The sequence below is a fragment of the Gordionus sp. m RMFG-2023 genome, chromosome 3, assembly GCF_954871325.1.
Source record: "Gordionus sp. m RMFG-2023 chromosome 3, tfGorSpeb1-WG-v2, whole genome shotgun sequence".
NCBI classification, from domain to species: Eukaryota; Metazoa; Nematomorpha; class Gordioida; order Chordodea; family Parachordodidae; genus Gordionus; species Gordionus sp. m RMFG-2023.
The window spans coordinates 23,312,642-23,384,730 of NC_088777.1; the positions used below are offsets into that span (position 1 = coordinate 23,312,642).

Here is a 72,089-nt window from a genome sequence, read left to right on the forward strand (position 1 = left end):
GAAGCGATAAATTAAAAGTAAAAGTTTTCATGACAAGTATTTAAAATTACTAGTATTATAATATAGTGACAATAATTATATACACCCTAACTGTCTAATTATAATCTTTGATTGCTTTGCAAGATATATATGTTTCATTTCAAGAGTTCATTTGTATTTTTAGATTAATAAGTCGAATACTGGGATTAAATAAACACCATTAAGCAATAAAGTAAAGGTTTTATATAATTTCTATTTATAATATATATAAATTAAATTGCATATAATTTACATAAAACATAATTAAAAATAATATAATTTATAATTATATAATTAAAAATAAAATTCTATAATTGAGTCCCCAAAAAGGAACCATAATTTTGTCTAAAAATTTCTATTTGAATTTTTTGTCTAATAAAAAGGAATTCTCTTGGTTCATTTGTGAAAAGTTTGGTTTACGTCTAGGTTGCCATATAGTACAGCCTCATGCCTGCATCAAATGCAAATCACCCGTTGATTCAAAGGGTAGACATGGCTTAAATTGCATTTTTAGTCAAGGACGACAACAACGCCACTCAGCTGTAAACCATATAATAAATAGAAGCTTAACAGCTGCACACATTCCAAACAATCTTGAACCATCAAATTTATCTCAAGTAAATGGTTTAAGACCTGATGATATGACAACCATACCTTGGGCCCTCGGCAAATCACTCATATGGGACTACACGTGTGTCTCATCATACCCTTCAAACAATAATTTCAATTTAATAACACAGGCTGAAATTAAAAAGATAAACAAATACAAAAATTTTAAAAACTTCATATTCACTCCAGTAATGACTTCTATTAACGGGCATTTTTAGCCTTCAACATTTTTGTTTTAAAAAATCTTGGTAATAAAATACGACTTTTCACAAATGAACCAAGAGAATTTCTTTTTATTCGACAAATAATTCAAATATAAATTTTTAGACACAATTATGGTTCCTTTTTGGGGACTTAATTATAGAATTTTATTTTAATTATATAATTTATAAATTGCATATAATTGAATAGTCGATTATTTATAATTATATACAAATAAACTTGAATAATATAATTATGTAGCGTAGTCTTATTGGTTATATGTTACACTTACTACCTTCAAAATCTTGGTTCGAATCCCCGTACATACCTTTTTTTAAATTGAAAATCTGATTGTTTTGTTCTTTTTATTTTTCAGAAAAATCGGCTTTATATTTTTAGTCTGTATTTCATACCAAAGAGTGGGGGTGATATGGTTCAGATTATTTTAGGCTATGTGGGCTGCCTTGGCAATATATGAATATTATGTAATTTATTATTTGTAAAGGAAGTAAAAATATCCTTACTAATATTCTAATTTACACAATTATATAATATAAAACAAATTTAAGTTTAAATAGGTCCAAAACCAAAGACTACAATCTCATAACTATCCAGATTTGACATTTCCTCAGATTTCCTATATCAATATTAATTTATGATACCTCTCTTTTCTACCCTACCCTCTAAAAATCATTACCTACCCTTTTTAAATAATGCAAAGAAATGGTAAGATAAATTCTTAACTTAAATGACTTAATCATAATGCTTATTTTGTTTACCTAATATAATATTTTTTTAAAAAATCTATCTCTATATTATTTTATACTTATATTTGAATAGGGTCACATAAACTAATAAGCAAATAGACGAATAACTTTATTAATATAACTATTTATCATATAGTGCACATTATAATGTATTAGAATTTTATTTATCAGAGTTGTTAAAAGATACTTTTTAAGATCTAGATACAGATACAACGTCTAAAATAATATTAAAAATCTATCTAGATACAGATACCACATTTTTATATCTAGATACAGGATCTAGATACTTGTATCTAGATCCTTTAACAACTCTATTATTTATAAACAACAACTTTCATAAAAAAAATATATCAGCTGAATATAAATTATAATATGAATGAAATATATATTTTTATAATAAAATTTATTTGATCCTAATAAGGAAATATTAAATAATGACTAGATGGATGATAAATTATAATATGAATGAAGTATTTATATTTTTATAATAAAAATTATTTGATCCTAATAAGGAAATATTAAATAATGACTAGATGGATGATAAATTATTGCAAAAATATATATTATGACGAATATAAATTATAATAATGAAGAATTTATATTTTTATAATAAAAATTATTTAACACTAATAAAGATGTATTAAATAATGACTAGAGCGAAGATAAATGATTGCAATCAAAAACATTTTCAAAATGGTTTCCTCCATTTTTTATATAAATCAAATTATTATAAATTTTTTTAATATTATCGCAAATATAAAATGGGTCATATCGGGCCCATACAAAGTTATTATTATATTTTAAATATGTAAAAATAGGAGTATTAAGCATTGTGGCCATAGCCCTGACTTCTGTGTCAGAAGCCAATATACGTCCTGTTATAACATTATTTACGATATACGTTTTTATATCCATTTTTTTATTTGTGTCATAAATGTAATTCTGAATTACTTTTTCCATCTCAAATGTTAGCATAAATTGTGCCAACCATTGCCTGAGAATAATATGGGATGAGCCCCTGTGATCTCCACTCTAATCGCCCTAAATTTTATAAAGTAGAATAAAATGAAATTTTATATTAATATGTTCTACCTATAAAAACAATTCTCACCTTCAATACGCCCCAAGATAGTTGGTTCATCAAGTTGTTTACCATAGTCTACATCCGGACAATGTTTGGGAGGCTTAAAAGCATATATTTTGGCATGTTATTTTTTCCATACTTTTGTTGTAGGAAAAAAATAACTAGGGATATTTCTAATTTATTTATTATCATAATATCATCATCCAATTCTGTATACATAATTAATTAAAAAATAAATCAAATACATATCAGAAATAACATTACCTATGGGAGACTTTGGATCGATAAAATATGTATCAAGTGGAAAATTTTCATTTTTAAAGCCAACATTTTGGGATCCACTGTCAATAGGAAATGTATTACATATATCTTCACACAGATGTGCTGCTTATAAAAATATTTTTAAAAAACTATCATATCATTCAAAAAATAATTTGAATATATATCAAAAATAATATTACCTATGGGAAACTTTGGATCGATAAAATCTGTATCAAGTGGGAAATTTTCATCTTCAAAGCCAACATTCTGGGAACCACTGTCAATAGGAAATGTATTACATATATCTTCACACAGATGTGCTGCTTATAAAAATATTTTTAAAAAATTATCATAATTCAAAAAATAATTTGAATATATATCAAAAATAACATTACCTATTGGAGACTTTGGATCGATAAAATCTGTATCAAGTGGGAAATTTACATCTTCAAGCTGAACATTTAGGGAACCAATATCTAAAGGCAATACATTATAATAAAAACATTTAAAATAATTATAATGATATTAAATATTAACCTTTGTATCTAAAAAAAATAAATTCTTTTAGATTGCGTAGATTGTATTTTGTTTTCAAAATAACTTTATTTGTTGGTATTAATTCATATACACCTTGATATACAATAAATAATTTATATAATATAATTATTACCCTTATCAAATATTTTATTGATCAAATAAGGGCCAATCCAGGGGTTCAACATTCCCCCCCTTCCTATCTGACCTTTTATGATTCCATGCAAGAACCTTTTGTCCCACAACAAAAGATTTTGCACCATTAGTCCTCTTCTGATAATCATTTCTCTGTTTGAGCTGAGCTGTGCCAATATTTTGTATAGCCAGCTCTGTTATTTTCTATAGATGCGCCATTTTTATATCTAACTCTTCCCTTAGACATTCGTCAATTGTTATTTTTGCCATGACCTCTGGTAAGGCTAATACATCATTAATTTTATTTTGTAACTAAATAATAATTAAAAATAAAATTATTAAGATTATCTCTATTGTAAGAGGACGTCGCGGTTTCTGACCACACATCAGAGTCAGTTGGAATATCCAAAACCGATTTTGCTATTCGGTTCTGGATTGTCCTATTAACTCTCTCAACCAAACCATTTGCTTGTGGGTAGTAGGCGGAGGTTATTCTCTGTACTATCCCACAATATTTATGGAATTCTGTACAAACATTGTTACAGAATTCCCTACCCTGATCATTTATCTGAATTTATATATTATATATTTTAGTTTTATTAAATTAAAAACAAATAAAATTCAAAGTCAAAATTGATATTTTTAATTTTATTACTTCATAACATTGGTGGGTGTTGACAATAATAAGGCTTTCACAACAGATTTAGCTGTTTTATCCTTTATAGGAATGGTCATTAAATATTTTGAAAATAACATATTGAACATAAAATATATTTAAAATTTTCTCTAGACTTTGGCATCTGGATTAAATCGATGCCAATTTGATACCAAGACTTTGGTACTATCTTTATATTATGCAAAACATTTGAAGTTTTATCAAAACGACTGTTTGATTTTTGACAAACCTCACAGGATTTGATAAACTCCCTAATGTGTATATTACTTCCTAACCAATAAAAGCTATAAAAAAATTAATTAAGATAATGTTGCAAATGTTTACTTTTCAGTTATTATTTGATTAGTTTTATTTATACACAGATGCCCTCCCATGGAAATACCTGGAACTGTAGATACACCTCCCCCCCCCTCCCCTCATGTATCATCTTCAAAAATAATATATTATTAAATTATATACATAATAATAAGCAGAAAAAATAAAAACAATAAATGGCTTAAAGATTTATAATGCTAAATAATAATGAAAAATTGCATTAAAAATTTTATATTTATACATTATAAAGTATCTGACATTTACTTTCACCCAAAGTGCTAACTTCTGCAATGTTAAATTTTATATTTATAATAATATCAGGTGATGTTGCAGAAATAATAAACTATGTGATAATCTAAATTAAATTTTAGTTGTATAAATAGCACTTATCTTATAATGCCTATATGTAAAATCTTAGTAAATATATTAAATGTTCTTATATATATACTAACATAAAATACATTAAAATAATTTGAAATAAAAAATACAATTACATCCTAATTTACCTATAAAATAAATTATTTAAGACTTAAACAAAAATATATGAAATGTTCTAATCAAATTTAATAATTATCCTAAATTAAAAAAAAAAATTAATATATTTATAAATCCATATACATTATGACAATTTGAAATAAAAAAATTTCTAAAATTTACTTTCCCCTATCATGTAGTAAAGATTGTCATCTTTTAACTTGTAAGCCGTGCATTTTCTAATAAAGTTAGATATATTGACATTAAGTGGAATTTTTGAAAATTCATTTATTTTGGAAAAATTATCACTAAACATATTGAATTCGTAATGTAAGATTTTAAAAAAATACATGAGATTTTGAAATATTGAATAGCCGTGAGATTCTGAATATTTAAATGGCCCCCAATGTATTTGAAGCGATAAAAATCAAAATATCATGAAATCACTTTCACACGGTATGAGCCGTGAGATTTTGATGGTGTGAGAATTCGAATCACTTTCACACGCTACACCGGTACCAGGTACACTATACTTCTGAAGCTGACAGCTAAGACTCTAGGCATAATTGCGATACGTAAGACGGACATGAGACTCACTGGTTATCACGGCAGCGCTATAAAAATATTAGGCCTTGCCAATGTAAACGTTAAGTATGAAGGAAACTCACATACACTGGAGGCCATTGTAGTGGATTGTGATAAGATCCCCATGCTAGGACGTATGTGGCTCCACACCTTCAACAACATTTTAAAAACGTACTTTATGGGTAATGTAGAGAATGATCTCGAGAAGATAATCTCGACAACAATTTAAGACCTCGAATCAACTTATTCCTACAAACCCAAAATGATCAGACAATTGAAAGTTCACTTGAAGCCCTATGCTGTGCCTAAGATCGTACCTTCAAGGAGAATTCCGTGCGCTAAAATATATGCAACGACTTATAAATTATTTTGCTGTATGAAGCACGACAAAATAAACCTTGCTCGAAAGGAATCTAGATGTCCGATGCCATGCACAAGCGCTCCGGTTTGGATATTAGCTAGAGGTTGTTTTTACTTTACCAAGCCATCGTTCGGTTTGAAAATAAGACTGCACCATGAACATGGGTGGCGTATTGCTTGGTGATCATGAATGTTAATCGTTACCACTCAACTTATCCAAGGAAATCATAAGCTGAATTTCTTTGGAGGGTGGAATGTTGAATATGTTGATCGATGTTATTTTATTATTTAATTTGGCAATTGATTTATTTTATATTATATCAATTATATTTAAATTTAATCGGTGAAAATTTTATATTAACATTTTTTTATATAAATCAATTTGTATTAGTTATTTTTTTTATTATTGTTTAAAAAAAGATATATAAAGGGATAAAAAAAATGTAATTGAGCTGGAAAAATAAAAATGTAATTTATCATATAATAAAATTTAAATTATGATTAAAAATAAAATGTATTATAATTATCCAACTATAATAAAACGTGGAATTATTTATAATTCAACATTAAGCAATAATCAAAACAGTATAACCATAATTTAATTGTCTAAAAATGTTTTTTATTCATATAGTAAAACATATAAGCAGTGGAGTAACTACGGGGGGTGGTTTTCGGGTTTGGACCCCTCCCAGAGCAAATTTTTTTTTAGGTTATACGTTCAAAAGACTTAAAAGTGACTTTATATCAAATAAATACCATTAATATTTATATTTTTCTGGTTTTGATGTTAGTGGAAGGATATTATATTACTATTGAAATTATTCTGGATAATATTATTAGAAAGTCATTGAGAATAATCTACTAAATTATAATAACATATTAATGATGCATTTAAAAAATATATTTATTATATTATCGAAGATATGGTTATGATTTGTAAGATTAACCCGGCCGAAGGCCGGGCAAAAGGGCCGAAGGCTCGTATAAGGAGGTTTGGAAAGCGAATCCCCCAGACTTTTATATGTATGGACCCCCTCTAAGGAAAATTGCTAACGCCACTCCATATAAGTAAATATAATTTGGGATATAATATAAATATATATAAATATATATATATATTATTGATATATAATAATAATAATAAAAATATACGAAATTTATGAAATTATCATATGTTTCTTTGGTAATAGGTCCATACATAAAATGACCACCAGTAACTTCAATTTTTGCCACTTCAAATACATTAATCGGCAGTCTATAATCGTTTTAATGTCATTGGTTGACTATCACTCTTATTTATTCGGTCAAAATTTAAATGTTTAAAAAATTTTGTAGACACCTAGAAACTTTTCAAAGTATCTTGGTAAATAACTCAGATATCAATAATACTTTACGTTCACATAAAATTAATTTTGCTCTTGGTAAAACATGTTTTAAATTAAAATGTTTTGTATGCGATCAAGCAATTGATAACCATTATATGTTTATAAATCAAAAAACAGGTATATATTAATTTATCTACTCCCATAAAAACAATTGCTTAGGTTGGTTTATATGTCAACAAGGGAAATTTTGGGGTGATTGGCTACACTTAAAGGAGTATTTTAATAAGGATCTTACAAGTAATAAACATTTCTAATATATAAATTTTATTTTGTCAATAATTTCTTAATGTAAACTAATTTTTGAAAAATTTAGAAAATGGTTACAAAAATATTAAATACAATATGGAACGAGTGTTTGAAATGGAAAAACCAAATTTAAACATTTACAATAATGCTACATCTTTTCAAAGACTTGATGTAATATTAAAGAAAAAAATTAAACCAAATTTTGACCTTATGGTATGCTAAATGAGATTAATTATATATATGTAGTTCAATTAATTAAACAATAAATTTATGATGTAATTAATGACAATCAATGTATCTAAAATAAATTATTAAATTCAACAAATAAATTATATGTAAATAATAGGAAAAAATTATTTGTCAAATATCTTTTCATTATTTGATCAAATTATTCATGAATTATTGTATTTATTTCTAAGTATTCAACATGTTTCTTATGAAACATTATTTTTTACCAGGAATGTGAACCTGGACCTTGAACCCTCATATTTGGCTAAACCCAGACCTGGACCCCTTTTAAAAGGGGAGAGTCCAAGGGTTCTAGGCAGGGGTTCGAACCAAACTGAACTGAACTGCTAAACTGGAATGAAGCATTATGATTTTCTGAACCGTAACCTTAACCGAACCGTTATAAAGAAAATATAAAAAGGGCGAACCGAACCGTTATAAATATTTTGAACCGGTTCAAAACGCTTTTAAAAAATAATTAATTTTAAATTATTAATCTAAATTTTAATTTTCCTTGGGAAAAGTTTTTAAATTGGTGATTTCTTTTTAAATTAAAAATTTTTATATTATCAACATTATATATCAATTAATACCAAGTTTATTGTTTTTTTTCTTTAAATACTTATTTTATTAGAGATTAGGCTAATTATCTGTTAATTAGATAAGATATCTTAAAATCACACATAATTATTCTTGGCTAAATTAACAAGTTTATATATATAAGTTATTAATAAACTTTTATAATAATACTTGCTAATAATTTAGGAAAAAATTAAATAAATCTACTATTAATAACTAACATCTAATAGAAATCAAGTACTTTTTACATTCATTTTTATATTATATGGTTTATTTTTTATCTCATTATAAAAACTTGGATCATAGAATTTAAATGACAATAAATAAAATGGTCAGCAATTTTGCTTTTGATGATTCATTAAAAAAATAAATTTAAATGATTAAATTTTAATGATATATTTTCTCTAAATAAGCAAGATTATAAACAAAAAATTAATATTTAAATATACCTTCATACGTTTTAGGAAATTACTGTTGGGTTGATTGTGGCCCTTTACGATTTGATCGTGGGAACACAATCAGCGCTTGTGGTTTTAAATTTTGAATTGAATATTGATAATTGAAATTTATACCGATCTGATCTGATCCTATCCGATATTTTTTATTGTTTTCCGTTATTTTATGATTGTATATATAATCATATAATTTTTTTTATTTTATAAATAATTTCATAATAAAAATTAATGAAAGGAACTAAAATACAATTTATTTGTTGTAATGTTTAAAAAAATAGTTAAAAATTTTACACTATTTTTTGTTATATTATATGCAACAAGAAATGTATTTTGAAATATCTAACGAATCATATTAAACTACTGTTATTAAACATAAGATTTTGGTAAATTACTCAAGCATATTAATTTTGCCCACAACAGCAGAAAGGCTTAAATTTTTATTGGCGAAATTTTGGGAGGGCCTCCTTTGATCGTATTATTTTGATCGTAAAATGGTCCATTTTGTCCATTTTAGGTCAAAATGGACGATTTTTTCAATTTATAGGTTAGGGTTAGGGTTATAAATGATTTTAATTTACCGCGATTAATAGACCAATCAGAAAAAAATGGACAAAATTTACGATCAAATGACTTTACGATCAAAGTTAGGCAAATCGAAATTTTGAGGCGATTCTAGGGAATTATTTTTCAAAGATTATTATTGGGTATTTTTTTTGCCGGGGAATTATTTTCCGCTTTCCATTTTAAATGAGTTTTTGGTTAATAAAAAATAATATACACTTAATCATTCATAAAAGTTAGTTGGTTTATTTTAACCCTTTCGCGCCCGGCTTTTTTTCCCTCGATGAAAATTTTTTTTTTTAATAGATACTTATTATAGACACAAATAACACATTTTTATCAAAAAAACTTATTTCGAGTATTTCTATCAAAAAATATTCAATGATTCCAAATGTCATCAATAGGCAAAATGCAAGTTCATTTAAACAAATATTTTATTTTTTATAAAATGACAAATAACAATTTCGTTTATTATTTAAACATAAATAAATATTACACTTTTGACACATAATTCTTGAATATGCATCTACGCAATACTTGCACCTTTGTTTAATTGTTACGGGCTTTGGGAAATGACCTACTTGGTCATATCTTATATCCGATATGGGGACAAAATTTATGGCTTTTCTTCTCTTTACAACTATACTGGAAGGTCTTCCAGTCTTCTTGTTATTATCCTTTCCTGCTAGCATCCCCTTTTGCTATTTGAGATTTAAATACCAATAATGTCATAAATTTGATATTAGAGCCATGCATTTATTACTCAAGAATCCAATAAATGGAAAACCATTCGCATATAATATCTTTTCCATTTATCTGTCCTATATAACTCCACCATCATATCGTGAAGATCTACTCCACCCATTCCCTCATAGTTTATAATTATAGCGGGCATTTCTACATTTATAAAGGTTTTGTCCAAGGATGCGAACCCGACAAAATTTTTGCCCGGGTTCGGTTCGGAGTATAAAAAAAGGTGGGTTCGGTTCGGGTTCGGTTCAGGGAAATATTTTTGAACCCGAGTTTGGTTCGGGTTCGGTTCGGGTTCAAGAATTTTTGAGTTGATAAAAAAGATTCTATATTTAAATCATAATAAAAAACTAGACATAAATTTGATATAAAAAATAAATTTTTTATTTTATTTATAGGCAAATATAGTTAAAAATACAAAGCATATAGTCATGTATCAATTTTAAAAATTTTATTTAGACGTATTAGCATAATATCTTTTAAGAGTTGTTCACTCATCCTCGATCTATGTGGTGAAAGAATGAATTTCAAATGTGAAAAAGATCTTTCAACGCTAACCTCTGTTAAATGTATTTATATGTGAAAATATGATAAATTAACTTGGGTTGCAGGAACAGCAAATAAGATTTTAGATAAAATATATAATTCAGGGTGTTCCAGCTTAGCAGACTCCCAAAAATGCAAAATATTTTCCTTCTTATCTAATCTTTTATAATCGCTAAATCCAGTAATTATTGTTCCAATACTTTTCTCAGCAATCGTTGGCCCTCTTTTAAGTATTTTTTCCTGCCTTTCTTTAAGTTGTATCAATTTCTCTAAATCATCTTCTTGTTCAATAACTTCATCGGAACTAATATCATCAGATAAAATCGGCGTTGTTAAGCTTTTAATTCGTCTCCATAAATTGACATGATGCCTTTTCGCACAAATCATATCATCATCACTAAGTAATACCTGTAATATTTAAGGATTTATATTGTTTATATTTAAATATTCTATAAAATAACATTTTTAATATAAATCTAAAATAATTAATTTACTAAGCTTTTAATTAACCTTGTATCTTGGGTCGAGGTATATGGCAGCTAAGAGAATTTCGTTCTTTATAAACCATTTTTCTCTGTTCTTAAGACAAGAATATAGTAATTGAGCAAAATGGTTTGGATTTTTTTCCAGTTCGATGCAGCATCTTAACCATGCTGCATAAAAATCTGTCAGTGTTAGCTGTTCAGATTGGAATTGTTTGGTTGCGATTTTTAGCGATTTTAAAATTTCAGCAATCGTTATAATCTCTTTCCAATCTTCAGTCAATAAATAATCAGATTGCTAAAAAAATCTTCGATATTGGGTTTTAGTAAAATCAGCCTTTCTAACATATCATGGGTTGAATGCCATCTGTGGCAATCTAACACAGGCTTAGGGAGTATCATATTTTTTAATAACTTTTGGTAAGTGGGATGTCTTAATTTTAAATTTAGGCTCCTAGCTTTTGCAATGGTTTCCACAATAGGTGATAATTTTATAGCATTTTGAAGTGCCAGCTGAAGTGTGTGAGCTGCACACAGTACACTATAAATCGGATAGGATATAATAGTTGATAAAAAAGTATTTTGTATATCATCAATATCATATTTATATACATATACATCCATATTTTCCTCATCTGCTGATTCACTCCTATCATAATCAGTTTCAGGTTGCAGGAGCTTTATAGCTCTTAAAAAATTACAACCATTATCAGAAGTAATTGTGTATATTTGTTCAATATTAATTTTAAATTTTAGTAAAGTTTTTAATATATTCTCTTTTATATATTCTCCTGTACATCTCTCTTTCAGCTCTACAATTCCAAGAGTCCACAAATTTATAATGGACTTTGATATATTGAATATTTACACCAAGATTTGACCTATCTAGTCGTTGAACTGCATCAACTCTTAAACTTATTAATTTTCCTTCTACCTCTCTCGATATTTTGTCTTTAATTGATTGGGCTGTTTTATTAATAGTTCTGGATAAATTTTCTTTGTTTATAACTAAATTGAGCCCAGATAGGAGTGGATTTATAATTCTTTGAAATCCCGAATCTTCAATAATTGATAAAGGCCGGCCATTTACAGTAACAAGTTCTAGTATAGAACTCATCAAATCATTAGATGATATATTTAAACTTATATGCTTTATTGGAAAAAAGGTTCTATATTAATTTTAGGTTTTTTTGCCAATAACAATTCCTGATATTTGGTTTTTTCATTTAAATAATTTAAATATTCATTGTTGTGATTTCTTTCCAGGTGTCTTTCTAAATTTGACAAGTGATTACCAGACATTTTTACTTTGCAATATGAACATATTGATTTTTTTTCTATTGTATTAAGGGTAAAATGCTTATCAAATATGACTTTATCTTTAATCTTAAATCTATATAAAGAGAACAATTTTTTTAAATAGCAATGATTTCAGAATTAAAAAAGAGATATTTATAAATTTAATTTCATTTATAATATGCACTTCATTAATATCTTGCAAAAATTAATCTGAACCAAAAATAAATGATTAGCATATATAAATTTTAAAATCATTTTAATAAGTTCACAAAAACTGCCCTACATTTAACAATTTTTAAGTTAGATGTTTAGAATTTTTTAAATTAACAATATAATAATTTTTACTTTGATTTGTTAACCATTTTCTTCTAATTAATAATCTTTAAGAATCATAAGATAAAAATTTAAAAATAAATGGCGTAAATTAATTCAATTGTTTAAAATTTTTTAACACTCCAATAGGAATCGAGAATAAATTTAAAAATGGCATAAATGAATTAAGTTGTTTAAAATTTATTAACACTTCATTTAATTGGAAATTTGAAAATATAATATTTGTATTTACATATATTAATATATGATTTTAAATAATACACTGAACCCGGTTGAACCCGGGTTCAAATAAAATTCTTGGGTTCGGTTCGGGGTTTTGAAAATTTTATAAATGGGGTTCAGGTTCGGTTCGGGTTCAGAGTTTTTTTCTAAAAACCCGGGTTCACTTCTCCGGGTTCGGGTTCGGTTCGAATCCCTGGTTTTGTCCGATACAGACCATCGTTTATTGGTCGTAGGTAAAACACCTATAAAATTAGATATTGTAATAACAGCTTTGTTGTCCTGCCATTTGCAGATAATAATACCGTTTTTTTCACTTTTATAATCTACAGCGCCTCTTTCTTCCTTTTTTTAAAGCATTTTAGTTATAGTAGTATCTTCGATTATATCCTCCAATTCAAGACCTAGTTCATTTGTAATATAAGATGAGGTTGGCAAATCATCTCCTAGCAAAGGATAATAATTGTCTTCTTCATCTGAGCTCTCTATATCAGCTTCAGAAATATCACCTTCGGGGATAAGTGTAGTCATATCTAAATGCATAGTTATTAAAAAGTATCTCATATTATTACATGTTATATATATAAAATATTTATTAGGACCTCTCCCTATATCCAAGAAAACTATTAGACATTAAATAATCAATACAGTTAACTATTATCAAAATATAATCTGATTACCCCCCCCCCCCCTTCCGTTTTAACCCTAAATCTAAATATCCTAAATAATTTGACTAAAATTCCCATTTATTGATAAAAAATATTTTAGTGCATAAGAAATGACCATTGATGCCAAATGGCATTATGCTCAAATTCCAGCACCTAAAATGTTTTAAAAGATGATAATTTTTATATAAAAATATTAATATATATATATTATTAATAAAATTATTACTTATATTTTTAGCAAGTTTTGATAACCGAAAAAATGAATTAAAATTTTGGCGCGAAAATGGTATGAAAAAATTGTTTTTTAAAACTATAATATGATATAATAACATATGAAACAAAAGAGTTAGTGATAAAATACGAAAGAGCAAATATTAAAAATGAAATATATGATTTCAATAATTATCAGTGGCCATTTTTAATGCATATAAATTACTATTGAAAAATTATGATTCCAAAAGTTATCCATGGGCGCGAAAGGGTAATAAAAAATATTATATTTTTATAACATTGATACAAAGATAGATGGTAAATAAACAGTTATAATATTGGATCGGAATCTGATCGGATTTTTTAGTAATATTGGAAATATTCGGATCAAATCGGTGAAAAATTTGTGAATCGCTCAGCCCTATATATGTAATTACGAAATGTAACTACAAATTCCTAATTACATGCCAAAAAATATAATTAATTATTAATACTAATTTATTTTTTTTAAGTGGAATTGATTACAATACCTTACAAAAAAGGGTTTGTAATTATGGATTTGTAATTAATTACTGCTCAACCTTGCTAGTTACATTGAGAATTACTTTATATATATTCAACATTTTTAATATAATCTTTTTATAAATAATTTTGTGATATAAAAATTTTAATTAAAGGAAATTAAAAATAATTGCATCATAAATATTTAATTATTTTTTATAATAATCCGGGCTTAATAAATTTTTAGTTGATTTTATTAATAATATATTTTCAAAGTGTCTAAAAGGTGTATAAATAAACTTCCCTAAACTAAACAAACTTTCTACAGGAGTGCTTGATGTAATTGAAACATTTTATATGAACAGTAGTTTCAAACTTGAAAATCATCTTATAAACATTTAACATGTATTTTAAAAAGTAACTTTTAGTTATTTTTTCGCATAAATTTAACTAGTCATTTAACAACACTAGCTTGTAGATATACTTATCAGAACACTATGTCCCCTTAGTCAAAATACTTAGCAGTATTATAAATGAATCACATTTTAAAATTATCTGGAGATGGGGGGGGGGGCGATACCATCATTACCCTAAGACTGAGTTCATTCTTAAAAAAAATCCAATCGAATAATTGTTTTTCATAACGAATCAAATAATTTATTTATATTTATTACTATTTAGTTCTAATCGTGATTTATAAAATTTTTAATTTAAAGCCTATATCAGACCAAGTTCTCGAAGATTACCAAGTCAAATTGACGACCGATAAAGCAACATTATTATTGCCTTATTTCCAATTCGGTGATCATCTAGTCTCTATCAAACGCAAATATATAGCAAAATCTTACCCTGATGACACATCAGACAATGTTGAAAATTATGAAACGTTTGTTAATAGTAATTATATGATTAATATCTATTTAAACCAAGGAAAAGTATAAATGGACTTTTTGGATGGACTAAAATCACCGGAAACCACAAAGAAGTTATATTGACTTCTACAGAGATGGACGCCTTAACAATAAGTCAAATTATATTAAATAATAAACACAATTCATGTTTGACAAATATGAATGCTGATAATGTTCATGATGAATTAGCCGTTTTAACGTTGCCTAATGCCGAAAAACATTTGCCTCAAGAAGTTTGCGAATATAAATATTAATAAATTAGTGTTCCATTATTTTAAAAAAAACATTATAATTTACTCTTTTTTTTATATAAAATATTTCTATCTATTGGATTTATCAACATAAATGATAGAATATAATAACAGAATGCTTTAAATTAGATACTCCCTATGCTCGAACAATTCGATAAAATTGTATTTTGGTTCAATTCTAAATTGGACATTAGAAAATGTTGGGACAGCACTAAAAGCTTTGGCGCTAAATTGGATAACCGAAGATGTTCTTTAATATAGTAAAAGAATATATTATTTAAAGAATTATAAATTGATTTACAGTCAAAAGGAAAATGTTATAACAGAACCTGGTCATATATTGGAAAAAGGATTAAGCATTAAAGATATTATGAAAAAATCTTCTTACCCATTGAGTTCTCAAACTATAACAAATTTTCATTACATGAGAGAAGAAATTTTGTCTCAAATTAAAAATTATGAAAAGTTCCAAGGAGTTAAGGTGTATTAACGTTATAGTTGTTATGTATTATTATTTTATCGTGAGTCGCTGTTGATTATCAAACTTGTAATAAGTATTGCTTTTTTTAAAAATTAGAAATTTGATTTGTATTAAGAATCTTAACTCTACTCAAATACATTATATTTTAAACGGGGTTTTTTTTGATTGATAACGGAATCTCAATTTATTTCAAATAATGATAATGCACTAATACTGAATATCAGTGTTGGCCCGATATTCATGGCGGTATCGGCCTGTGCCATTATCAAATATCAGCCTTAATGGTTAGTTGAATATCTTTAAATTTTGTATTTAAAATATTTTTATAATTTTTCGTAAAAATTGTAATTTTTTTAGTCCATTTTTAAAATTTTGTCGATCTCGTGCTTTCCTATTCTCTTATTCAGACTAAATTTTTTTAAAATGCTTTTATAACTTTTTTCCCTCTAAAAAATGCAAATGTTATTATCATCGGGCTCACCTTGCAAAAATGATAAATTAAAAATTACAATATTATGGAAACAAATGGAAGACAAATTTAAAATTAATAATTTTTATTTCATCAATTTTTATTATTCCATTAAATTTATATGTTTATATTTATTAAGCTGTGTTCTAAATATATTGATAAAAACTTCAAAATTTATAAATTTCCCTTAATAAAATTATGAAATATGTCCGAAATCTTCCATTATTATTTTTTTTAAAGTTTTGTAAAAATTAAAATAAAGAAAACACAAGAAAACAAAAAAATGAAAAAGAAAAAACTAATAAAATACAAAAAAACTAGAATAACATACGCAAAATAACAATACCGCAATATTACTTACTAGTTTTTTCATAAAATTACACAAATTTATAAATTCTAAGCAAAATTTTATTTAAATTTATTTATTTCTATTATTTAAAAAAAGCAATAAATTTTTATAAATGACGAAAAATGATTTATAACAATTTTATTTTTACATGAAAAATAACTTATATGTTAATTTTTTTCTTCAAAATTAATAAATATATTTATTTATATTTTTGATATTTAGGACACAGCCTTATATAACATTAAAAAAATGAAAATTGTTGAATTCATAGAATATGGTTGTTATTTTGTTCAGTAATTTTTGGTATATATTGGTGACAGATATCGGCCAATGGTATCAGTGCATCTCTCATTTCAAATAAATTACATTATCAAATTAACTAGTGTTGTTAAAACGCCGCGAGTCGCGACCCCGACCCAAGCTCGGGTCGTTTTATTCGACTCCGACTCAATGTTTGGGTCGTTTTTTTCGACTTCGACCCGAGTTCAAGCCGAAAAAAACGACTTCGACCCATATGGGTCGTTTTTTTCGACTTCGACCCAAGTCCAAGCCGAAAAAACGACCTCGACCCAAAATATGGGTCGTTTTTTACGACTCCGACTCAAAATTTGAGTTGTATTTTTCGACTCAAACTTGAAATTTGGGTCGTATTTTTCGACTCAAACTTGAAGTTAGGGTCGTATTTTTCGACTCCAACTTGAAGTTTGGGTCGTATTTTTCGACTCAAACTAGAAGTTTGGGTCGTATTTTTCGACTCAAACTAGAAGTTTGGGTCGTATTTTTCGACTCCAACTTGAAGTTTAGATCGTATTTTTCAACTCCAACTCAAAGTTTGGGTCGTTTTTCTGACTCAGACTCAAACATCGGGTCGTTTTATTCAATCCGACCCAAAATATGGATCGTTTTTTTTAAAGACGCCTTAAAGTTAGGGTTGCTTTTTTTCACCTAACCAAATATCTAGATCATTTTTTTCGACCAAAAGTCAAATAACATTTAGTAGATATTAATATTATAGGCGGGAAAGTTTCTTAAAGCTTCTTTAAATTATAACGCTCTGGATTAACTATTCCATCATAGTTATTTTTTAAAATTTTTAAGTAAAGATGTACCATAGAAAAGAGCCATTTGTTATGATGGTTATTTTTGAACTTTTTTAAATGAAATAGATAAAAATATATATTGTAGACATGTTAAATCAAAATTTCAGTGAAGATGTACCATAGATAAGTGACAATTGTCATAATCGCCATTTTTGAACTTTTTTGAGTTTTTTTAAAGCAAATTGCTAAAAATATATATTCTGAACATGTTAAATTAAAAATTCAGTGAGGATGTATCATAGATAGGTGACAATTGTCATAATCGTTATTTTTGAACTTTTTTCAATTTTTTTAAAGGAAATAGCTAAAAATATATATTCTAAACATGTTAAATTTAAAATTCAGTGAGGATGTATCATAGATAGGTGACAATTGTCATAATCGCTATTTTTGAACTTTTTCAAATTTTTTTAAAGGAAATAGCTAAAAATATATATTCTAAACATGTTAAATTTAAAATTCAGTGAGGATGTATCATATATAGGTGACAATTGTCATAATCGTTATTTTTGAACTTTTTTCAATTTTTTTAAAGGAAATAGCTAAAAATATATATTCTAAACATGTTAAATTTAAAATTCAGTGAGGATGTATCATAGATAGGTGACAATTGTCATAATTGTTATTTTTGTACTTTTTTTTAATTTTTTTAAAGGAAATAGCTAAAAATATATATTCTAAACATGTTAAATTTAAAATTCAGTGAGGATGTATCATAGATAGGTGACAATTGTCATAATCGCTATTTTTGAACTTTTTCAAATTTTATTAAAGGAAATAGCTAAAAATATATATTCTAAACATGTTAAATTAAAAATTCAGTGAGGATGTATCATAGATAGGTGACAATTGTCATATTCGTTATTTTTGAACCTTTTTTAATTTTTTTAAAGGAAATAGCTAAAAATATATATTCTAAACATGTTAAATTAAAAATTCAGTGAGGATGTATCATAGATAGGTGACAATTGTCATAATCTTTATTTTTGAACTTTTTTCAATTTTTTTAAAGGAAATAGCTAAAAATATATATTTTAAACATGTTAAATTAAAAATTCAGTGAGGATGTATCATAGATAGGTGACAATTGTCATAATCGCTATTTTTGAACTTTTTTAAATTTTTTTAAAGCAAATAGCTAAAAAAATATATCCTAAACATGTTAAATTAAAATATCAGTGAGGATGTATCATAAATAAGGGACAAAAAATGGTTATTATATATACGAGTAGTTAGGTACATAATAATTTTTAAGTGATAAAATGAGATTCTAATGTATTTCTTGTAATTTTAATTTATAATAAAATTCTTAAATATGTTATTGTCATAGACTGGGTTAGAAAATCAACTATCACATAAACTCCTATGTTTTATTCATATTATATTTTTAAGTTTGAGGATATTAAAATATTTCCTCTTTGAAGTTACTAGTTAGGATAAAATTTACTTGGCACATCTTACAATGATATTTATACCTTGTTTTTTTTTTCGAGAATAAATTTTATGCGATATCTCATGAAGGAAATTACAATATTATCTGCACCCATATCTTTTATATCAATCTCTATCGATGACATTTTAAATTATATTGGAAACTAGATTGTGTAGATTTCTAAATATTAATTTAAAATAAGTTGCTAGAATTAATTATAGATATATCTTAATAATTTGTATATGCATTTATTATTTAAAATCTCTCGTTTTAACCCTATTTAGCAAGAAAAATATTGACTAATCCTGAAAATTGGACAACTTTTATTAATAAAATTTATGTTACTTATTAAAATTAAATTATAATTTTAAAAACAAAAAATGAATAAAAAAAAAATTAAAATTTAATTTGGCTACCCTCAAAAATAATAAAAAAAATTTGGAAAGTTAAAAAAAATGATTATTAATCATATCCCTGACAATGAAGAAAAGAAAAAATCTCAACAAATTTGCCGTCTAGCTGGCACCACGCCAAGTAAAATAAAATATCTTTTTTAATTTTAGAATTTAAATAGTCACTTCACTTCCATATGGACTTTTTTAACTAATAAAACAATAAATTTTTTTTATAAGTATTTGCGATTTCGGATGCATTTTTTTAATATAAAATATGAATTTTTTTAAATATAATTTAGTAATTTAGGCGAGCCATATTTTTCAAAAATGTAGTGTTAAGTCGAGTTTTTTTAAGTCGTACTTTAATTCTGAGCGTTTTCCGTACTTTTGCATGATGGCTAAAGATTTTTTGTCGCAGCAAAGTACATCCGTTGAGAGCGAGCGTGTCTTCTCAAGAGGGGTGGACACCGTAACAAAGAAAAGAAATCGCATGGCCTCCGAAACACAGTGTTTATGTTTAAATTCATGGGATATCAATATCATGAATAATAAATTTTATATATAATTTTTATATCTATATATATTGTTAAATTAAATTTTTTGTACATTAATAAATATATATAATTTAAATAAAAATATTTAAACTATAAATGTATCAAATATTTAAGATGTTTTGAGCTTAGTATTCTTGTTTCGGGCTGTTGTTTTTTATGAATACTGGAGAATATTAGTGTTTTAATATTATTTGACTTTAAATTGATAACTAAAATAGTTTTTGATATTAAGATATAGAATTTTGAACACTTGAGAAAAATTACACATTAAAATTGATACTGGGATTAACTTTGAACCATGTTATAAAGCGCTTACTTTTTTTCAGGCGTTAATTATTCACTATTTTATTAAGAAGAATATTATGAGAGCAATTTTTCTCATAGATTATATAAAGGTATAGATATCTATTATCAATTTCAGGATTAGTCAATATTTTTCTTGCTAAATAGGCTTAAAACGAGAGATTTTAAATAATAAATGCATATACAAATTATTAAGATATATCTATAATTAATTCTAGCATCTTAATCTTTTAAATTAATATTTAGAAATCTACACAATCTAGTTTCCAATATAATTTAAAATGTCATCGATAGAGATTGATAAAAAAGATATGGGTGCAGATAATATATACAAAGTTATTTCTCTGTACAATGATATGTAATTTCCTTCATGTATATCGCATAAAATTTATCGAAAAAAAAACAAGTATAAATATCATTGTAAGATGTGCCAAGTAAATTTTATCCTAACTAGTAACTTCAAAGAGGAAATATTTTTATATCCTCAAACTTAAAAATATAATATGAATAAAACATAGATGAGTTTATGTGATAGTTGATTTTCTAACCCAGTCTATGACAATAACATTTAAGAATTTTATTATAAAATTAAAATTACAAGAAATATATTAGCATCTCATTTTATCACTTAAAGATTATTATGTACCTAACTACTCGTATATATAATAACCATTTTTTGTCCCTTATCTGTGATACATCCTCACTGAATTTTTAATTTAACATGTTTAGAATATATATTTTTAGCTATTTCCTTTAAAAAAATTGAAAAAAGTTCAAAAATAGCGATTATGACAATTGTCACCTATCTATGATACATCCTCACTGAATTTTTAATTTAACATGTTTAGAATATATATTTTTAGCTATTTCCTTTAAAAAAATTGAAAAAAGTTCAAAAATAAAGATTATGACAATTGTCACCTATCTGTGATACATCCTCACTGATATTTTAATTTAACATGTTTAGGATATATTTTTTTAGCTATTTCCTTTAAAAAAATTTGAAAAAGTTCAAAAATAGCGATTATGACAATTGTCACCTATCTATGATACATCCTCACTGAATTTTAAATTTAACATGTTTAGAATATATATTTTTAGCTATTTCCTTTAAAAAAATTGAAAAAAGTTCAAAAATAAAGATTATGACAATTGTCACCTATCTGTGATACATCCTCACTGATATTTTAATTTAACATGTTTAGGATATATTTTTTTAGCTATTTCCTTTAAAAAAATTTGAAAAAGTTCAAAAATAGCGATTATGACAATTGTCACCTATCTATGATACATCCTCACTGAATTTTAAATTTAATATGTTTAGAATATATATTTTTAGCTATTTCCTTTAAAAAAATTGAAAAAAGTTCAAAAATAGCGATTATGACAATTGTCATCTATCTATGATACAACCTCACTGAATTTTTAATTTAACATGTTTAGAATATATATTTTTAGCTATTTCCTTTAAAAAAATTGAAAAAAGTTCAAAAATAACGATTATGACAATTGTCACCTATCTATGATACATCCTCACTGAATTTTTAATTTAACATGTTTAGAATATATATTTTTAGCTATTTCCTTTAAAAAAATTTCAAAAATAAAGATTATGACAATTGTCACCTATCTATGATACATCCTCACTGAATTTTAAATTTAACATGTTTAGAATATATATTTTTAGCTATTTCCTTTAAAAAAATTGAAGAAATTTCAAAAATAACGATTATGACAATTGTCACCTATCTATGATACATCCTCACTGAATTTTTAATTTAACATGTTCAGAATATATATTTTTAGCAATTTGCTATAAAAAACTCAAAAAAGTTCAAAAATGTCGATTATGACAATTGTCACTTATCTATGGTACATCTTCACTGAAATTTTGATTTAACATGTCTACAATATATATTTTTATCTATTTCATTTAAAAAAGTTCAAAAATAACCATCATAACAAATGGCTCTTTTCTATGGTACATCTTTACTTAAAAATTTTAAAAAATAACTATGATGGAATAGTTAAATCAGAGCGTTATAATTTAAAGAAGCTTTAAGAAACTTTCCCGCCTATAATATTAATATCTACTAAATGTTATTTGACTTTTGGTCGAAAAAAATGATCTAGATATTTGATTAGGTGAAAAAAAGCAACCCTAACTTTAAGGCGTCTTTAAAAAAAACGATCCATATTTTGGGTCGGATTGAATAAAACGACCCGATGTTTGAGTCTGAGTCAGAAAAACGACCCAAACTTTGAGTTGGAGTCGAAAAATACGATCTAAACTTCAAGTTGGAGTCGAAAAATACGACCCAAACTTCTAGTTTGAGTCGAAAAATATGACCCAAACTTCAAGTTGGAGTCGAAAAATACGACCCTAACTTCAAGTTTGAGTCGAAAAATACGACCCAAATTTCAAGTTTTAGTCGAAAAATACAACCCAAATTTTGAGTCGGAGTCGTAAAAAACGACCCATATTTTGGGTCGAGGTCGTTTTTTTCGGCTTGGACTTGGGTCGGAGTCGAAAAAACGACCCATATTTTGGGTCGAAGTCTTTTTTTCGGCTTGAACTCGGGTCGAAGTCGTAAAAAACGACCAAAACTTTGAGTTGGAGTCGAAAAAAACGACCCAAAATTTGGGTGAGCTCTGTTCGAGCCGACTCGGCTAAGCCGATTAACAACACTAAAATTAACGAATAAATAAATAATTTAAACTGAAATTTAGTGGACAAAGTTTCCTTTACTCAATAAAATTCTGAAAGGGCATCGCAGAGGTGAGTTGACAATATTTACTGGACCGACCGGCTCTGGGAAAACGACATTTGTTAGTGAATATTCTTTGGATCTATGTCTAAAAGGGGTAAAAAATATGTTACTATGTAAAATTTATGATTCTATAGGGAAATCGATTCAGGCAGGTTACATCATGGTATATATTTTACTAAGTTATGCTTTTTAACTATTATCTTAATTATAAAGTATCTTTTGACTAGTAATAAATAAATTTAGTGTTGTTAAAATGGGAGAGTTGAAAACGGCTTACTTAATTTTTTATCCAGAATATATTACGCAAGCTTAAAGATTTTACTCGTAGATGACACAAGGTTTGAACATTTATTTTAGAAATCTTGAGGTAGTGTTAAACGGCTCGTCTTGAGCCGATTTTTAAAAATCGCTAACTCAATATTTCACTCAGAAATATATTACGCAAGCCTGATGATTTTGCTCATAGAAGGAACAAAGGTCTAGATATATATATTATCGAAATCTCGAGGCCTAGGCAATATTTTTCTGGCTAAAATATTGAGTTAGCCGTTTAAAAAGTCGGCTCAAAACGAGCCATTTAACAACACTATCTTGAGTTAGTCAATATTTTTTTGGCTTAAAAATCGGCTCAAATCGAATCCTTTAACAACACTATAAATTTTAAAAAATGAAACAAAGGTCAATACTTTATGGGGAAGCTTCGAAATAGCAAATAATCGATTGGCCAGACTCATGCTACATCAGTATTCCGGGTATCATATTATTTTAAATATTAATATATGCCAGAATTATTAAAAGATCTTTTTCTAATGTATCTAGATAGATATAAAATATTTAAAAAGGTATATAGATACAGATACAACATTACAAATGTATTTAGATATAGATAAAAAAATTAAGGTATATTTTTGGTACAATTTTTTTAGATCTAGCCCATGGCCCTGTATTACTATTATGGACTGAATTTTTATAAAGGTTTATAGAGAAGAAATATCAAACTCAAAATAGTTATATATCTTTTTTTAATATTATGCATTAAATTTAAATATTCAGAAATAACTTTGTTAATGTTTTATTTCATAATGTCATTATTTATATCCAAAAAAAATTATTTTTATTATTTTCTAAAAAATTGAAAATGTAGGCACTTTTCTTATTCATACCTCATAAAATAAAGGATAAATTTCTCATGCAACCAGGATCAAATAAAGGAGAAATTTATGATTCCTTATCAATCTTGACGGGCAATTCGCTAGTTTAAAATAAATGGGCCGGTTAATAATGTGATGGGTGCTTAAAATTTTGACAAGTTATTGATTTAGCAGGCGCATAGCCATAAATTTTCTACGTTGGTGGTGAATAATTTTCTTATTTTGAAATTATTTTTTTTGGTACATTAAATAATTATTAGAATTCATCATCATATAAATTTTGTTATAACTATTTATTAGAACTAGTGCTGTAAATAAAAAGTAACGTCGTTACTAATGGCGTTACCTTTTTTGAAGAAAAGAAACTTCATTCGTTACCATCTTCTAGAGGTTACGAGTTATGCATAACGCGTTTCTTTTTTTCGAGAAAGGTAACGCAAAACGATACTCTTTACTTTAAATTTCTTCTTAAAAAATATGGAAAAGACCAGGGTTGGCAAATAAAAATCAGTGATTTTAATTATATTTTTAATAAAATTATATTTTTTAAATTTTATCAAAATACTTAATATAAGGAAGACAAAGACTTAGATTATTTTGGAATTAAATTTTTATATGAAAAGTAGTAAATGTACTACTAATCTTATTTAATTAGATATAAATTTTTTTAAATTTTAGCTATTGTTATTTCCCAATTGGGTATGCATTAGCCAAATTTAAAATGTTCATTAATATTAATACTCTTAATTAAAAATAATCTTGATTATTAGTTTTGTGGCAATTGTTTAGAATGTCCTAAAAATTAACATTTTTAAAACTCTCCCTCTCCCTTTTTCTGATAGTGGCTAGTTTTTAAATTATATTATGATAAATATGGTTTAATTAAACCTTTTGCTGAGGATAAATCAATTGTATAAAAATATTTTAAATAAGCAATCTAATAATTTTAAAATGTTTGGTTATTTGACAAAATTTAAAAAAAAGATTAATTATATATAAAAATTAGATTAATTTATTATTTAATTATTATTATAGTTGTTTTTATATTCGCCAACCTGAAAATTCAATATTATTATGATACTTTCATCCACACATTTCTTATCCTATCTTTTAACTCCCAAATATGTTTCAAATTTAACAAACAATGAAACTTAAATGGCTATGGAACGGTAATTTTATATCTTCAACCAATCTCTTATCCATCAATTGGTAAAATTTCAAGCTTCCGACTCGTTTAATAAAATTTTGTTTTCAGATTAAATAAAAAAAAATGAATTATGGTTAGTAGGTACATTTAATTCATAGTATAAACAATCAGCAGCTTCAGTTGAGTATTTTCATCATATGGAGTTTATTTCAAGGAAAACTAGGTTTCTCTTATAAACAATTAAATTCAAATACCTATGTCGAGTAACAATGCACTGTCAAAGTTAGGGATAAAAATCGATCTTTAATTTTAACTCTAAATTTTGGAACATATGATAATTCTCTTAAATTTTAAAACAAATAGAATATTATTTTTTAAATTATATTGTATTGTATTTTTTTAATTATAACGATAAAATTATTTTTATGGTAAATGCTAAATATAGTAAAATAAATTAAAAAAAAACTGTTGTCCTGTTATTTTTACTAAATTTTTAAAGTCTTTTTTTCTGGACTGAAAATCCTGAACCTAAACCCGGTTCAGAAATTCTTCACTGAATTAGAACCCTCCCCCCCCTTTAATTATGTTAAAAATGAAACAATGAAATATAATTTTTTTAATCTAATAAGTAATGATTCCTAGTATTAGCATTTTTCATATAAAAATTATTTAATTCTAAAAAAAATTTCTTTTTTTTCCTTATATTATTTCGATCAAATTTAGTAAATAGAATTTTATTTAAAATACTGATTTAAATCACCCCCCCCCCTCCCTTCATTTTAATTATGTCAAAAATGAAACAATGATATATAATTTTTTTTCTTCTAATAAGTAATGATTCCTAGTATAATTTAACATTTTTCATATAAAAATTATTAAATTCTAAAAATTTTTTTTTTTTTCCTTATATTGTTTCGATCAAATTTAGTGAATAGAATTTTATTTAAAATACTGATTTAAATCAAATTTTTATTTGCCAACCCTATGGCTAATGCATCAGGACACCCAATTTGGAAATAACACTAGTTAAATAATTAAAACCAGCATTTTATTAGTCAAAAAACAAAATTTTTAAATTTGGCTAAACAGTTTTATTTGAGAATATTCATAATAGTATTCGTTTTATAAAATTAATGATTTTCTTTCTGACTCACTGATGTAGACTAGCTAAAAAAATTTACACAGTTTGCACATATCGAATTTTTGATTGAAAGTCTAATTTTAATTTGACAAAATATCAAATTAGCTCATGACTTATCAATATATTTTTTCAATAATTTCCTGACCCTTCTCCTAATGCATTAACTTTTTATTTACAAAGAAATATTATACTAAGGTAAAAAAAACATGATGTATGTATTTTTCAATCAAAATCGATAACTTCTCTAAACATTAGTATTTGGTTTAAATTAAATCAAAAAGAAATCGCGATTTAAAGCAAAAAAATTTGTGGTTAAATTTTCAGTCAAGATTGTTAATCTAATTTATATTGAATCAATTATATGTCAATTGTACATATTTTTTAAGTTGAAGATGATTTAACCTACCCTGGCGCCAATATGATTTTTTACAAATAAAGAAATTCAAATATTTCCTGAATTGTGTAATAAACATTGGCAGTTTCCAAACTGTGAATTTTTAAGGAAAAAATGAGAATATATCTTATTAAACCAGTTATAACAAGATAGAACTCTTTTTTTTAAAACTATTTATAGTTTTATTAAGGAGAATGGCCAATTTGACGAATATTTTGATAAATCCGAATTACAGAGATTTTCAGATAACGTCAAGCTGTTCATAGATATATATTGTATGGTTAATGTTAAAAAATATGTATATATATGATTTTATATGTTGTGAAACCTGTTGCTACGACTTATTCGATTGTCGAACATTTGGGATATCTCACACCCACGATAACTATTTTGATATTACTTTAAAAAATGCTTTAAATAATTTCAAGTTTTATAAGCCACTTATTAATGCAATCCTGCAAGACATAGATAAAATGTACACTGAAATATTGTTTACAATTTATATCTTGATTATAATGAATCTATACTATCAGAAATAATTCACCAGCTATTTAAATTGAATAATTGGATTGGCCCTGGATAAAATTAGAGGTCAATGAAGGTAGAAAGCTTGGACTTATTTTCAATTTAAGAAAATGAAGACTTTGATTCCTTGAAAAAACAACACACTTATCAGATTATATTTTTTGATGAAGATAAAATAAAAATTGATGATGATCTGAATGAAGATTATTTTGAAGATGATCTATTAAGCTTTTTTCAAAATAAGAATTATTCTTTAATTTTTGATAAATCCCCCCAATTAAAATTTTTACTTATTAAATATAATACAATCCTCCCATTCTCTGCGCCAGTTGAAATGTGTTTAGCAAGGCGAAAGATGTGTTGAGCACTCTTTGTTTATCTGATCAAAATTTTGAAAATCAATTCTTTTTAAAAATAAATAAAAAATTATTATAAAAATATCTCTTCCTATAATATATTAGTTTTGTATAATTTTATTTAAGCAAGGTCTAAAAGTCGAAAGGCTTGGTAATACGAAAGGCTAAAAAATAATATTGAAAATAAAAATAACAAAGAAAATGATTAATGAGATATTTGATTGATTTATTGCTTTTTTTAGAGAAAAAATATTATAATAACATTACATTATAATATATTAAAATATGGAAATTTTAAGATCTTTTCAATTTTTTTATTAATTCTTTGAAATAATTTACGGTTTTTAAAAATTAATTTTATTATATTAATTTTTAAATTAATATTTGGTTATAATTTTATATATTAATTAAGTATAAATATATTGTAATTACTTGATAAAGAAGTAAATGAGAAACATAAATTTTTTTAGGTATTTTTAATTTGAGAAAGCATTTAAGAGGGGAAAGGCTAACATCTAAAACGTAATTTTAAATATAATTATATCATTTTAATTCTCTATCCCAAACCGCTTATCTATATTTTTTTACGTTACCGGTTCACAAAATAATTTTTTTGTCGCGAAAGCATTTTAACGGGGAAAGGCTAACATCTTAAACGTAATTTTAAATTTAATTATATTATTGAACTCACTTTTTAAAATTGATATAAATTAAGCAAAATATACTTTTAAAAGGGCAGGGATTGGGTTTAGCCTTAAGATGAAAACTTACATTTCATAATAATTTTAATCAAGGTTGGTACAAAAAATTTGTGCTCATGAACTCGGACAGCAAATTTTTTTTAAAGGTGTTCGGGCCGCGAAAAAATTACCTTGCAGGGCTCTAGCCATAGTACATAAGATAGGATGAACTAAATTCTTAGTGAATAAAGTAAGTAGATAAATAGTCAATTCACCAACCTTTTTATAAAGATTAATGAATTTTTTTAAAGTAATATCGATTTTAGTAATATTAAGACAGGGGATAAAACAATATGAAATTTTAGTTTTTAAAATATTTTTTGTTTTTGAATGTAATTCCTTCGGAATTGACATACCACTCCAATATTTTGCCCTCACATTCATATATCCTAACCTTTTAGTTTCCTTTCTTCTGACTTTATCTAAAATTGCATTATCACAATATATCTTTTTATTCTACCCATATTTTTAAAATCGCTCTCCTGAAAAATTAATTTAAGAGGGCACAGAACCCTATAATAATCAGTTAGCGATTTATTAAGATCTGTTGTCTCAAAATTATGAACACTCGGTTAAAAGATCTAGCTTCTTTTCTTTTTTAAAAATTTTGACCCTTAAAGTAAAATTAAAAAAATATATTTATAGATTTGAGTGAACGTAAAGGCGTTAATTGGAACGCTTTAATTTTTTATAAATACATTTTGAACTCCTACATATTTAATTTTTGCCAATGGATAGGACGAACAAATCGTTTTTTAAAAATGTTTATTGCACTAAGCACAGATGTGAACTCCCCTCTAAAAAGAAAGGTTTGGGTCAGTGAGAAATCTCTGAACCAGGTTTAGGGTTCGGTGTCCAGAAAAATTTACATTAAATGGATATACTAAAATAAAATACGACGTTCACAAAATATGTTTCTAATATTGAAAATAAAAAAAAACAAATTTAATATTTAATATGTTTTTTCTACTATACAAATATTTTACATGTTATAATTTAATATATATTTTTAAATATGTTCAATTTTTTTTATAATTTAAACAAAAAATTAGTAAAAATACTAAATAAAAAATTTTATAAAAAATTCTTGAACCATAACCCTAAATTTTAAAAAAGCTGTGGAGTTCTGGTTCTGTAAAATATCAGAGTTCGGGTTAATAGCCCTAGAATTAAGGATAATATGATTAAAGATATTATAATAATTTTTAAGTACCCCGAAATATTTTATTAATTTAAATGTACAATAAAATCCGAAATTTATGAATTATGTATTTTTTTATCTCCTTTTTAAATTTTAGGATCAATCTTGATAAAAATATACAGATTTTCGATAAATATGCCAATGAATTCGAGAGGTTGTCTATGTATTATATGACACATCAAGGAGCAGTCAATATTAAGAACATCATTGAAGTAATCAAATTTGAATTAATTCTAAATTGAAATAGGTTAATTTGCTTGAATCCGGGTTTAGAGACCAAATTTTATCCCATATGCTCAGTGGTTTATGCTTAAAAACTTGGTGGGGTGGGTGGGCCACTATTTTTTTAAATATTATAAAAAAAAAATGATATATATATAAAATTTTTAATTTTAATAAAAATGTATAACCACCTATATCTATACAAATTAAAACAAATATGAATTTAAAAAATTCCCATAAATCTTTTTTTTCGTTTTCTTAGGCTGTATTTTTCTTTAAAATCATTCTCCCCCGATGATTACTTTTCAAAATTTTGATACATGGATCTGGAATCCATCCGATATCGAAGGTCTATTATTATATATGAACGTTAAATTTGAAAAATTATTTACTCTTAAACTCGTTCGTTTATCTGCTATGATCAAAATCATAACATGAAAGTCCTTTTCACACTCGGTTTTAGAATGAAGTATCACAGTTAGGAATTTTTAGACATTATGATATATTGTCGAAGCCCATCATATCCATTTAATTTGGATCTTTTTATTTGCTTTTCGCTAAATCGCTCATACAGGTATTTAATCCAATTTCTTTTAGTATAAAGTATATATCGGAAAGAATTTCTAAATTAAAAAAATAATTTAATGTCATTTTACCCTCGTTATTAAAGCTATCCATTAGGAATTACATGATGCTTTCTAGAGAAATTATTAATGGGTCTATTTTAATATTACTTAGTTATATATTTTTTTGATTGGTATATTTTAAAATAAAAGTGGAATTTTTAAATCGATGGCATTTTTAAATATTTAACATACAGTATCTACATGAAGAAAAGTAAGGGGGTTTGAGTAAAAAAAAACGCTATATGTAGATTAAAGATAAAAATAATTTAAATTTATTAATAAATATTTATTTCTCATTCATTCACATATAATATTTTAGTACAGTTTGAAGTTATACACGCTCTTGACTAATATTTGGAATATGGTTAGTAGCAAATAGTTGATTATCACTATGATATGATTATTTACTGGCCTAAATAATCATAAAGAGTTTAATTAGAATTAATTTGAGAATATAAATGGTGCCTCATAAATTTTTAAAATTAATATACTGGGTTAGTACAATTAGAGTGAGAAAATGTTTGTAATAAATTCTATCAGTAATTTATTCCTTTATTTAGATAGTAAATTTAAAAGTATTGTGGTTGTCCACAATAAGAATTCTTTATTAAATTAAAATGGAAGAAACTGAATAATTGATAATAATCTTTTATTAAAATAAAATGAAGTAATAATTATTATAATGATTTTACATTACAATTTGCTCTCCTTTTATAGTGAAGCTCCTAATTGTAAAAAAAATAATATAAAAATAACTTACCAAACGCAATACATAATGACTTTACAAAAATCTAATTTTATAAATCGAAATATAAAATATAACTTAATATTTACAAATATTTATATTCATCTATGACTGTATATTTCAATCATAATAAAACAACAACTTAAAAATATAAGTGCATGTCCCAGGCCGTATACTTGTATGATATATCCCACATCGTGATTGACAATTTGCAATTCATGATGGGAGATGAGACCTCGGTTTCTTCTTTCGACAGATTTTTCAAACAAGACGCCATAATCGCTGCTTTCCGCAAATTCGCCACCTCTTTCAACGTTCACATCACCTTGATCATACACCCAAGGAAGGTTAAGCATATTTTTAGTTATCAAATATAATGGTAAGGAATCAGGATATTAAATTCCTGATTCTCCCAATAATCCAGATTTAATTTATCTAGAGGAAGTTTTTAAATCCCGTATCGACATTAACTTGAACATAAGATTAATTTCATATTCCCAACCCGATCCGAAAATTGATTCCATATTCCTAACCCGATCCGAAAATCAAATATATAAAGACAAATAAAGAAACAGCACGAAAGTAAAATTCAATATTTTTGTGATGGAATCAATTTTTATTATAAATTTAACAACTTTTTACCTTTTGTACCGCAGTATATATATATTTTACAAAACAAACAATTAATCGTCGTACACAATTAATAATATATATATTTAAAATTCATCATATATTTAATTGCCTTTGAGGCTAATTGTTTCTATTACATCTATTCTCTCCTTTTTTGGGCTCTCGATTTGAAACGGTATAAATTGTTTTCTTATCCGTTTTGGATAACGGCTGCTTGTACTTTCGTTCTCTACCACCGTTTGCTCATTACTGTCGATTTTCATCTTATCATTTATGATGGTCTCTTTGTTTATTGAGTCTTGTATTGGGTCAATGTCTTTGGTCACCAATTCGTGTATAGGATCAATGTCTTTAGTCATTGAGTTTTGTATGGGCTCATTTTCATTCATTTGTGGTGTAGTTTGCATCGTTTCTTCTTCTCTTCCCTCCTCTCTATTTTTTAATTCTGAGTTGTCGAACCTATGTTTTAACTGATTAATATGTCTTCTCCATACCCCTAATTTAGTTTCAACTAAAAACGTCATTGGTCCTGTTCTTTTAACGATGATACCTGGTATCCAATTATCTTTTTTAAAATCCTTTGCATATATTTTTTCATTTATATTAAAAAAACCTGGTAACTGAGGTATATATGGATGAGGATAAACTGGTTTTATTAATTGTAAAGGTTCTATGGGTTGAAATTTAAGCATAATTGAACTTGGTGATTGTTTTGTGGTTATTTGTGGCGTATTTCGATCATTAAACAAAAAATCTTGTATTTTATTATAATCATTATGTTTTTTTAAAAAATTTTTAAAAGTTTGTACTAATCGCTCCGCTTCTCCGTTGGTTCTAGGGTGGTATGGGGCACTATATACATTTTTAATTGATAATTGTTTGCAAAATAAACTAAATTCTCTACTTTGAAATGGGGGGCCATTATCCGTAACAATCGTATCGGGGTAACCGAAAATAGCAAAAAGTCTTAACAACAAATTTCTTACTTCAGTAAAATTATTCGTCGTCATTTTTTGTATTTCAGGCCATTTACTAAAACTATCTATTATTACTAGGTATATATCTCCGTTAATTGGTCCGGCAAAATCTAAATGAATTCTTCCCCATGGTTTATTTGTGCCAATAATTTTGTTTTAGTATAACCCTGATGCCCCATATGTAAAAAAGACAAAATATTTACTTGTGATTTTTTTGGAATTATGGTTCTTAAGCCCCATAATATACACCCTGCCTCCATCGTGAGTTCATTTCGGCCCTGGAAAAACGGTTTAAGATTTTCCTCTATCATCTTTGGCCATCCAGTTGTAAGGTAACGTGAAACCTTTGATAATACCGGGTCATTTCTCGTGTGTGCTTTTATATCTAACGCTGAAATAAATTGTGGAGCATCCGATACTATTAAATTAATATCTAACTCTTCCCAAGCAGATGGTTTACCGTCAATTGGAAACCGGGAAAGCATATCCGCATTACTATTTTTTTTCGTCCCTCGAAGTTGCAATTCATAATCATAATTTGCTAGTAGTAATGACCATCTTACTAATCTTGATGACATATCTGTTATTCTTTTATGTGGATTAATTAACGATATTAGGGTTTTATGGTCAGTAATGATAATGAAATGTCTGCCAATTAAATATTGTTTAAATTTAATTAATCCAAATATAATTGCTAAAGCCTCACGCTCTATCTGACTGTAATTTCGTTCGGCAGCATTTAATGTTCGAGACGCGTATCCAATCGGTTTTTCCTCGTTATTAATGATATGAGATATAACTGATCCTATTCCATGTTGAGACGCATCAGCAGCTAGAATTATCGGTTTTTCCGGATTATAATGTGTTAAAATTGGTGCTTATTGTTTCATTATTTGTCCATTTCCATGGCACATCTTTCCTTAAAAGCCTATATAATGGAGCGGCAATAGTCGAAAAATTGTTTATAAATTTTTGATAATAATTTATTATACCGATAAAAGCTTATAATTCTTTGACGTTTTTTGGTAATGGTGCGTCTAAAATTGCATTGACATTCTTATTTGTTGTCGTAATTCCCTCTTCGCTAACGGTATGACCTAAGAATTCAATCTTTTCTTTAAAAAAATCACATTTTTTTAGATTTAATTTCATACCGTTTATTTCTAACGTCTGTAATACATTTATCAAATTTTTCTTATGACTCTCAATTGATTCCCCCGTAATTAATATATCGTCCAAATATACCGCTACTCCAGGTAATCCCTTTAATAATGAATCCATTGCTTGTTGAAAAATCGCTGGCGCTGAGGCTACCCCAAACGGAAGTCGTGTGAAACGATACAATCCACTAGGCGTGTTGATTACTAACAGCTTTTTTGCCTCCTCATCTAACTCTATTTGAAAATACGCTTCGGATAAATCTAATACTGTATATTTACACCCATTACCTAGTGTGGCTAATAATTCATTAATTCTGGGTAAAGGATATTTATCTATCAAAATATTTGCATTAACCGTTTGTCTGAAATCACCGCAAATTCGTAAAGATCCATCTTTCTTCAATACGGGTACAATCGGAGAAGCGATATTCGAGTATTTTAGTCTTTCTAAAACTCCCATAAATTCCAGTCGTTGTAATTCCGTTTCGAGTTTTGCCTTCCACGCAAATGGTATCGGTCTACTTTTCATATATTGAAACTGTGGTTAGATTTTACCGCTAAACTGGCCTTAAAACCTCTTAGTAAACCTAATTTTTTAGTGAATAATAAGGAAAATTTATGTACAATATTATCCTCCCAAACCTCATTAACTATATTACATTGATTAATTTTTATTAATTTTAATTTGTTTATTAGGTTTCTACCTATCAAGTTAATCCCATTGTTTACAATAATAAATTCATGATATATAACTTTATTCATATAATTAACGGGTAATATACACTTACATATTGATCATTACATTATTATAAGATTTTAAAATAATATCCGTTTTTGTTACTGGTATTTTTAAACGGTAAACGTCTTCTATATTCAAAATGGAGACTGCCGATCCTGTGTCAATTAAAAATTTAATATAAATTTTATCTATCAATAATTTCACCTTAAATTTTTCTCGAGACTCCTCTGGAAATTCCCAATCCTCAAAACTTTCTCGCTCATTTTCTGGAACATCGTTCGAATATATTCCTTCTTTCCACGATTCCTTCTGCATACTTTTTGTAAGCAAATAATTTTTGGTACTGATTTGTACTTGTCATACTGCTCCCTTGTTACTGTTTTTGAGATTTTATTTATCTCCTTCTCTGCAGATAATTTTTCATACGACATCATTTCTGTAGTCTCCATTGCGGTCGCGATTTGTATTGCACTTTCCCATGTTAAGTCCTGCGTGTTAATTAATTTCATTAATATTTTTCCATTATTAATTCCTGACACTAATTTGTCCCGCAATACTGTATTATACATATCTTTAAATTCACACGTCTTTGCCTTTATCTTTAATTTATTAATGATGGTTTCATCTTTTTCTTGTTCCATTTTAAAAAAATAATATCTTTCTAATAGGAAGTTTGTCTTCTTCATATAATAATTTTTTAAAAGTTTAATTATGTCATCATATGATATTTCCTCTAATGTCTTTGGCAAACACAAATTAAATAATTTAGAATAAGCCTTTAATCCAATATTCGCTAATAAAAATGATTTTTTATCTTCTATTTTTGCGATTTTAAATATGGAAGTTTTTTTTGATAAATAAACTTCCATATTGCACTCCTTTATATTATATTTCTCCATTTGAAACGACTGCGCCATTGTGATGAAATCAATTTTTATTATAAATTTAACAACTTTTTACCTTTTGTACCGCAGTATATATATATTTTACAAAACAAACAATTAATCGTCGTACACAATTAATAATATATTTATTTAAAATTCATCATATATTTAATTGATTACAATTTTATAAGTAATTAGAGATCTGCAAAGCCCTGCCCGTCCAAAAACTTTACCCTCCGGCCGGGCCGAGAAATTAAAAAAAATGAAACTGTCGGGCCCTAATTTTTTTTAAAAAATATTAAAACAGGTTGGGCCACTCAATTTGTGAGAAATAATTTACTAGCTGGGTCGGAAAATATACATAAAATATTAGCCATGGTCTTACAAATCTCTGATTTTTCTTAAAATCTGCTTAGAATTTTAAGCCAGCCTGTGAATTAAAATTTTAATATATTTTTTTAAATTTTGAGCTAATATCTTGATTCTATTTGAAAATAAGTTAAAATATGCTTATTTCTTTGTATTGTAAGAGCTGGTTAACTAAAATACTAAATCTGTAAATAATATAATAAATTCACAAAAATTAATCAATTTTTTGATATGATTTCAATTACAAATGCACTATATAGATATTTACCATAATAGATTTTTAAAAAGGTTGTTGTAGATATAGATAACCATAGAAGGAGAGATATAAGCGCCAAATGACATTGGGAAAAAATTTGATATAGATATTAAAAATGTGACTGAAAAATTGATACAAAGAAATTTGAAAACTTTAACGAGCCGACAACTTGTGCAAATTTTTAACGGACCTGGTTTTGAAAACCTATATAAAAAATAATTTAAATCTAAGGAATTGTAAATAATATACAATTCTTACCATATTGATATCACTTCATAAAGCCACTCCTTCATTTCCCTTTTAGTTTCTCTTTTATTACCTTCCCCTTTCTTCTTTTTTTCTTTTTCTTTTACCTTTCTTTTACCTATTTAAAATTTACTGTCTAACCAGTCTCGAAAAAAATAAAAAAATCACAATTTCCCTTTGTTTAGTTACAGTTCTATTTTTAACTCCTTTTGGCTTAGTGTTTTTATTACTATAAGATAGGAATTTCTTTAATATTTTAAAGATTTTTCCCAGGCGAACAGATATAAAATAGGATTTTTTTAATCCTAATAAAATTAACCTAAAATCACTTATAAATATAATCATAATCAGGTATGGTAAATATCCAAAAAAATATATACGTTTAAAAAGTAATTTAAATACAAAATACTTTTAAACTTTTTCAATTAGATACAAATATTAAATAATTGCAAATCAAGTAACAACATTTTTTTTTAAATATTTTTCCATCAATAATTATTATAATTTGCCATCTAATAGTGTATAATTGCAAACAGACTTTTTTTAAAATTTCTAAATTATACACAAATAAATTATTATTACTATAGTCAAAATCTTAATCAATCTCCATTCCACTTGAACTTGAGATATAGCCATAGACTTATAGACTTAATGTGGTAATAGGAAAAAAAGGGATAATGGGAATCTAGCTTATATCTCTTAGAAAATTTTAAAAGTAAATTTGAAATTAATATTAATAGATGCTAAGAGAAAACACTTGCATTTAAATTGAAAATTTAAAAAAAATCGCTAAAATGGGGAAATATCATCCAATATCCCAATTGTTTTAGCGATTTAGAAGGGGAACCAAAAAAAACCCTTGGGAAAAATACCCGGAAAGTAAATCCCCAGGAAAAAAAACCCCCGGATTTTTTTAAAATATTTATAGAATTTGTCACAAGAAGCAATTCTCAATTTCAAACACGTCGAATTGAGCCTCGATTTTCTTCAGAAACTTGGAACGTGAATCAGAGCACTCTATCCCACGAAGAACGCACAAATAATCAATGCGAAAGTCATCGTTTTTCTAATCTGGTTGGGAATAAACACCCATCAATCTGGGTATTGATTAAAAAAATGGAATGCGAGGTGCTACCGATGAAACTAAACTTGAATGGTATGTAGATAGTTGGACACTGAAAAAAAAATCGCAGAGTTATAATACTCAAATTCGGTTAAAGAAACTTTGCGAGGAATATCGTGATGGGGTGCGAAGCCTTTCAGATTTTATAAGAGTGATTTCCTACAATATTCGATGTTAATCAATATAATTATTATTCTAAATTATTAAATTTGTATATACATAATCATGATTTATCAATAAAATTAATATATTTTATTACAAAATTTGTCAAATTTAGTCTACTAATTTCGTAATTAAGGATGGATTTTGTATTTATTACTATAGAAAATAATTTTTACTAAAATAAGAAATACATGGGTTATTTTACTGGGGTATTTTTTCTCAGTACCGATTTGAACTTCAGCATTTTATCTTATTTAAGTATTTTTTATGGAAGGGTATATGAGTAATCTTTAAATAATGAATTAGGGCCTAAATAAATTTAGCTTATTTATAATATTTTTTTCTAAAATACTAATTTATCTATACATTATAAATATGTGTATATATCCATTATAATCCAAATAAAAATATGTCTATATTATTAGGTAGTGTTGTGGCTATTTTTGAGCCGATTTTTAAAAACGGCTAACTTAATATTTAATCCCGAAAAATATTACGCAAGCCTGAAGAATTTACTCATAGAAGGAACAAAGGTTTAGACATATATTATCAAAATCTCGAGGCATAAGCAATATTTTTTTGGCTAAAATATTGAGTTAGCCGTTTAACAACAATATTATTAGGTTTTAATTAAATTCTATAAATATGGGAAAAAAAATCCAGGGGTTTTTTTTCCTGAGGGTATATTTTCCTGGGGGTTTTTTCCGGGATTCACTTAATGTATATACTAATGAAGGTCAAAGGCCGGACCGAAATCAAAAGACTGGACCCATTTTTTAAAGTCTCAAAGGCTTCCATATTGATTTAGGACAAAAAAAATCGGCAACTATTCAATTTATTATCAGTAATAAAGAAAGTTTTTTGTTTTTACTATTTTTGCGTTTTTTAAAAAAATTTCGGACATGAGACCATCGCCTTTTAAAAATCAGTAGGAAAAAAGCTCTCTGGCTATCCAAAAGAATACTTTTATCTGCGCCAGGATTGGTTTAAATATGCAGATCAAACTTATCATCAATCCATAATTCTATGGAGTTTATATATATATTTTTTTTAGTTTTAATATCTTCTCATTGTATGGTTTTAAATTTTATTTTAATATAGTTCTTACAGGGTTTCCTATCCAAAAAAGGAAACGTCTCAATTAGTGTTTGCAACGGTCCGGTCCGGTCTTTTTTTCCTAAAATGGGACCGGACCGATGGACCGTTAAGTCAAATGAGACCGGACCGTGGGACCGTCGGTCCGGTCCGGTCCAGGCGGTCCGGTCCCACCTAAAAATTTTTTTTTATAAAGCTACAAAAGTTTTATTCTGCATTTAAATTTATTAAAAATGAATAGTTAAATTACCCTATTAATATTTCAATTATATCATCAATTCATTTTTATTATATTATACACAAATGCCTAATCAAAGAAGAATATAAAAAGTAAACTATGAATATTGAATTTAATGAAACGGAAGAATATAAAAAGTAAACGATGAATTAGATATTATATAGTGTTAGGCATTAAATAATCATATTTTATATGTTCATGTACATACACATTAACTATAAAGCAATTTATAGTAAACTTTTATATTCTTTAATCGGTCTTCGGTCGGACCGGACCGTGGGACCGTGTTGTTGGACGGGACCGTCCCACAGGACCGAAAAGTCTAATAAGACCGGACTGGACCGGACCGTTGCAAACACTAGTCTCAATCATAAAAGGAAAAAATTCAAAGGCTTAGTAAAAATTTTCTCAATTTTTTTTTCTTATTTTTGTTCATTCATTTTTGTCTTTTAAAAATAATATAATTATTTTTCCTGTCATTTTTGTTCAATTCCCAATTTTTAACCATTTTTTCATCTTACATATAGCAATTTTTTGACTTTTGATGATTTTTTTTCTCCTTATATTTTTATTTTTGAAATTTCATTTAATTTTTATTTCTCTTTGGTAATTAAATTTTTTTTATTAATATTTTTTGCATTTCAAATTATTTCATTACAATTACGATGTATATATATTAGCGGCAATGTGTTATTTTTTCAACTTTGAATCATAGTGCGTTTTTTAAAATAAGAATTTCATATTAGTGTCATGAACTTTTTAACCTAATTTAATTCGCAATTTACATAGATTTTATATAAATTATAAATGACTCTAAGTTTAATGGTAAAATTACCTACAATTCATAAGATAGAGGCTGGAATATATTTCCAGAAAAATCAGTATTTTAAAAATTAAAAAACGCGCTCAAAAAATGATTTAAAGTTGAAAAATAATATATTACGGCTAACATATATAGTAAGAAACAAAAATTTATATTAATAATTTCCCCTCTTCTACATTTTAAAATATAGGTCTCCATATTAGTGTTGCGTAGTTGCATAATCGGATAATTTTAGCCGACTACAAAACGGCTTAGCCGAGTTTTTAGGTGAAAAAATCGGCTATGTCTAATTAGGTAAGCCTAAAAATCGTCCAACTAAGCCTATAAATCGGCTAAAATTATATTAGTCAAAATTCTATTATGACAATTGTCACTTTTCATTGGTACATCTTCACTAAATTTTTATTTAAACATCTTATTAATAATTATTTTAACATATTTTCGTCAAAAAAATTCCTAAAACTTTAAAAATAACGATTATTGACAATTGTCACTTTTCTATGGTACATCTTCACTAAATTTATATTTACACATCTTATTAATACTTATTTTAACATTTTCGTCAAAAAACTCTAAAATTAACGATTATGACAATTGTCACTTTTCATTGGTACATCTTCACTAAATTTATATTTACACATGTTATTAATATTTATTTTAACATATTGTCGTCAAAAAACTTTAAAAATAACGATTATGACAATTGTCACTTTTCATTGGTACATCTTCACTAAATTTTTATTTACACATGTTATTAATACTTATTTTAACCTATTTTCTTCAAAAAAATTCAAAAAACTTATAAAATAACGATTATGACAATTGTCACATTAAAATATTATCCTTAAAAAGATCATATAAAATAACATCAAAAAAGTTTGATAAAATCCACCTCATTTAATAAAAAATAGATAATTTTTAAAAAAAATAAAATTTACAATATAATTCCTCAATAAAAGATGTATTTACAAAGAAGATTGTGAAAATCACTAATAAATTATATTAAAGAGAATATTACATTTTTACAATATAGCAGTTAGGCTGAGCCTAATTAGGCTTAGGCGTAGTTTTTAGCCGATTACGCAGCACTACTCCATAGAAATAACTTTTTGCATTCTTAACGAATTAATTCCTCTCACTAGTATTTTGATTTCTGACAGAATTTTCCATAGAAAAAACACATTTTCATGGAATTAAGATAAGCGCGATATTGTGGTAAATATTTTATTGTACCTATTTGTATGGTTATTATGAAATGGAACATTATCCATAACAAAAATTATATTTATGATATTACTTTCTTCAAAATGATTTATATTTCATTTACAATGTGGCTAATTTGTATAGCGTTGCAGGGGCCATCAAAATTTCTAATCCAAATATTCCCCAATTATGGAGCAGTAATGATATTATAATTCATTTTCTTTATCCTTTGGACATTTTTAATAGCCTTTTTTATTTATTTATGAATATCTCATCTTATCGATAAAAATAAATATTTCTTTCATATAGGCAATATCCACAAACCAATTTGGGTATTCTTTGTGAATCTCGATATATTGATTCGGTGTTTTCTCTAACTGAAAGTAGTGATACCCTTTTCTAACTATACTTAAATCCAGTCAGTAACCTTGTTACCATATTTTTTGATATTTCTACATCATATATCATTATCATTTCACCTAACTCTTTAAAGTATAAAGTACCATCCAAATTTTTGCAATTAGAATATATTCTTCTTGTTCTTGATTTAATTTCTTTCATGCACGTGAGTCAGTTGGGTAAACTATATTTTATTTCATTTTTGAGTTCGGATTATTTAATTTGTTTTTTATATCTTTTTTTAAAACATTTAATATACTATTCTTTATTAACGCGTCAATTATTAGAGTCATTAAAATATTTACAAGAAAAAATTTAATTTTCGAAGAGAAATAAAAATTAAGTGAAATTTAAAGGAGAAAAAAATCATAAAATTGTTAATGTAGGATGAAAAAAAAGAAAGAATTATTAAAAATAACATAAAAATAGAGAAGGGAAGAAAGCAAAATAAAGAAATTATATTTATAAAGTTAAAAAAATGATTAAAAAACAGAGAACGAAAACTGAGAAAATTAAGAAAAATAAAAAATTTGACAAGAAAATTTATAATATTTTTAAAAAATATTTAAAAAAATAACTATTTTCCTTTTTCGAATGAGAATTTTTCTTTTCTTTTGGAACCTTTTTTTTGATTGACACTTTTTCTTTTTTAATCGGACTTTTTCCTAAGTATATATTAGTAGTTCCTGGTCCTAACACCATTTAAGTGCAACCTTATAAAAGTTAAATATTGGTTAATATAGTTCATTTTATAGGTATCTTAAATAGCAGAGCAAAAGACCTTGGTCAAGATTCAGATAATAAGGAGAGATGTTCATTATGAGTAAGAAGATGTTTAGACCATTTTGATTTCCTTTTGACAAATAAATAATGAGACGCATCTATAATTTTATACCAATTAAATTTGACCTTCACTAGACATAATAAGGTAAGAATATTATAGTTTTTTCTATCACAAGTTTAATTATTGATAATTTTAAAATTGTATCTCTTTCAATTAATCGATACAAATACTTTTTATTTTGTGGCATCTTAAATACAAAGTACTTTTGAAAGTTATCACAAAAAAATATAATTACAAAAAATATAAATAAATATCCGACAAAAAAAATATATTAATTAATATGGTAAGGAAATATCGGAGGAATTGACCAATCAGTCTATATTTGGTGGAATAAAGGCGACTCAAGAAGCTGACAATGTTTTAATCCTCCAAGAAAAAAGTTCTATGTCTCATATGCCTAAAAAGAAATATATCCAGGTTACAAACACAAAAAACAACTTTTTTAGTCATGAAATAACCACTAAACAAAAATATTAGTTTATAATTAAATCAGAGACCTTCACGGGCCTTAATTTTTTGACCAAGCCCGACCCAGGCCCGCAGTAAAATTTTTTTTAGGCCCAAGCCCTGCCCGGCCTATATCTAATGTTAAAAAAAATTCCCAAGACCATAAGTTTCAAAAAAATTTCCCAAACCCCACTCATGCTCATATCCAAAAATTTAATTTTTTTTTATTTAATGAAATAAACAATATTTAAATATATTTAGACAATCGTTTTGTTTACAATATTGAAATTTATTATTATTAGAAGAAAAAAAGGCAATATTTCTTTAAATTAGCAACTGTTTTAAATAATCTAATTTAAATTTAATAATTTTAGGCCCAAGCCCATTAAAAAATTTTTTTTAATCCAGGCCCGGCCCAGGCCTGTTAGAAAATATAATATTAGACCCATATCCGGCCCATGAAGTCTCTGAATTGAATCGACCTGTGAAAAAAAAATTGATCAGTAAAGTCAATTTGTAATATGAACCTATGAATGACTAATTATGAATTGAATTTGATTTATAATTTTTTATTTTACTCATATGTTTAGATCACGAAAAATAGGTTTGATGGAGATTTAGGGATGATACCTATTGAATTCAACCGTGACAAACTTAGCTTCGCATCGCATCACGTGAAACAATCTGAAAATAATCATAAGATAAATTTTGATGACGAAACTAATGTCGAATTTAATTCTACAAATATGAAAAATTGTGGTTAATCGATGACAACTATCGCTGATAATTTAACTATAACTCACTTGAATATAACCTTTTATTGCATCAATTCACAAACCATTAAATATATAACTTCCTTGAATTTAACCCATTATTACATCAATTCACAAACCATTAAATACTGTATAATTTTGCTGGCAAATATTTTAAGCAATTATTAATCAGGTTATCCATGATTAAGGTTTATGCATTTAATATGTATGCACTTTTGGAAACTTTGTTTTTTGAAAATCTTCATTTTGAATAAAGCTAGAAAATCTTTTTACAAAGTATTAATAAAAGCTATATTTTTTCCAGAATTAATAAACACTATCAGATAAAGGTAAAGAGAATTTAAATTATTTTAAATAAAATATCGTTTATTGGAGAAGGAGGGAAATAAAATATTGTATTATATTTTACTAATTTTTTTATAAAAAATTTAAAAGTTATTGTTTGATTTAGCAAGGTTTTAAGACAAATCCCCGATGTATTATTTGATATTTTTTGTCATATTGTTTTAAAATTATGCAGTGATGATAATTTTAAATGTAATATAAAGATAATTGGGAAGGGCTCTAATTTGGAAAGAACATGCACTTTTATTAGTGCTGTAAGGTAAGGTCTAACGGCTTTACCTTTTTGTGAAAAAGGAAAGGTCTTTCGTTTTTGTTTCAAAAGATAACAGATAACCCGTTTTTTTGAGTAACTAACACAAAACATTAATTTTTTCTTAAAAATTATTATATTTGATTAAATTTAATTTAAGCTGAGTTTTTAAATCAGATCAATCGCTAAAGTTCTTCATTTTTTATTTAATATATTTTTGTTGTTGAATTATACAGTCAAGATTGTTAATCTATTAATATTGAATCAATCATGGTATGCTATTATTTATTCTCTAATATTATAATTTATTTAAAAAGATTCTGTCAATAATAATCTATTTCAATTATGCCCTTCCTGTATGAAACCACAAATAAAGAAAATTAAGGGCAATAAGTCTACACTTTGTAAGTGTAGATTGTGCCCTAATTCAATTATTTCAACCTCGATGTTCAGCAGCTCAAATCTAAAAAAACATGGAGGTAAAATATGAATTCAAATTAAAATCTGATAGAAAAAAAATTTGATTAGAATCTGAATAAAGATTTTTGTGAAGATGAATTAGTTTTTTTGAAAATAAAGATCATCTATAAACCTTCTTCGTTTAATGGCGATTTTCAGATTTACCCATGTTTACCAGTCTTCCCTCTGATTTTTCTTTTCCATTTTTGACGGTTCTGAGCATCAGTATTTGTAAGATTCATCTTTCTCATATCCGCGTTACCTTTACCCACGTCATCTTAGGCCTTCCTCTAGGGCTTGATCCTTCTATTTCCTTCAAGGTGTATCTTCCAGTCATCCTTTGCCTTATGTTCCACATCCCAAACCATCTTAGTCTATTTTTTCGCATTACCACTCTAATCATCCTTGTTAGTTTTTCTCTCTCTCAGAGATACCCCACACATCTATCTAATTATCCTCTTTGTTTTTTCCAATTTGGCTTCGTGGACCGTTTTCATTGCCCATGTTTCGCCGCCATAAATTAAACAACTCCTCACACAGTTTACGTAAACCTTCCCTTTAACTTCGTGGAAACGTTTTTATTTTTTAGAATAGACGATATCTCTGAACTTCTTCCATGCTTGTCTGACCCTTGCAACAACAGCAGAATCTACGTCACTATTTGTGTAGCATATCACTCAAATAGCAAAACTTTTCCCAGACTTAACCCTTTGCCAATATCCAAACCACCAATTTCTACGTTATCAGTATTATTGTGTAGAGAGGGTCGGGTTCAGACATTAATAAGTATTGTTCGGGTCGGGTTGTAAGAGATGTCCCACCCGAAAAAAATATTTATATAAATATCCTAAATAATCATTATATTTCATAATGTCAATTATAAATCAATATCATATTTTATTTATTACATTTTATTCTTAAAATGTCAATCAGAATAGCATGCCATTTTTAATTATTTTATAATTTACATACATATGCCAAACTATTTTCTATCGTATCAGGTCAATTCAGCAAAACTTTTATCGCGAAACACCTTTTCGTGAAACTTTTATCGCAAAAAGTTTTTATAGCGAAGGTAAAATCGCGAAACCAATTCTGCGAATTTATCTCCGCGAAACATTTATAGCGAAGACAATTTCGCGAATTTAGTTCCGCGAAACCTTAACCGCGAATTTATTAAAGCGAATACATTTTAGCGAAACATTTTACGCGAACACTTTACAGCGAATTTTTTATCATATGTTTGCGCGAAGTCATTATCGCGAGCGCATTACCGCGAAGAATAAATATATTGCGAATGCATTTATTTAAAAGAAAACAACATATTATATATTATTTGATGTTTTTTAAAATGATATGCTACTATTGTAATATTATTTTTGTTACAATTTATTAGTGATTTTCACGCCCAAGATTTTAAGTAAAAAATATTTCTTGAAGTTTAAAAAGATTTTTGAACATATATTGATAAAAATTTTAAATCTTCTTTGTAAATATATCTTTTTTGAGGAATTATTTTGTGAAATTTATTATAAATATACAATTTTTAGGTGAAATCTTTTATAGAATTTTTGTAAAATTATCTATTTCTTAAATATAAGAGGTGGGTTTTCTAAATATTTTTTTTTTTAAATATTTATAAGGAAAAGAATTTAATGTGACAATTGTCATATTCGTTATTTCTTAAGATTTTTGAAATTTATCGACTCAAGAGGGTAAAAATATCATTCATATTGTAAAAATGTTAAATTACAAATTCAATGAAGATGTTCCTTGGAAATATGGCAATTATCATAATCGGTATTTTTAAACATATTAGATTTTTTTAACGCTAATGGGCAAAAATATGTATTTTAAAATGTTAAATTATAATTTCAATTAGGATGTACCATTTACAATTTTTTGACGTAAATGGGCAAAAATATAAGTTGTTACATGTTAAAATAAAATTTCAGTGAAGATGTACCATAGATATAAGTTACAATTGTCATAATCGTTGTTTGTAAAGTTTTTTGAATTTTTTTGTTGCAAATGGATAAAAATATAGATAGTAAACATGCTTAATTAAAATTTCATGAAGATCTATCATTGAAAAGTGACAATTGTCATAATCGTTATTTTTAAAGTTTTTTGAATTTTTTTGATCAAAATGCGTTAAAATAAGTATTGCTAGTATGTTTAAATAAAACTTCAGTGAAGATGTACCCTAGATAAGTGACAATTATCATAATAATTCTTTTTAAATTTTTTTAACCTAAATAAGTAAAAATATCGATTGTAAACATGTTAAATTAAAATTTCATGAAGATGTATAGAAAAGTGAAAATTGTCATAATCGTTATTTTATAAATTTTTTGAATTTTGACGCAAATGGGCTAAAGTAAGTATTGCTAACATGTTTAAATAAAATTTCAGTGAAGATGTACCATAGATAAGTTTTTATTTTGAATTCTTTTGATGTAAATGGGTAAAAATATAAATAGTAAACATGCTAAATTAAAATTTCATGAAGATGTACCATTGAAAAGTGACAATTGTCATAATCGTTATTTTTAAAGTTTTTTGACCAAAAATGAGTTAGAATAAATATTGCTAGCATGTTTAAATAAAACTTCAGTGAAGATGTACCCTAGATAAGTGACAATTATTATAATCATTATTTGTAAACCTTTTTTGACGTAAATGGGCCAAAATATATTGATAACATATTTAAATTAAACTTCAGTGAAATGTATCCTAGGTAAGTGTCAATTGTCGAAATCATTATTTTTAAAGTTTTTTGTATTTTTTTAACGCAAATAGATAAAAATATAGATTAGAAACATGTTAAATTAAAATTTCATTAAGATATACCATAAAAAAATGACAAATGTCATAATCGTTATTTTATAAATTTTATTGACGGAAATGGGCTAAAATAAATATTGCTAACATGTTAAAATAAAATTTCAGTGAAAATGTACCCTAGATAAGTGACAATTGTCATAATCGTTATTTTTAAAGTTTTTTGTTGCAAATGGGTAATAATATAGATTGTAAACATGCTAAATTAAAATTTCAAGAAGATATACCATTGAAAAGTGACAATTTTTATAATCGTTATTTTTAAAGTTCTTTAATGTAAATGGGTTAAAATATAGATTGTAATCCATTTTAACCATAATAAAATCTTAACATTAAATTTATAGGATGTTGATTGTATCATATTACTAAATAATATTCATAGGGTTTGTTCTTTCTATAAAAATCCTACCCTAAATTCAGACTCAGCACTATTTTGCCACGAGTATACAAAAATATTTGCTAACTGTGTATGCAAGATTATACATATTTATAATGTAGAATTAAAATTTATTAATTAAAGGATTAAGATTGTGAATCCATATCTTAAAAGTTTAGAATTTAACATAGGTTACAACTATCTTTAATAATCACTTTGCATATTTTAATCAAATTTTAAGCAGGATAAAAGGAGCAGCGATTATGAGAATGAAAATATCGATTTGTTTTTTTGTTTCGACTGAAATTTTATTTTAACATGTTAACAATTTATATTTTTGTCCAATTGCGTCAAACAATTCAAAAACTTTAAAAATAACGATGATGACTATTGTCACTTATCTAAGGTACATCTTCACTGAAATATTATTTTAACATGTTAGCAATTTATATTTTAGCCCATTTGCTTTAAAAAATTAAAACTTTTAAAAATAACGATTATGACAATTGTCACTTTTATATGGTACATCTTCATAAAATTTTAATGACATTTTTACAATCTATATTTTTACCTTTGTATCTAAAAATTTCAAAAAATTTTAGAAACAACGATTATGACAATTGTCACTTATCTATGGTACATCTTCATTGATATCTTATTTTAACAAGTTAGCAATTTCTATTTTTGCCCATTTGCTTCAAAAAACTTTAAAAATAACGATTCTGACAATTGTCACTTATCAAGGGTACATCTTCACTGAAGTTTTATTTAAACATGTTAGCAATTGATTTTTGGCTGATTTGCGTCAAAAAATTCAAAAAACTTTAAAAATGATTATGACAATTGTCACTTATCTTGGTTATATCTTCATTTAAGTTTTATTTAAACATGTTATCAATGCTTATTTTGGCCCATATACGTCAGAAAAAGTTTAAAAATAACAATTATTAAATTGTCATTTTTCTGTGGTACATCTTCATGAAATTTTAACAAGTTTACAATCTATATTTTTATCCATTTGCATCAAAAAAATTCAAAAAACTTTAAAAATAAGGATTATTACAATTGTCACTTATCTAGGGTACATCTTCACTGAAGTTTTATTAATACTTATTTTCCGATTTACGTCAAAAAAAATTTAAAAAACTTTAAAAATAACGATTATGATAATTGTCACTTTTATATGGTGCATCATAATTAAAATTTTAATTTAACATGTTAAAAATAAATATTTTACCGTAAAAAATCTAATATGTTTAAAAATACCGATTATGATAATTGTCATTTTTCCAAGGAACATCTTCAATAACGAATATAAAATTTATCATATTAAATTATTTTCCTTAAGATGATCATATACATAAATAAGTTAAATAAAAATATTTTTAATAAATATTATATAGAATACCCACCTCTTTTAATATATTTAAAAAATAGATAATCTTACAAAAATGATAAAAAAATCTATAAAAGATTTCACCTAAAAGATTGTTTATTTATAATAAAATTCACAAAAGAATTCCTCAAAAAAGATTTAAAATTTTTATCAAAATATGTTTAAAAATCTTTTTGAACTTCAAAATATATTTTTTTGCTTAAAATTTTGGGCGTGTAAAATCCAGGGATGTGAACCCGGACCCGGACCCTGAACCCTCATATTTTGGCTGAACCCGAACCAGGACCCGAACCCTTTTAAAAAGTGGAGGGTTCAAGGGTTCTGGGTATTATAAAAAAAATTCTAACGTAAAAATTTTTTAAAATATTTTTTTTAAAAAATAATATAAAATTTTTATAATTTTATTAATTTTTTTCGTGGAATCATTTATTATATATTAGCGTTTTTCTTCCTGGACTTCATTTCATTTTATTTAGAGATATACCATAAATTATTTTATAGTGTAAGTAATAATATTTTAATTGTGATAATTTATTTGCTCTAGGAATACTTTGAGTATTTTGATTTGAAAGTGAAATATTTGGAATTTTTTTTTACTGCAAGTAATAATATTTTATAATTATATCTTATATAATAACTTTGTTTACTTGTTTTATAAAATTTTATTAAGTGATTATTGTGCTATTAAGATTATGATTTTTTGAGAATTAAATTTAAATTAATCAAAATTTTAAATATATCATATTATTTTATTTATGCTGCATCCAAAATATTTTGAAAAAATCTTAAAATTTTCACAAATTAATAACAAAACACTTTGGACACATTTAAGCTTTAAAAAATTAAAATATTCAAAATGCTTGATATGATTATAAATATTTAATTGTATTTATTATTTTATATTACCTTTCAGTTATTAAGAACCTATTATTTGATAATAGTTATATTTAGATTTTTTATATAATAATTATATCAATATTTTATAAACAGTTGGGAAAACCAATAATCCTATTGAAAGATAATCTTTCCATAAAATATATATAAAAAATTATTATATTTGAGTTAAATAAAATTGTGATAGAAATAATATAATTTTCCAGCATCTTTTAAATTATAATTTTTTATTTTTACCAGATTATAATTTATTAAATTTAGCCTTTACAGTTAAAATTTCTTTTTCATTAGATCATATTTCAAGTTTTGTTTTTTCTTTTTCCTCCCAAATTTTCCTATTTTCTTTAGAATATCTAATTTTTAAGTCATTTTTGCACCAAAGGTTGTGCACTCTTATGCTTTCCTTAATTATTTTGACACTAAAATATATTAGTATAAAAGTCTATGGGTAGTATATTTAAAAAAATTAACAGCATTAAGAAAAATTGTACTTACTAATTTTTTATAAAAATTTGTCAAATTTTTATAAATTTGAAAAATGAAATTGAACACTATTTTATTTTTACATTAAAAATAGATTATGTAATTTTTTTCTTCAAGATTTTGGATGCAGCCTTAATAAAAAAAATATTTATATGTGTCTATACTTTTAAGTTTTAAACAAATTAAATTGTTTTTTTAGTATGAAAGTAAAAGATATTTTGTCAGAGTATTATAATACAACTAAAGGGGATTCTGAGTGCAAAACCTGCCACATAATGATAAAAGGTTCACACAATACTAACCTGGAAAGACATTTAAAAAGGCATCATTCTATAATCTTTGAGGAATATTTAAATAGAAAAACCAAATTTTTGGAAGAAGACATTGTTAAAAAGCCTACAGTCAGTATTTTAAAGAAGAATGAAAATAATATTGAAAAATTTTGCTTAAAAAAAGCATTCATATTCAAATGTGTGAAGAGATATTTATGAATCTTTAGTTGAACTTGTTACAGTAAATGGAAGACCTTTGAATATTATTGAGGATTCGGGTTTAAAAAAAATTATTGACCCTATTAGTAAAGCAATTGGAACATCAATTAATCGCTTTAAAATTAAGGACTTAGTGGTTAATGAATCCAAAAAAATACAAGCAAAAATATTAAATGAAACAAAAAACAAATTAATTTCATTAAAAATTGATTCCGCCCAAAGATTAGGGAGAAATATTCTAGGAATAAATATACAGTATATAAAAGGAGATAATATAATATTAAGAAATTTAGCTATGAAGGAGATTAAGGAGAGTTCAACTTCTGAAAATATAAAAAGAATGATACTAGAAACATTAAATAAATTTAATATTCCTATTAGAAACGTTTATACAATTATTACAGACAACGGTGCTAATCTCGTAAAATCAATCAAATTATTAAATGAATGTTCACTGGAAGAAATGGATGATATAGATGATGATGATGATAATTATGAGGAAATAAGTCAAATTGATTTACAGGAAATAATAAAAGATTTTTCCACAAAAATATACTGTATCAGATGTGCAGCCCATACGTTACAATTGGCTATCAATGATTCCTTAAAAAATAATCAATTTAAAACTATAATTGATAAAGCAAGGGATGTTGTAAAATATTTAAGAACTCCCACAATTGTAAAAATATTAAAATCGATGAAAAGGCAAATGGCAATATTAGATTGCACAACACGTTGGTCCTCTATTTGTATGATGCTAGAGCGATTAATAAGTTTGAAAGATTTCTGTAATGATTTTATTATAGGAGCATGTAAGTCTTGTCGGAAGATGATTGGAATCAAATAAAAGACTTTACTAGTGTGTTGGTTCCTTTAAAAATAACTACATTAAGATTGCAAGCAGAACAGTTATGTTTATCGGATTTTTATGGCATATGGATAAGATGTCGATTAGAGTTAGAAAGATTTACAAATTTTTTTTCATATGAAATATTAGAAAATATGAAAATTAGAGAGCAACAATATTTACAAAATAATGTTGTATATGCTTCAATATATTTAGACCCTCGATATCAAGTTTATTAAGTATTGAGCAAAAACAAATGGCTATAGACCATCTTGAGGATTTATGGCATACCCAAAACTCTAACAATATATTAAAGGCTACTACAATATCTACTGATTGTGGCGAGAACAATGATAAAGAAAGCAATATTGATGATCTGGAAATTTTACTATTAGATAGAGAGAAAAAAATCAAATTATCGTTAGATAGAAAGGAGCAAAAAATACCTATTGTATCTTTATTAGAAAAGTTCTCCGAAGTAAAGAGAATAAATAAAGATGGAAATATTTTAAAATTCTGGGAAGAAAATTCTTCTATATATCCAGAATTATATACCTTGTCTAGAATCGTCATGGCTGTGCCAGCGACACAAGTACAATAATTTATGTATTATAAAAATGACTCTATTTTAGGTAAGCGTAGAACGAGGATTTTCTTCGTTGAAATATATATTGTCCAATTTACGAGGTAATCTGAAGGAAGATATTTTAGAAGATATCATGATTGTTCGATTTAATAAAATATTTAAAATATAAATTATTTCATTTTGAATTATGAATGTGTATATATTGAAGTATAATAAAAATAAAAAAATGAATGAAAAAAAAGTCTTATTTTGAGTCATTATTTTTATGTTCCCTGAACCCGGACCCGAACCCTGGACTTTAAAATTTATTACAGGACCTGAACCCGGACCCTTTTTTTTGTCGAAGGGTTCACATCCCTGGTAAAATTACTAATAAATTGTAACAAAAATAATATTACAATAGTAGCATATCATTTTTTTTATTAAAAAAATATCAAATAAAAAATCCATTTTTCATTTTATAATATAATAATATAAATAAAAAATATATATCATATAATATGTTTATTTGTTGATAAATAATATAAATAAAAAATTTATATCATATAATATGTTTATTTGTTGATAAATAAAATATTAACATTAAATTAAATAAAATAAATTATTTTAATAAAAAGAAAAAAAATAATTATAGGCCGCGTTATATTTCGCGAAATAGTTTTCGCTATATTGTCTTCACGATTTATGTTTCGCGATATTGACTTCGCGATAAAAATTTCGCTCTTTCGCTTTAAAGGTTTTGCGATAAGAGTTTCGCTATAAAAAATTCGCGATATTTGTTTCGCTATATTGTTTTCGCGGAAAAGTATTCGCTAATGTGGATTCGCGATAAAAGTTTCGCTATAAAATTTATTCGCGATAAACGAGATTCGCGGTAAAAGTTTTGCGAAAAAGTGTTTCGCGATAATAGTTTCGCTGAATTGACATGGAACCATTTTCTATGACTATATTTTAGTACATTGTATTGCATAGTTAGCAATATTATTATATACTTTGCTTTCATCATATTATATCAAGTTAAATAAAATATATTTTACTAATATCAATTTAATTAAACAGCCTTATATTTTCATGTTAAAAAAATTATTTCAATGGATGCCAAATTAAAAAAAAATTGGTGAAAAGATTAAGAGCAATGAATATGAAGTAAGGGAAAATGCCAATGGCAAATCTACGGTCTGGAAAACGTTTTCATTTTTTATATTATGAAAACAAAAAAAACTTAATTGTTGTAATTTTTGCAAATATATGCTTATAATTTTATAACAACCATAAAATATATAATATTATTAAATTATTTTAGGCATAAATCAACTATAAAGGCATAAATGCGTATTTACAATAGAGAGTAAAAAAACTCAATTAACAATTGATAGCCTTATTGGTACTGATCACATAAAACTCGAAAGTTGTTTCAAATTAAAAAAAGAGTGTATAAAGGTTATCACCGTGGACGTGATGCAATTATAGATCATAATATTTTAATTTGTGTAGTAGACAGTATAAAGAAAAAGGAAAATTCAAAATGGATATCGTGCTAGCTAACGCTAATGTTTAATACCTGACTAGTACATTCAATTCCTCATTCCTCAAATATAAGAATCACAAAAAAGACAAAATGGAAACTGAGCTCATGCTTTAAACGTGAAGTGAGCCAAGCTATTGAAAACACATTCTGAAACTTATACTAAACGTAGGTAGAGCTGTGTTAGTATATTTTATTGCTTTATTCTGTTTAATAAGTTTAACGAGGAAAAGAAAGATTTATAAAAATTAGAAATTTTCAAAATTGGCATCAACTCAAACCCAGAATATAGAAGTTTTAACTATATAGACTGCGTTAATATTTAGTGCCTTATTTATTCTTTGATCAATTTTACCAGCCATTAAAAAAGTAACAGAATTATGAACCTAAAACTAACTGATATCACTTCTTGTAAAGTTAGCCAAACATCTGGATGCATTATCTCGGAAATTTATATCAATAATTAGTGGATATTTATACTTCTTATGTGCTTCAACCCTTTAGGTGATTAGTTTTAAAAAAAACATTTTATGGCAAAATAAAAAAAATCGTCAAGATTGGCATCTAACTAGAAGGGAAATTAAATATTGTGGATCAAAATTATTATTTATAAATAAAAAACCTAAAAATAGTTGTTTTTTAAATTTTAGGCTAAAATTTTTATGGGGGAGGGGGGCTGAATTTATATCTTGGTTGGGTACTAAACGTTTATGACTAGGATTTATTTCCCTCCTATTATTTCATTTATATAATTTGTCGAAATAGTCGAGAATTTTATTTCCATTAGAAAGAACCTTTGATAAATTTAAAACCGAAAAGTCCGATTCTGCACAGGTAAAATTTTTTATTGAATATAATGAAAATATGCAGCAAAAATCTTATATAATTTCGTTATAAATATAATGAAAATATGCAGCAAAAATCTTATATAATTTCGTTATAATATATTATTTAAAAAAAAATATATATATTTCATAAGATATTACAAAAATGAAAGTAGAACATCTGCTATCCCACTGTGCAAATAAATAAAACAATTTCAATTGATAACTCCTGAACAATAAGAATATCTTCTTTGCTCGGATCTTATAGATAAATGTGAGGAGGCACATTTCCTAATCTTCAAAGACACTTTTTTAATTAAATAGTTTTGGATGGCTTTGCTCTGCTGATAAGTTGTCCACATAAACTATCATTTCTGCCAGCATATCAGACCTTTAAAGCTTTTCAGAGTCAGATTATAAAAACTAAAAGATTCGCTTTGAGGGGCTATCGTTTGTTTGAATATGGATAAACAGGCATTCAAACATATTTACAGGCATTCGTTTGGCTATATATTTATCGTGAAAATCGGGGCATTATGCTCCAATAATCCCTGTAAGCTGGTATTTTTTTAATCCCCATAATTATTACAATTTCATAAATATTGGCATATTTAAATCTATGAAATAATAATAATAAACTAGTAGAAAGCCCGTCAAAAATGACGGGGAATGAGATTTTTATTCATTTTTTTACGATAGATGTCATGCCAGATCCAAGCTCACAATATTAGGAAGCATATAATTATTAAAAGGTTTATCCAGCCCACAACGCTTAATAATTTGTTAAAGATAATATCATGTCAGGTGCAAGCTAATATAAATTTTGAGGTTCCAAGCCCAGTTGTTTCCAATATAATTTTGAAAATTTTTTCCCACCTCGGAGATAGGTAAGTTTTTAATTGATTTATCATCACACGAAGGGGAATTATCTGATTTACTAATTAATTTAAAATGTAAAAAAAACATAAATAATATTAGGGCACACCTTTGTCATGATTCTCTAATAAGTGCTTTGTTCTCAGTTTCCCTTATTACCAATTCACATGATTTTTTTAAAAATTAGTGCAACTGTAGGAGACCATATTAAAACCAATTTCAAAGTATTACATTATTTACTAAATATTACAAATTATTATTATTTTATATAGAAATTCATAACTGAGTTAATTCAATAAATTTAATATCTCTAGGCTTGAGAAAATTTTTTCAAAATTATTATGGGTTGGACAGGGTTTAAAAAATATTTCTCAAAATTAATATTGGCTTGGTTTTCAAAAATTATTAGGGATTGAAATGGGCTTGAGAAAATCTTTTTAAATTATTAAGATCTTGGATGCTTGGAAATTTTTTCCAAATATTGTAGGCTTGAACCTATATTGGGATTTTTTAATGTTAAATGTTAGTCTTATGTTATTATTTTTATAAAGTAATATATTTTACCCGTAGACTAATTGGTAAATCAGAGATTTCCCCTTCATTAGTTATAAATTTAATATCTCTGGGCTTGGTTTCAAAATTATTAGGGATTGAGGTGGGCTTGAGAAAATCCTTTTAAATTATTAAGAATTGAGCTGGACTTGATATACTTTTTTATAATTATATGCTTCCTAATATTGTGCCTCCTACAGTTGCAGTAATTTTGTAAAAAATTTCCCAAGCCTAGAGATATAAAATATTAATAATTTGTAATATATAGTAAATAATGTATTACTTTTTGGTTTTAATATGGCCTCCTACAGTTGCATAGAAAATTTAAGTTATAGGATCATCTGTTTGTATAAAATAAATAAATAAAATCAACAATAGTAAATAATGTATTACTTTTTGGTTTTAATATGGACTCCTACAGTTGCATAGAAAATTTAAGTCATAGGATAATCTGTTTGTATAAAAAAAATAAATAAAATCAACAATAGTAAATAATGTATTACTTTTTGGTTTTAATATGGCCTCCTACAGTTGCATAGAAAATTTAAGTTATAGGATCATCTGTTTGTATAAAATAAATAAATAAAATCAACAAATAAAAAATAAATACTTACCGATGACATGACGTAGTGAGGACATCGGAAAATTATAATATAGATATAAGTAGTAAGGAAAAATAAAATATATTTATTAACATTTGATACTTTGGACTGCATATAAATTAGTTTGAAATGTCAAAAATTCCGTCCGGAAGAAAATCAGATACAAATAATTGAATTATTATTTAATGGAGTTTTAACATTTACGATATTTTCAGCCCATAAAGTCAATAGATGGTATAAGAAGAGGATAATTTTTCCAATATGTAAGAGTATATAATAAATTTAGGCATATCAATATAATCTGAACTGATATCCTTTCATAATTGACGGCATTCTGCCTAGTGGGAAACATTGAAATCTATTATAAATAATATAATTATTAAAATAGGATATATTATATCAAAAAAAAATATATAAATTAGTATATAAGTATTATATATATAAAATATCACCTTACCAAATTGAATACTTTTAGAAATAGTCGTTTGGGGGAAAAATATGAATAAATCTCAATATTTGTTTTTAAATGTTAAATAAATTGATTTATTTTTAGTGTTTTTAAATTACCTAACTTTGACCATATCTATTGTGGCTTAGTCAAGCTTTTAACCTAAAAAATTGAATTAAGCCTCTAAGTTGAGTCTCAACTTGAAGATGGAATATTTTTGGCTAAAATGGTGGCTACGTTCTTTTATAGTTTACTAAAGTTAGGTAGTTTAAAAACACTATTTATTTTATATAAAAAAATAATTTATTAAAATGAAATAAATCTATTTTAATTTTTGTAATATTATGCAAAATTTTGAAAAGATTGGTGGGTTAAATTTTAGCTTATCGTGAATGAAATCAACTAATTCATGGCCGCTGTAATATCTGTTAAATCATCAAACGCCATTCGGTCCATCATGCATGCCAAAAAAAAGTTCCAATTATATTTCGATATGTCGATAGGGAATGTCACGGTTTGGTTTGGAATAGAATTTTAAAGACCGAACAATTCTTAAGACTTAGCCAAATGTGGACTTCGGACCGATTTTTTTGTTTTTATACTATAAAACAAAATATATAAATTTTAAAAAATTTCTTTTTATGGTAATATAGGAATAGAAAAATGTGGTAAACAACACAAAAACATTATTATTTTTTACTATATATAATATCATCTTCATTAAGAATTGATTGGAAGTTATCCAAAAAATATTCTATTTATGGGCCATGACCCAACTGCACCTGATATATTGTATCACTTTGCTTGAAAATCTGTTTCCTTAGTTACTAAGTCATCATCTTTAAAAAATAGTTTACAAGAAACTGAAGTTATTTGAATTTTTTTATTCCTTTCAACAATATTTACAAGTTAATTTACAGGCAAATATTGATTTTTAATATAGGATAAATATATATAAGATAACCATCAGTGGTGTTAATTTTAATTATGGTCAATATTAGGATAAGATATTTATATAATATATTCATATTATTTATTTAATCTTGTCTGAGGGAATAAGGGAGGGGGGTAAGAATTATTTCTGGAACTTTATCCCCAAACACCCATTTCCCCGATCTTTGACTAGTGTTGAAAAATGTGGATTAAGTATTTGCCTATTTTGCTTTTTTAATTATATATATCTATATACCATCTCCGTTAAAGTTGGGTAGAAAAATTATTTAGTAACAAAATAATGGCCAACCTTTTAAGAACAAAAGCGACTGAAAGCATTTATTCTAAAAAAAATTTCAATATTTAGTGCTTAATTATATATTATTTTAATCAGATTTACGCTAATATTTCGTGCTTGGCGTACTTATTAATTCTTCAAGCAGTTTTGTGAGCCACAAAAAAGAAACTAAATTATAAACATGTTAAAACTATGTCACGCTTTAAGCATGAAGTGAGGTGAGCCAAGCTTTTATAAATCCCAATTATAAAACTTATGCCAAACTATCAGTTAGTGCTTAATTATTACATTATATTACTTTAATCTGCTTGGTAAAAAACAAGTCATGTGATACTAATCGTATCACGTCAATACTGCGAAATGTATTATCGCAAATGCATTACAGCGAATGTTAATTACCGCGAGAAGATATGATAGCGAAAACAGTATCGCGAATGCATTATAGCGAATGTATTACCGGGAATACATTATCACGAAAGCCAAGATATTACCGCGAATGTATTAGCGCGAATGCATTAAGTATTAAAATTCTTTGCTACTTATCCACTTGCTTTATAATAAGAAATTCATCAATAATGTTTTTATTTTTTAAATATATCGGAAACCATAAATTTGTTACCTTTTGGAAGTTCCTGGTCGTTAATATTTTTCCACCGGATCTTAAATTTCTTTAAGAAAATTCTTTAGACTCTCTAATTATAATGTAACTTTTTAGCAAGTTCAGACCTTGATCAAAAAACCAGAGAACCAGCCTAATTTATGTTTCTATATTTATTTAACATAGCGTTTTTAAATTTTTATAACTCTAAAACACGTCAGATATTTTTTAATAATTAGGTTAAGTCGTTTTTTTATAAAATTTGAAATACTAATAATTGACAAAAAATAACTTAAAACCCTCATTTATTTTTGTTTATTAAAAATGGGCTAAACTTGTTCCCATTATGTTGATCTAAAGCCTGACGCTCGCCTTCTTTTCAAATTTTTTTCATAATTATAAATTATAATGCAAAACACAAAGCATACTTTGAGATCCACAAAATTATCAAAATAATTATTGTAATTAATCTATCCTTGTTTTTCTTGTATAACACCTAACAATAACGCCAATTTGATTATTTCTTGCGAAATTAAGACCCATATTTTACCAATTTCTCTTTCAAATTTGTAAGATTTAAAAGGTTGTAACCTATTACTTAATAATTTTTTTCTATATGGAAACCGTATTTTGAAGTCGTTAAAGCTTTTAGTGGACGAATATTCCACTTTTCCTAGAGAATTCAGGTATTAAACCTCATTCCAATTTCTCTTCTCATGGCATAATTTTATCATTATCAGATTTTCTCTTGATAAAATATACTTAATTTATAAAATTATCATATGTATATATTATAAGTGGCATTTAATAATGAGAATTGTTTGATAATCCGAAATATTTTGTGTTATAATATATGATTTAAAAGAAATTTTAAAAAATCGAGTTGTCAGACTAAATTTTTTAACTTTATTTTCTAAAAACCGACTTTATAAAATTTAAAATATTTTGAGAAGATTAAGACCACAATAAAATAGGAAATTTCAAAAACAAAACGAATGACGCGTTTCAGAGTTATAGAGATTCGAAACGCGACATTTTTTAGCCACCCGGCATATAATCTAAATTTTTGATCTCATGAACAACTTTCTTCCAATAATAGGGACTAGGGTTAGTCGGGGTTTTTATTAAAATCATCATAAGCCTGAAAATAATTGTTGTATTTGAATTTATATAATACCATGATATAGTCCAGCAAACACTTATCTGAGTTATACATTAATAAATATTTTTAATATTTTATATTTTTTCACAAGATTGATTCTAGTAAAAATTAATTTTCCCAACAAGCCCCAAACCCGCGGCTTGTAGATTCCATTGGTTTATTAAGTCTCCTATAGGATAATAATAATTAATATTTTTCCATTATTTGGAATATGTTATATTGATATAATACACCATTTGCATTTTAATAATTCTTTTTAAAATGTTAAAATATGACATTTTATTAATTTTAAAAAATGTTTAAGTTTTTAATGATTTTTTAAATATTTTTTTCTAATTCTATTGAATATCATATAGAATTAATTTAAAACTATAATAGTAGCCAATGAATGCTTATTATATCATATTTTTAAGCATAATTAAATTGATTCTACTAGCCCCTAATTACTAATATGATAAACCCTTTCCGACACGAAAAAAACACATTGATAATTTTTTCTTTTTATTATAGTAAAGTTTTATTTTTATTTAAATATAATATAATTTATATTTTTCAAAAATATTAAAAGAAATAAGCGGAATCATATCGATACAACCTCCCCTCCCCACCCAGCAGCCATATCTGGACGTATAGGAATTTTTAAATAAGATTAGATGAAGGATAATATTGCATTGATTAGATCGCCATCTTACTAAATCTGGTGTAATCGTCTAAATTATTGATTTTATAGCTTTAAAACATAAAATCATATCTTTTTTAAATTTTAACATTGCTAAATTTAAAAATAATAAATGTCATATTTAAAGAACTCCTGTTTCAAATAAATATTATATAACTTGTGTAGCAAATTGGAATGATTAAAAATATATTTAATTATTATATTTTGGTGGTTTCAATAGAGATGATATATGTATTAAGTTCAAATTTAATATTTTGTAATTTGTTTCTAAATCATATTATCTTTCCTGAAAGGGTTAATACCTCCAAAAAATATTTTTAAACATAAGATTGTGAGACTTTCTAAAATGGGAAAAGAAGATTTTTATTTTCATATAATATGTTAATTTAATTATTTTTAAACTATTCATATTTTTATGCAGCTTAATATTATGGTGTAAAAACATTTTATTTTTTACCTAAAACACAATTTTTTCAGAAATAAATAAGTGAGGGAATAAAATATTTTTTGCCTCAAATAGAATGACATTACTTTATTAAATTTGCATAACATTTTTGGTTTTAAAATTAAATCAGCTGAATTGATAAGCCCCTTGCTCCGACTACCGGTCTCCCCTATTTATTTTTTTCCTCGTTACCAAAATTTATCGCTACAACAACTTCACCATATTTTTTTTTATTATTTGAATTATATTTCAAAAATAACGCTCAATAGAAGGAGGATATGATTTATTGCTTCTGAAATTTCCTAGCATTAATCGGAGTCATTTTAATTCCAAAACATCAGTTTTTATTTAAAAATGGCCGCCAATATTTTTGAAGCGAGAACTTAATTTATTAGCAATCATATATTAATCGCAGTCATATAATCCAAGTTATTTTCAAACATGAATTATTATAGAAAATGGCCGTCAGTGTTTTTGATTAATTTTAATATCCGTATTCTTGTTTTTAAAACTTTTGTTTTAAATCTTTCTATAAAACCTCTTTTAGGCTGGAAGAATGCACATTTAAAAAAATATTAAGCATAGAAAATTTAAAAAGAGATATTTTCCGTTTTTCAAGTTTTTAGGGTTATACATCTACTCTTTGAAGTAAACAACATTGTTTTGCGAGAACAAAAATTGCACTCACAAAGTAAATATTTTAATTTTCTCATCTTCAGAACAAAACGATGATAGTAATGCACAACTACATTATCGCCACACTAATAAAATTTATGACATTCGCCAGATTAATAAAATATAGCAACTGAACTGAAATGGAAGTATACTATAATTTGATTTAAAAATAGCTAAGTTATTTTTAATAATATATGAGGCAGTTCAATTCATTAAATTTTATTTAAACTTATATTTAATATGTTTCTATATCAACTTTTAAACAATTTTTTCTTTAATCGCATAACTAGAAAAAAGACGTTAGGAATCAAGAACCTAACAAGAATCAATTAAGGAAATCATTTTTATATTGTTTCTCCTAATTCCTGAGCCACAATATTCGCAATTTCATCATCAAGATATGAATTAAGTTCTGAGATGTGTAGCCATTCAATTCGACAATCTACTTATGATGCTGAATATTGCTTCATGTCTTGTTTAAATAAGCTTTGACCTTGTCATTTTGATTAAGCAATAAGAAAACTTTATATCAAAAAATGCTTATCAAGTCAATACTAAATCCCTCACTAATTAAAACATATTTTGTCAAAGAATAATATAAACCAGTTCCGAGGACTTCTACTTGACTCAATTTTTTTAAAAAGACTTTTCTTAGCACCTTACAAATTTAATTTATTTCAGCCAAAACTCCATCCAAAATCTTTATTTATTATTAAGCCCAAGCCTAGCCATTATTTTAAATTTTAGGCCTGAGCCAGATCCGTGAAGTTGGCGGAACGATTTGAGGATCAATTAACAAAACCTATGCCAATATTTAGAGTTTTAATTGATCTTCAAACCAGGTATCAGAGGAATCAAAGGGCAAAATATGGAAAGTGTAAAATTTTGAAGCTGATGGAACGATTTGAGGATCAATTACCGAAACTTATACCATTGTGTAGCCCGTTAATTGATCCTCTAGCCGGACAGCAGCGGAATGAACCGTTACTGAGTTATGAGTAAAATAAAAAAAGTTTTGGCACTTTGCTCAAACTGGAAATATAAAAGATCATGTTCTGGAATTGGCAATTATTTAGTATTCAATATGTACGTTAATAATCTTCAAACCGCATATCCGTTTCACTTAACCAAGTTACAACCGTTTTAAAAGCGTGAAGTTGGTGGAATTATTTTTAGAAAGTGAAGATCAATTACCGAAAATTATGCCAAAGTGTAGTGCGTTAATTGATCCTCCAGAATCTTTACGCATACCAGCGGAATGCACCGTTCGTGAGTTATAGGCAAAATAAAAAGGTTTTGGCATTTTGTCAAAATTTAAAATTCGAGCAATCATTTTTTAGTTAAAGATAATATTTAGTGCCTTAATTGATCCTCCGTATTCTTCAAACGGAATGCCAAAAAAATTAAAGGAAAGTGAAATATCAACAAAATAAGGAAAGTGAATTTTGACTGGCGGAATGAGGATCAATCACCGAAACTTACCATTAGCCCGTTAATTGATCCTAATTGATCTTCTATTCGGAGAACAGCGGAATGAACCGTTACTTTATGAGCAAAATAAGAAAGTGTTGGCATTTTTCCAAAACCGAAAATAAAAAAGATCATATTTGAAAATTGAGAATTATGTAGTGCTGTGAAGTAACGTCGTTACTTTTTTTGAAGAAAAGGAACGCCATTCGTTAAATTCTACTTGAGGTAACGAGTAGGTAAAGCGTTTCTTTTTTTTGAGCAACGGTAACGCAAAACGTTACTTTATATTTTTTCTATATCAACAAAAAGATATACATATTTTTTTGTATTATAAAATTACTTTTATTTATTTTTTAATTCTTAATATAAATAATTTAAGCCGAGTTTAATTCATATCAACCACTTCCTTCATTTTTATTTTAAATTCTCGTTGTTAAATTTTCTGTCGAAATTAATATTCAATCAAAATTCAAAGTAAATGTTAATAATGATATTATTATTCTTATAATTTATTTTAAGAATATTATATCTAATGTACTTGCTTCTTCAGATGAAGATGATTTAACCCTTCCCAGGCCCCTATTTGAAATATATTTTAAACGAATAAAGAAAATTAATGGTACCAACTCTACACTTAAGTTTAATCATGAAATTAAAATATAAGTAGGGCTGTGCCGGTATTAAATATCGGATAGGATCGGCACCAATATTTAGAGTTCCCAAAAATATCGGATCGGGCCGATACCTGTAAAAACCGATCCGCTCATTTTACTTTTCGTTTTTTTGTTATTTTATGTTAAGTAAATTTATTTTACATTATTATAATATTTTCTAAATAATTTTTTTTAAACAATGCAAATGCACAACACTCTCTAAATTATATTCTTTAAAATAGATATATAGTATTTTAAAAGTTTTTTTATAAAAATAGAAAGGAACACCCAAAGTTTTATTTATATTAAATCTTTTTAAATAATAACGCCAATTTTATTATTTATACTTTAAATAAAAGAATTTTCTTAAATATGGTATCTGAACTTTGGAAATATTTTACAAAAGACAAAGATAATTTTGGAAAATGCGTTATCTGCGGAATCATCTGAGTTTACCTTCAATACGGCAGGGGGATAAGATACTCCATATCGTAGAAGCTTATTGCCAGAAAATCTAGAGGCTCTCGTATTTATTAAAAAACATCTAATATATTATAATTTTATATATCAAATACAATTTTATAATTCATACCAACATAAAATGGATATATTAACAAATATATGTTTTTTTAATTATAGTTTTAATTGTAGAAATAAAAAAAAAATTAAATGCACAATTTGATTTTTTGCATAAAAAATATTGATTTCTTATATACATTTGGTTCAAAGGGGGGTGGTTAAAAATCAATATAAATATCGAATCTATATCAGTATTGGATCGGTTTTGAAACAATATCGGATCGGATCGGTTAAAAATATGTGGATCGGCACAGGCCTATATATAAGCAGTTAAACAGTATTGGTCTGGGAACCAACATTAAAAACCCAAGATTAACAAAATATTGGTTTTGGTTCAAAGTACTATATTGAGATTTTTTATATCTTCTATTTTTTGTTTTAGTATTACTATTGGTTTTACTATAATTGTTAATAAATTTAAAGAATAAAAAATAGTCATTTTAAAAAACTTTGCTTAAATAATATATATATGAAATAGTGGCGTAGCCAGGATTTATCTAATAACAAAATTTTACAGAGAATTTCATTATAGATCTTATTTATTATTAAAATACTATATATAACATCCCATTATTTAACCAGCTGTGTTGAGCACTAAGCGCTCATGTTTGTCTGATTAAAAATTTGAAATCAATAGTTGCTAAAAATAAATAAAAAATTGTTACATAAAGATGTTATCTTAATTATTTTTGTATAATTTTATTTATAATATATTAATATTTTTTTTATAAAACGATCTTATATATTCTTTTTGTATAGTTTTATTTTATTATATATATTGTCGGAAAAAAATATTATTTTTGTATATATTATTTTTTTTTAAGTAACGAGTATCCCGTTACTTTTTTGGAAAGTTGGTAACGCGCGTTCCTTTTTTGGAAATGTAACGAGTAACGGTAACGCGTTTCTTTTTTCAGATGTAATGAGTAACGGTAACGCGTTTTTTTGTAGTAACGTTTACAGCACTAGAATTATGTAGTTAATAATCTCTAACCGGGATATTTCCAGGGCATATTTTTTTCTTGGGAATTATTTTCAGGGATTTTTTTCCGCTTACCATTCCTTTACATTATAGAAATATCCATCACAATTTTGAACTGATATTTATAGATTTAAAAAGTAAAAATATTATGCAATAATTTCATAAAAATGTAAAAGTATTGTTTACATTGTATTAATATTCATCAATAAAATATGTTCCTTCCAAGTTCTAACTAATTATACACACGAGATTTACATTTTTTTAATTATTATTAACTTTCCTTCCATTTCAACATGATCCAATGATGGTCATAAAAGAAAATTAGTTAATGTCATTCTTAATCTTCGTTATTAAAAAAAATCCTTTCTATAAAAAATCACTACTCTCTTTTTATTCAAAAACATTATATAAAGATATTCTTTTTATATTAAAAAAGATTTTTTCGACTATTTTATAATATATTTTTATGAAATATCACTAATGCACAAAATTATTTTAAGCATATAGACATTCCGCTTACTTTTAATAAAGAAATTATAAGTTTAGTGCAAATTTTTTTTATAAAAATAAATATTGGTTTTAAATGAGAATTTGTTCGAGAGAACGTAGGGGTAATGGCATTTTTTCGTAATGAGAACAAAATATAAAAAAATGTTATTTACGTATTTTGTGCTCTCACGATTCATTATTAAATTTGCACAATTTGATATTTGACTTTTTGCAAAAAATTTTCCGTGATTTCCTGAAACAATTTTAAAGATTTATTAAACTTTGAATAGATTAATTATTATTATGATTTAAAAAAATAAATAATTGTAGCTCTGCTGAATCTTCAACGTTAGAGGGCAAACACATATTTAACTTAGACTTACTAAACGTATTAATACTCAAAATAAACTGGATTCAATTTACCCATGCGCCAAGGCATTCCATGACAAATCAACTATGGTTTGGCTACCCCCTTCGATTTTTTAAAAATTTGGTAAGCAAAATAAGATATTAATGTAACTAAATAGTCGAAATTTAGTTTTTGGAGATATTAGGGTTCATAGTGGCAAAAATGAGGCATTTTTTAGAGTTGTTAAAAGATACTTTTTAAATGGATCTAATCCAGATACATCATCTACAAACATATCTAGATACAACTGTATCATTAATATACCATATATTAAATCCTCAAAACTGGTAGACCCTGAAAAAGTAAAACAGATCATGGGCGATGGCTTTATTCAGGTAATAATATTATTAAGATTTATTTGGCTAAAATATAATCATTCATACTTAATCTAATTATTTTAGGTGTCTTAGCGAGGAAATTACTAATAACCAGGAAAACAATCTTGTTAGGCTTCAATGATATCTTTCATACTAGAGGAAGATTTATATGATTACGCGATTTATAGGTTATGGTACAAAGGAGTACATCACAAAAACCAAAATGTATCATAACGGTGTATGTGCTACCGAGATGGATAACTTGTGCAGCAACTGTGCTGTAGACTAATTTATTAGTCTTTTATAATTGCAAATAGCAAATATTTATACCATTATTACATATACCTGAGATACAATTTTTTTTTATAATATTCTTCTCCGTAGAATGCCGATTTCCAGCTTTACCCAGGTTGGCCAGTTTTCCCTTTAATTTTTCTTTTCCATTTTCAAGGTCACGAGCATCAATATTTGTAAGATTCATTTCTCTCATATCCGGCGCTATCATATCACCTTTATCTATGTCATCTAAGGCCTTCCTCTAGGTCTTGACACGCTACTTCTATCACATCTCTTTACCCAGACAATTTTTGTCGTTCCACATGCCCAAACCATCTTAGTCTATTTTTTCGCATTACAACTCCAATCACTTTTATACCCATTCTTGCTCGCAAATCCTTGCTAGTTTTTTTCTCTTAGAGATACCCCACACATCCATCTAATCACTCATTTCTGTTCTTTCCAATTTGGCTTCGTTGGTCGCTTTCATTGCCCATGTTTCACCGCCAAAAATTAAACAACTCTTCATATAACTTACGTAAACTTTCCCCTTTAACTTACAGAGAGATGTTTTTATTTTTTAGAATAGACATCTCTCTGAACTTCTTCTATGCGTGTCTGACCCTTGCAACAACAGAATCTACACCACCATCTGCTTAGCATATCATTCAAATAGCAAAACTTTTACACTTTTCCCAGGATCATTGCCAATATCCAAATAACCATTTTTACATTATCAAGTATTAATTTTCATCAAAAAAAATGGTCGTCAGTGTTTTTGAAGAGAGAAATTTATAACAGCAGTCATTTTACCACGACTACGAATGTTGTAAAATGACTGTCCATGGTAAAATGACAGCAATCGAAATTAAACACAGTGAATTTTCATAGGTACACCAGCCAGGATTTGTTTAAAAATATATTATATTTATTTTTACAGAATAATGGCTAAAATATTTGGTTTCAAAATATACGGCCCGACCTGGGTATTTCTTTAAAAAAAATTAAAATACGTCTGATAAATGTCAAGGGTGTATCTATACCACTTTCTGGAGATCGATCTATACCAATTACTAATCCGATATCACATTTGATTTTGTTCTGTATACATATTTATTTTTAAATGTAGAAAATATTTTATTAATAAACAATTTATTAGGGCTGTGCCGATATTAAATATCGGATCGGATCGGCACCGATATTTAGCGTTTTCCAAAATATCGGATAGGGCCGATACCTGCAAAAAATTGGATCTTTTTACTTTTCTTTTTTTTGTTATTTTATGTATATTTATTTTACATTAATAACATTTTCTAAATAATTTTTTTTAAACAATGCAAATGCACAACACCCTTTAAATTTTATATATTTATTTTGACAGCCTCGGACTTGCAATTAATCAAATCAAAACTGAGTACTGCGATATTAATACAATTCCCCAAAACGTTTTTGGTTTTAAGCATGTCCCCTTGAAAAATCTATCGCATTTGGGCTCTCCCATTGGTGAGGAGTCAGTGAATTTTTTTTTAGCGATATGGACAATATCTTTGAAAATTTAAAACGCATTCTTCCTTGTCTTTCAGCTCACAAGGCCTTTTTTTACGAAATTTCTTCAACATCCCTAAAATCCTTTATGCCCTACCATCGAGCCCATTATTTTTAGAGAGGGAGCATTTAGTGAGATTCAAAACCAGAATAAAAGTCATCCTTAGCGACTGCTTAAATATCAAATTTACAGACATAACTTGGCATCAAGCCACACTTCCTTCCAAACATGGCGGCCTTGGCATAAGATCCCCATTGTCGATCTCAATATGTGCGTTCATTGCTAGCCACCTTCAGGCACGTATATTAATTGACCAACATCTGTTGGTTCACGATCCTTTTTTGAATACAGCTAAGAGAGAATGGGCAAAATCCGTCGCAACCTCAACCCTATTTCCGATCTCTGTGATGCAGAAGGATTGGGATTTACCACTTGTGAAAAACTCCGTTGATTACCTTATTTCGAGTCTCTCACCATTGGCTAAATTCACATTTATTGAACTTATCCAAGATCGGGGATATGAATTTTTAGATGCTACCAATCTCAAACTCGAATTGGACAACAATGAGCTCAGCTATGTTCTATGTATCAGGCTCAACATTCCCTTTTCATTACCATATAAATGCAGCAAATGTCATACGGATGATAACATTAGCATCCTTTACATTGCAATCGTAATCCCGGTCGGCAAACTCGACACTTGAAATGCAATCAAATCATATCTCTTGCATTAAGGTCAGCTGGTTTTCCTACATCAATGGAGCCTTCTAGCTTATTTTCCTATAGTAGGCGTCCTGATGGGGTCACACGTATCTTATGGTCTCAAGGAAAGTTTTTTATATGGGATTTCTCTTGTTTGGACACTAACTCCCCCTCTAATTTTTTTTAACAAGGACGCTCTGAATACAGCGCTGATTTCTCAAATTACATATTCATACCCATCATTTGCTCCACCTTAACTACATATGGTGATTTGGCTAAAAACCTTTTTAAAGACGTTGGCCGCCTAATCTGAAAAAATTCTGGGGAGCCTCGCGAAGGTTTTTACTTAAAGGAGGTTTTGAATAATTTTGCTCCTCTCGCTTTCATTTATATTGTATTTTACATTATTTTATGATTTATGCCTCAATATTGTCCTTTTGTTATTATGATATTTTTTTTTCCGTAATTATTTTCTAATTTAATTTAATTCTTTGTGAAAAATGAATAATTTTGGAAACAAAAATAATTACGCATTTTATATACAACATTCTTTTCCCCCTTATAAAATTTCAATTTATAAAATAATTAATACTAATCATTAAAACTCAAATTATAATCATTCGAAATAGGAAAATTAAAAGATTTATAGTATTTTAAAAGTTTTATAAATATAAAAAGGAAGACCTAAAGTTTTATTTTTTTAAAATCTTTTTACATAATAACGCCAATTTTATTATTTATACTTTAAATAAAAGAATTTTTTTAAATATGGAATCTGAATTATGGAAATATTTTACAAAAGACAAAGATAATTTTGCAAAATGCGTTATCAGCAAAATTCTAATTTCACGGGGGGGGGGGGGGGGTAATGAAAAATTCATTTAATACTACCAATATCCATACACTTTTTTAAATTATTGTAGAAATAAAAAATTAAATTTGCATAATTAGATTTTTTGCATAAAAATATTGATTTCTTAATTACATTTGATTCAAGGGAGGGGGGGGGGTAGTGGTGGCGAAAAATTACTATGAATATCGGATCGGGTTTGAACCAATATCGGATCGGATTGGTGAAAAATATGTGGATCGGCACAGCAATAATAACATTTATATAGTAATTAAACAAATATACTAAGAATTATTAAATAAATATTTAAATAAATATATCAGATTTCTTTTCAGAAATAACAAAATTTCCAATTTATCCGATGTCAGCTTACATCGATAGGGACTGTCAATATCACCAGCTTCACTTAAAACAGATTCTGATTACATTTGTGACAGGTGTTGCTAGATATTGATGAATAGTTTTAGAAAGGGATATTTATAACAGTTGAGATATTTTAAAGTCTGCTCAGCAATATAAGATTTGCAAATATGGGAAATTTTAGATGCTATAATTAAATTAGAGACTTTAATAGTATTAGCATAAGATCCCCACAAACTAAATATGCCAGTCGAATTGGTTACTGATATTGATGGAATATCTTCCATGTCCATACTTTGTTTTATATACTATATAAATAATAAAAACCAATATTTAAATAAATTTAATTTTTTACCTAGACTGGATGAATTAATTTACTCGCAAGAGTTGTTGTTAATACATTCTATAAGTAATATATATTGAATTTTAAACGTTATATCCTTCATAGTCTGGACACCTTTATCAGGCTCACTATCGAATTTATACCATAATAAATCATAAAATATAGAAGATCAATTAATAATCAGAAGTAATATATCAGAAAATCCAGAAGATCAATTTCTTTTATTTTTCATCAATTACAATAATAATTCACGAATAATCAAATCTATCAATAATTAAATTTTAAAATCCATAATTATTTTCGAATGAATCTTTTTAATCGAAGAAAAAAATATAATCTCAAATAATAATCTTGATTGACATTTTCTTTAAAATAAAAAAACATTTTTATTCCTCTTTAATTTAACACAGAG

The 72,089-nt window shown here is 26.2% G+C and overlaps 1 protein-coding gene and 1 long non-coding RNA gene across 5 annotated transcripts; one reads left to right on the forward strand and one right to left on the reverse strand.

Annotated features, from left to right (window-relative positions):
• Nucleotides 1-3,004: 3,004 nt before the first annotated feature.
• On the reverse strand, nucleotides 3,005-3,414 carry LOC135925761 (uncharacterized). Its single transcript, XR_010571724.1, has 3 exons — nucleotides 3,336-3,414; nucleotides 3,141-3,260; nucleotides 3,005-3,063 (listed from the first exon to the last, which is right to left on the reverse strand). It is a non-coding gene; the product is annotated as an uncharacterized LOC135925761 (long non-coding RNA).
• Nucleotides 3,415-7,391: 3,977 nt separating this feature from the next.
• On the forward strand, nucleotides 7,392-44,226 carry LOC135926008 (twinkle mtDNA helicase-like). 4 transcript variants are annotated; one of them, XM_065461642.1, is made up of 13 exons: nucleotides 7,392-7,521; nucleotides 7,564-7,641; nucleotides 7,718-7,863; nucleotides 15,198-15,367; nucleotides 15,412-15,625; nucleotides 15,773-15,903; nucleotides 15,947-16,124; nucleotides 23,457-23,660; nucleotides 24,176-24,249; nucleotides 30,250-30,364; nucleotides 31,901-32,092; nucleotides 43,182-43,310; nucleotides 43,931-44,226. In XM_065461642.1, exons 1-13 carry the CDS (start codon nucleotides 7,500-7,502, stop codon nucleotides 44,102-44,104), a joined length of 1,827 nt encoding a protein of 608 aa, XP_065317714.1. In that variant the 5' UTR covers nucleotides 7,392-7,499; the 3' UTR covers nucleotides 44,105-44,226. The 4 variants fall into 4 exon arrangements, with proteins under 4 accessions (XP_065317714.1, XP_065317715.1, XP_065317716.1 ...); XM_065461643.1 differs by having other exon boundaries at nucleotides 23,457-23,591; XM_065461644.1 differs by lacking the exons at nucleotides 43,182-43,310; nucleotides 43,931-44,226 and adding an exon at nucleotides 34,053-34,441.
• The last annotated feature ends 27,863 nt before the right edge of the window (nucleotides 44,227-72,089 follow it).

What these genes read in the sequence shown, in the direction of transcription:
- LOC135926008 (XM_065461642.1), top strand. Translation starts at nt 7,500, where the DNA reads ATGTTTATAAATCAAAAAACAG. An exon ending in AAAAACATTTGCCTCAAGAA is followed by an intron (nt 15,626 to 15,772) that starts GTTTGCGAATAT and finishes GCTTTAAATTAG; the next exon opens with ATACTCCCTATGCTCGAACA. An exon ending in TTCAGGCAGGTTACATCATG is followed by an intron (nt 23,661 to 24,175) that starts GTATATATTTTA and finishes AATGAAACAAAG; the next exon opens with GTCAATACTTTATGGGGAAG.